At 39.6% G+C, this 60948-nt stretch overlaps 4 protein-coding genes across 6 annotated transcripts in view; 2 read left to right on the plus strand and 2 right to left on the minus strand.

Moving 5' to 3' along the window:
* LOC133021735 (rho-related GTP-binding protein RhoE-like) overlaps positions 1-6439 on the plus strand; it is an 11650-nt gene extending 5211 nt beyond the window's left edge. Inside the window, exons 3-5 of the mRNA XM_061088699.1 lie at positions 2447-2556; positions 3108-3233; positions 5854-6439. Of these exons, the coding sequence (XP_060944682.1) occupies positions 2447-2556; positions 3108-3233; positions 5854-6099 (482 nt within the window). The 3' untranslated portion in view covers positions 6100-6439. The remainder of the gene's footprint in view (positions 1-2446; positions 2557-3107; positions 3234-5853) is intronic.
* A 1346-nt stretch (positions 6440-7785) lies between these two features.
* nmi (N-myc (and STAT) interactor) lies at positions 7786-26068 on the minus strand. Its single transcript, XM_061088247.1, has 9 exons — positions 25948-26068; positions 25679-25744; positions 25353-25511; positions 25125-25241; positions 24815-24977; positions 23208-23314; positions 17861-18047; positions 15643-15746; positions 7786-8523 (listed from the first exon to the last, which is right to left on the minus strand). Exons 2-9 carry the CDS (start codon positions 25742-25744, stop codon positions 8311-8313), a joined length of 1116 nt encoding a protein of 371 aa, XP_060944230.1. The 5' UTR covers positions 25948-26068; the 3' UTR covers positions 7786-8310.
* Positions 26069-26634: 566 nt separating this feature from the next.
* On the plus strand, positions 26635-40254 carry ubxn4 (UBX domain protein 4). Its single transcript, XM_061088357.1, has 13 exons — positions 26635-26837; positions 27343-27445; positions 28279-28307; positions 28641-28759; positions 29415-29583; positions 31857-31968; positions 33608-33662; positions 34681-34845; positions 35428-35555; positions 35757-35859; positions 37226-37357; positions 38031-38245; positions 38754-40254. The coding sequence occupies exons 1-13, from the start codon at positions 26756-26758 to the stop codon at positions 38881-38883; spliced, it is 1542 nt and encodes a 513-aa protein (XP_060944340.1). The 5' UTR covers positions 26635-26755; the 3' UTR covers positions 38884-40254.
* A 1625-nt stretch (positions 40255-41879) lies between these two features.
* Positions 41880-58382, minus strand: itgb2 (integrin, beta 2). Of its 3 annotated transcripts, none has more exons than XM_061088596.1 (16): positions 58214-58382; positions 54884-54935; positions 54025-54122; positions 53619-53820; positions 53247-53417; positions 50401-50642; positions 48823-48981; positions 48596-48691; positions 48412-48501; positions 48155-48292; positions 47257-47447; positions 46748-46980; positions 45520-45739; positions 45134-45348; positions 42945-43111; positions 41880-42307 (listed from the first exon to the last, which is right to left on the minus strand). In XM_061088596.1, exons 2-16 carry the CDS (start codon positions 54930-54932, stop codon positions 42242-42244), a joined length of 2337 nt encoding a protein of 778 aa, XP_060944579.1. In that variant the 5' UTR covers positions 54933-54935; positions 58214-58382; the 3' UTR covers positions 41880-42241. The 3 variants fall into 3 exon arrangements, with proteins under 3 accessions (XP_060944579.1, XP_060944582.1, XP_060944581.1); XM_061088599.1 differs by lacking the exon at positions 58214-58382 and adding an exon at positions 57995-58019; XM_061088598.1 differs by lacking the exon at positions 58214-58382 and adding an exon at positions 56723-56803.
* Between the last annotated feature and the right edge of the window lie 2566 nt (positions 58383-60948).

A 60948-nucleotide genomic window follows, 5' to 3' on the forward strand; every position in this document is an offset into this window, starting at 1 on the left:
ATTGCATGGCAATACGTGCAACGGTTGGAAAACCATGAATGAATTAAAAAATCAAACCAGGTGAGCAATAACCAAGCCAAATTATTATTTTGTTCATTTAACTGGCAAACAACTTCCAAGTGCACCAACAAATACAAAACAAAACTGCATAGTAGGCCTCTCTGCCCGCCATCGAGGGTGCACCATCAGTCATCAACATGTTGACGCGCTCCAAATCCAAGTTGTTCACTTCAAAGAATGAAACGATTTTGGTGAAAAGAACTTCACCGGTAGTATGTCCCTCCATGGGAATTAGTCCAAGCAGATCCTCACGAAAACATTCCCCATCAAAAATTGCACATAGAGGCACAGCTGTGCCTATTTTCTGAGTCAACTTTTCTTTTTTTTAAGGTGGAGAGAGACATTTTTGTCTCGTTAGCGCAGCTTGAAAGGTACGTGTCAAAACAGTCACAGTGATGCACTCTAGAGCGCGAAGGGGCAAATTTAATTGGTCATTTGTTGTCCCTCAAAATGTATGTCCGGCCAAAACATGCAGTACCTGTTTACTTGGCTTAAACGGGTGCATACCGCCACCTACTGCACATGAGAGTGTACAATTAGCCATAGTTTGCACGCAGTTACTTTTGCATTTAGCGTCAGCTGCGTCTCGGGTATGTGCAGTTACTGTTACAAACATGGGGGAAAAACCGGGGGGTACGTAGCTGGAGATTGAATGTCTGAAGGGGTACGGACTGTAAAAAGTTTGGGAACCACTGATAGAGAGCTGTCCTATTTTTGCTTGGAATTATTTTTTTTAATTCGCAAAACATTCTAAACCAACTTTTTTGAAATCTTCCTAGGGTTGATGTTGTTGATACTGTTCAATCTGCACAAAACTAAATACAGAATTTATCAACTCACAAACACTATAAGTAACTCAAAATGTAGTCAAAATGGGAAATGCAGTAAACCATGGTAACAAGATTATTAAAGTGTGACTACGTTTTAATACTTATTTACTGAATACAACCTGTGAACTGAACTGAGCAAGCTTCTTGGATGTACATATGAACAATTTATCATTGATTGTAGGGCAGCTCTAACATTTCACATGATGACATGATGTAGTTGCCATTAACCACTAGTTAATAGAAACATAGGGCCATAAAGGAGCCATGGTGCAGGGAGTGCGACGATGCACATTTGGTATTTTGGTGATGAGGTCTGCCTGGTGCAGTTGAGAGGGGGAAGGTTTGAGATGAGCTGGCGATGATAATTGACTATTTGAGTCAAGATTTACAGCAAAAGAGTACAAACTATGATGACCATATGTTATACCAGAGATTCATGTCTCAAGTTCCTGTGTGTGATGTGGCTTTCTGGCTTTCATTACACCTGTATGCAATCCCTCTGGGTCTGTACATAAGTGAATTATGTCCAAGAATGCATATCCATTATTTTGTCAGACAAAAGTTCAGCTAATTTTCTACCGAGTTGGGTTTTACAGAACGTTTTAACCTAGCATATTAAAGCTGATTACTTTTTCATCTTTTGTGTATAAGAAGCTAGTTTTAAGAAGGCGGAAAGTAGAAACACCAAACTCTGCGGAACTTCTGAAGTTTTTTATCATTAAAAATACAAAGGTGTGTGTGATTGTTTTCAATATTTATGTAATGCTGAAGTTTGTCTATTTGTTTGAATGACCAAACAGGCTTCCAGATTGAGTCGTATGCTACGCACACCTATCTAATTCCAGCTTCAGGTATCCATTTACCACTTTGCAAAATGTGGCATTAAGGTTACAGGACTGTAGATTCATAAATTAAGTAATACACTAGGGTTTTGTTTGTAAAGGGGTGGGAGGGTGGAGTGTTTGGATCCTCTGTTGGAATGTACGCTGCTGTAATTCTAGCCATGTTTTGGTGCGAAAAACATATTGTTGCACTGTGGAGCAAAGTTTGCTGCTTTTCCCTGCAGGACTGGATGCTGGACTGGATGTCTGACTTTTGCAGCAGAGAGCAGGCTTTACTTTGACAGGGCTACTACTTGTACATACTGGATAGGCCTACACGTTTCAGCTACTTCACATTAATCATGTTGGTTTATGTGGCAAATACGGGCAAACATACTTGTATTCCCATCAGACTCAGCTTTATCATGTGATAGGTGCTTATTTTTATGACAGTATCCTCTCATGCTAAATGCTTCCATTTTTCATTTTACTTATGGGCCTACAATTCTGAATTAAATCTAAATAATAATGGTATCACTGTAATTATGATCATAATAATATTAGTAAACATAATAAAATAATAACAATGATAAAGAGATAAATATAAGGAAAACAGCAACATTTAGTAAACTAGCTGTACTGAGCTTTTGAATGACGCTCTGATTCATATATAACACATTTTATCATTGCCTTATATAATGGGAAACTAACGTGTGAATATTTCTGTAATTAAAGGTTCTTCTTACTATGACAACGTGCGTCCCCTATCCTACCCGGATGCTGACGCAGTCCTCATTTGCTTTGACATCAGCAGACCAGAGACATTAGACAACGTGCTTAAGAAGGTGAGTGTAAGGGTGGTCCTCCCTGTTGTAGTTAAAGATTTTCCCTCCTCTGGTCTCCTGCCGTCTCATGTTGGTTCTTGTAGGGATCCATCCTGGGTCTGTTTTACTCCATACATAGTAATGCATTTACATGCATTTTAATCCCCCACCATATAATGCAGGGGGGATACAGGGATCAGTATGTTTGACATCTGTAATAATCATCAAAATAATTTTCTTTCTAGAGAAGAACTTGCAGACTATTAGCATTTTTCTTTTACATGAGACCTAACAATTGTGGTCATTGGACATAGAAGTAGTGCTTTTTCACATTTGGGGTTTCTTTAAATCAAAATTTTTGTTCTGTGTTTTAAATAAATAAATAAACTTTGATTGTACCCTTTTCCCCTTTCCTGCTCACTAATGTTTTCGGGTGCCAGGGGAGCATGTCATCTCTTGATGACTCTTATTTTACCTGATGTTGTATTTACTAATTATTTCCACCAAAGTCAGTTGTCCATCATGGTTACATGATTATCTATCCTCTTCTGGTCTTTGTGCGCTCTGTCCAGTGGAGAGGAGAGATCGAGGAGTTCTGCCCTAACACCAAGATGCTGCTGATAGGCTGTAAGTCAGACCTCAGAGCTGACCTCTTTACCAGGTCTCACAGCAGACACACTCCAGTATCATATGACCAGGTGGGTAAATATCTTCCACACTTCCACACAGTAGACTAGACACGTGACACAGGTGTACTCACATGTGTTTAACCTATTACATTCAAAAGAGTAAACAAGGTGGCTTGTTCACTTTGTATTATTTTTTATATTCACTTGACTTAAAATACTTGTATTTGTGAGGTTAACATACATTTTTTTCTAATTGAGTCCGAGTAATTTCTTTCGTTATCTGTATGAATAATAAGCTGCCATGAAACGCTTGGGGTAAAAACAGCCCTGCTTTTAAAAAATGTTGGTTGAGAGAGTTTGGGTAGGTGGAAATGGAGTGATCATCCGGTAACTACAAACAGCTGTATTGTGAATGTAATATACTTGACTTATGGAAGTGAGGATGAAGGTTGGGATGGTGGGGGCATGTAGTGGCAGAAAGTGGCTTTCAAAAGAAAGAAGAAAAATTCCAGTGGTGATCAAGGGACGACTAATGAAACATGCAGTCTGAGTCAGGTTAGATCAATCAAGACAGTGGAAAATCCGATAGATGATTTGAAAGTCATACTTGTGTTTACTGAGAACTTCCATCTTTTAATGATGGCTAAACAAATTGAAAAAAGTGTTGGAAAAGGGAAGTTTGCAAAGTACTTGATTTACAAGTGCATACTTGTACATGCATTGAGCAAAGTACAAAAATATGCTTTATTGAATATGAATAGTATGGATGGTAAAAATGTATAAGTCCCTGTAACTGGCTCAGCTCCTAGACATCGGAGGGTTATATCCTGAGTGCCACTGTCTGTCTCAATGGAAGATAAAACAGAGCTGAAAAGAGGGAAAGTACTTAATGTTGGTCAAATTACTTCGAAAACAAATGGAGAACGAGCAGAAACACTTTCAGGAGTCATTGGATTTGATCAACCCAATTTAATAATTGAACTTTCTTTAATAATTGAACTTAAATGTAACAGTTAACTTCTATCGATTAGATTTACGTAAAAAAAATCTAATTTAAAACAGGTAACCTGTAAGTTTAATCTTCAAGTCCATGATGTACTTTAAAGGGACTCTTACCTTTGTTGCATTTGAGAATTACAGCACATTCAAATCATCCCGCCTTCCTCCAATGCCCCACCCCCTCGTTCCCATCCGCGGTGTTTTTTTGAAGAAACTTTATTTACAAGCAGACTTACGACCTACTGCCTCCGCGCACGCACGTGAGTTTTTGTTTACCAAAGCAATGGATTCGGTAAGATATATACATTTACATTCACATGCCTTGATGACGCGGGCCCGAATGCGCCACAAGAAGCAGACGGAAAACCTGCATGTCCATGCAGCAAACAGACAGGTCTGTCGGCCAATAAGGTCCTTCGGTCCGAAGAATTTTATTGGTTGAAGTTTTCACTAAATATTATGAGAGTGAAATAATTGTTTGTTTTTACTCCTGGTGGGTCTGTCTTGCATTTTAGAGTGTCATTACCTTATTAATACCAATTTAACCTTATCCAAAAAAAGTGTAAAAATGCAACAAAGGTAAGAGTCCCTTTAAGCATGCTTCAATATGTATTGTTGATCCAAAGTATTTTCTTTATTTGGCACAATTCACAATCATTGTGTTACTCTAAATTTCATTAACTGACTGTGGACTATAGTGGTCTTGATGCTTGATCAGGATCTTGCTGGCTGCTGACCAGACACTATGATGCAGCAGGACTGCTTAACATATAGTATTGAAGTTATCCTTCAAAATGTTTACCCTCATTGATGCTGCTAAAAGCTTTATCCTGATGATGTTCTCCTCTACACATCTATTGCACTTCTGTCCGTCCTGGGAGACGGATCCTCACATGTGTCTCTCTCTGAGGTTTCTACGTATTTTTACCTGTTAAATAGGGTTTTTAGTAGTTTTTCCTGACTCTCGCTGAGGGTTAAGGACAGAGGATGTCTCACCATGTTAAAGCCCTATAGACAAATTGTGATTTGTGAATATTGGCTATAAAAATAAAATTTGATTGATTGATTGATTGATTAAGTTACATGACATGATTATTTTTTGCTTTTAACTAACAACATAATTTAATGAACAATTTAATAAAAAACAATTGAATTCAACGTCTCAATTCTTTGAGTGGGTAGGAATGTGTCCATCACACATCCATATAAAACATGTGTGTTTTGTTGATGTTGTCAAAAACCGTCTGTTTACTGTAAAAGTTGCTGTGGTACTAGACAGAATTATCCTGAGAGCTGTTTTGATTACAAACATAAGGCGGCCAGAATATTGGGAAGACCCCTGAATACAATGTGTCCAGTACAACATCATCACTGACTGAGCTACTTGATAAAATGCAGAAGTGAGGAATAAAAGTCACATTTGAATCAGCAAACATAACCTGTAAGTTCATTAGCTGATCAATTGTGTTGATTAATTGTGTCTATGGACAAATCCACGGGTGCCAGTCTATTCAAGTCATTGAGAGCTTGAACAGCTCCTCTGCCTGACTTCAGCTAGAAAAACCTCCACCATCCATTTGTTAAATATTTGTGTTGACTCTAATCATCAGTATAAAGACTTTACTAAGTTTTAGGAATGTGGAGCATCATTTCGACACACTCTTAATCCTTTTGGTGTTTCTTGTCCCAGGGCTCCAACACAGCCAAGCAGCTGAGCACCCCCTACCTGGAGTGTTCTTCACTGCAGTCTGACAACAGCGTCAAGGACATCTTCCATGTGGCCACACTGGCGTGTGTCAACAAGAACAATAAGAACATGAAGAGGAGGAAGTCCTCCAGAGCCACTAAGAGGATGTCTCACAGCGGAGGAGACATGTCCCCTGTAGCATCAACACACTTTCAGCAGACCAAAGCTAAGAGCTGTGCTGTTATGTAAACACAAATACTGATACAGACACTGCCAAGGACAAAGCATGTGGAGGGTCAGTCCTGCAGTCTCTGTGCTTCTAGATGTCGTTTAAACATGAAGCAGGTGTGATGATTGATTTCGTGCAATGATGAAAATGCCCAATGCAGACTTTATGGAGATAGGACTGGGAAAGTACTGTGTGTTTCAATGTGCCATCACCTGTAACTACAGAGAGCCGCCGTGGAGACAACACTAAGTATCTTACCAAAATGTACCACTAAAACATCCTCAGCGCTTCTCGTCACAGTGGAGGATGAACAGCATTCTTCAAGGATGTATTCCTTCATTAAAAGATGGTCTGACATGCTGTAGGTTTTCAGCATATTCTGATAGACATTATTTTGATACTCCTGAAACCATTCAATAAGCTGACAGTTTCTCTTTGGTAACTTTAACTCTAGCTACAACATGTGCATACATGAGTTCATAAGGAGGTTCACCTGAAATAAATGTGTATGGGAGTGTCACCACTCTATGCTCCTCCAACCATTTACTTTGCATTTACTCCTGATGTGTTGCCATTATCAGAATTTTGCCCACACTATTATCTGGCCTAGGGCACACTCAGTAGATATTAAGACAGTTTTCCCTGAACTAGATCTTCAAATCTTTCAATCTTAGAAAGGTAAGTCATCAGGAGATGACATAGTCCCCTGGCAAACCCAAACCATCAAAAGCCACTATTTCAAAAATACATTTCATGAAGAGATGCCAAATGATTTTGAAGATTCTGCTGTGGAAACTAAAGAACTACCAACTGAAAGACTGACTGGGGAGACAATGAACACTTTGGATATGTGTGACTCTTTGTTGGCTCACGTTTTTACCTTTTTGTTGTGGTGTATAACCTGTTCAGCCAGACGAGTTGACATATCCTACTAGGATTCGTCTGAGTGTTGAGAGGCAGGAAGGTGAGGTAGAATGATTAAAGGATACTTTCTTTGATGTTGTGATATCAAAGTCTTGCATGTGATGATATAATATGTAATGTTTCTGGTGACTTTTTGTGTACCACTAATCTTTGTTAAAAATGTTTTGTAATGCCAAGATAAATTTAGTTTATAAAAATGTTGCTGCTTCATGATTTTGCTCAACGGAATATATCCTGAAATAACAATCGAAAGTCAACACTAAAGAAAATGACTTAGTCGACCATGGATTTACACTGTAGTCAAGCGAAATGATTCCATAACCACTGCAAAACCTCAATGCCTTCAAATCTTACTGTGTTGCACACCACTACCAATTCAGCACTTTCAGCTTTTTTATATTTGACCTCCAGTAAATTGGGCAATGCTCCAAAACTGTTATGGTGACATTTCGTGAAGACTTCATCGTGACATTTATAACATATGATGGATCATTGGTTAATCTTAATAGGCTGTTGATCGTAACCATAATGTGACTTTTAACAAAAGTGAATGCATTTCTACAGTATATGACATCATTTTCTGACTTCATAGTGACATCATGATGATGTCATTCCTACCATGATCCTAAATTATTTTTCAATCTATGCAAGCTGCAGGTCTTGTCTACAGTCCTATATAATTTATAACCGTGATCACTTAGACTATATACAGAGCTGTGTTTATTTAACTTAACACTGAACATACAGGTACTAAATGACTCATAAAAAAACAATTTCTGTGATTGATTTAGAACTTTTAATAAGCCCAGTGAAGAAGAGAAGAGTATAGTAACAATTTTAAACCTGTTATCAGATATACAGACAGATAACAGCCCCGACCTGATTAACTGCAAAAGAGCAATTCCTCTTCAAACATTGTATTTGTGAGTAAGCAAACACACAATTGAATGAATGAAACATGTGATAAGACATTTTACATTGTTAAGCAAGTAGACATTAGTCACTACTCTCTCCTTATTAAATGTGTCAGGACAGAACTGTGGGACAAAGTGGAACATGTTACGGGTCACAGTCCTGTGCTTAGGGTCACTGTTACTCTATTTTAACACAGAGAGATTAAATTACTTCATTTTTTCATTTTACTCTCAGAATAAACTAATTTTTCCCAATTCTTCTATTCAATTTGGGGATTATAGATTTTCAACAAGCTTCTCTTACATAATCATAAACATTTCTGTTTCTAACAGCATTAGGAGACTGGTTTTACGTTTTGTATGTCTCTTGGTTTTGCCCCTGCTGATGAAATATCAGTCTTCTCTCTTCCCAGCATCCCCACAGAAAAAGGCCTGCAGAGCTTTCCCCTCAGATACGTACTTGATGCTCTCTATCTCACCCCCACGGTTTTTGGGATTCTGGAAGTGGAACTCTATTATGTCCTGCACGTCCTCCTCGTCGTTGATGTCCTTGATGTCCTTGATGTCAGTCAGGAGGATGGTTCGTTTCGGAGAGCCACAGACGGTCTGTCAGGAATCACAAACATCACTTTTTGTTCCACAGCTTCCTCAGAGTTTTGTTGAGTATTATTACTGAGGTCATGTCAAGCTGACAAAAGATGATTGATATTTGATCAATGATCTCGTCACTTCAGACTAATAACATAGTTGCCAGTGACTAATTTGAACAGGTCTAAGATCACATGTCATCAACAATTTGTCAAAATGTTGCTTAGGGTTCACACATTATTAACGTTGCGCGTCTACAATGTGTTGTCAATGTCTTGTTTACATGTAGTATGCATGTTACAAATTGAGTGTTTGGACTGTTTGGCTTTCCAAACTGCACGACTGACTTCAGACAAGGTATTTGTTGGCCAATAGGCCATCTCTTTCACTGCCTCAAGATATCAACAATCCAACAATGCAAATGACCACAACTCATTTGAGGATGTGATGGGAATTTTGTATTTAGACATGTTCAAATGTAACAGATTACATTTATATAGAAAGAAGTTTACTGAAAGATGTATTTCTGTGTTTAAGACTCATAGTCAGAGTTTAGGTCAAGTTAACACTATGCATAATACTCTTGAAGGGCCTTATAGACGTGGCCTTCTCAGTCTAGTGTGAACAAAAGGTTTCTCAACAGGGGCCAATTAAGTCTTCTGCAGCAGGGAGCTTCAAAGGCTAATAGGTGTGACCTGCAGAGACAGGAGATCTCTGAGAAACTCACAGGGTCTGGAACAAGATGCGTTTAGCATCTTGTTCAAACTTCAAAGAGACCGCCAGAGACCAATGTCTGGTCTTCCTGTAAACGACATGGAGAGAAGCTGATTGGACAAATGTATTTTACTGTGGAGAGGAGGGATCTGATTGTATAAATGGAGTGTACTTTTGAGAGCTCATCGCCATTGCCCTCATATCTGTCACCGTGATGTTTGAGCTCTGTGCCATTGAGGTCAAGTCTGTTGTCGTGACTTGACCTTTGTAAACCGTCCGCAGACGGTTTGAATTAAACATCCAGAATTGATAATTGCTTGTTGTGTCATGATATGTAATAATTTTTCCATTACATTTGGCTGTTGTTGGCAGTGACATCCACGTGAGCGACTCTGGCTCTCGGTGCTGAGGGTAGGTAATTGCGCCGGGGCAGTACGTTTGGAACTAAACCTTTATTATTTCAGTGGGCCTGATGTTCTGAGAATCCGGAGTGCTCACTGAGGTGGGCTAAAGAACCGACTGGGACAGGCAAGCAGTTTCATTCTGGTAAAGTATAATTCTTGTTTTTAGATCTTTTAAGGAAAAAGGTCCAAAGAAATTCACTCATTCAGGGAAGTGAGTTACAGACGTGTATATACTGAGGAGGTCTTAGAGACCGGTATAGGATTCACAATAAGCTTAATAGGTTAAGATTCTTTTCAAAAAAAGATCAAAATGTTAAACAGGGTTTAGCGAAAGAGTTTAATGCTAAATTACTTTAATATTGGGCGCTGCGGCATGCTCATAGTTATTGTAAACAAGCAGAAGAGTAGAATATAAATATATAATAGTATTATTATTTTGAAATGGAGGAAAAGCTGTGACAGAGAGACCTAGGCCAGGTCTGTATCGTCTCAGCATAATAATCTGTTTGAAAATCTGATAAATTCCCATACATTTTATACCTGCATGTGTCTTGTTTAAGAGAAATGTGAAATTAAGTTTTCTCTAAGGCGATTTGATTCATGCAGAGTTTTAGAATTGTATTAGAGGAATTAAAATTAAAACTTAGTAATTACAAGAGGTGATTACAGTGGCAATATTATAACTGAAGGGGTTTTTCTCATTGTCTTTTAAAAAGTGTTTTCTTTAAGATTGGTTGAAGGTGAAAGGTTACTATCAACGTTACACAAATGTTGATGATTTGATACAAGTAACATGCATGATTTGATGAGACTAATCTGAGAATTACAGCTGAAAAAGAAAAAGTGAGGAGTGAGTGAGAGAGGATTTCCTGGAATTCTCAACACTGGAATAAGGTGAGTATAATTTCAATCATATTTGGGATATATGTGTAAGTTTTAAAGGCTTATATCAAAAGAAAAAGAAAAAGATTCAGATCAATCTTAAAACGAATTTGAAAATAGACGTTTTTTAAGAAATAGGAAAATAATTGGCTTTAGAAATTAATTCTGAAACATTAGGGTCTTTTCCATATCAGTAGAACTTAAATTCCCAAAAGATTCGTATTCTACTGAATAAATCAGAGTTTAAATTGATAAACAACCATTACAGAGATGAATTTACCACAGATTTCTTCTCCTACAGTTCAAGATATGGTTCTGAAGTATGGTCATTATAGTGTTACACAGTTTGGCTTGTGGGTAAAAAACTATGATTTTCCAAACACAGGGAACATAACTTTAAATCAGTTGAAGCAGCTTAAGATCAAATTGCTCGTGGAACAAGAACGAAGCAAAGAGGAACAAGACACAGGGAGAGATGTGGAGCTATTTGTGCCAGACTGGAGAGCATTTGAGTGTTGGTTGACTGAAGTCAACATAAGAGACAGTATACAGAAGGAAGTAACCGAAATAATCTCCAGGTATCAGTCTCTCCAAATAGGTTCTGATCTGGATACATTTCCACTGAGAGGGAGATCATGGAGACAGAGCAGCCATCAAGAGCAGACCATGATGGAGAGAGAGAAGTTCAACAAAACTTCATATCGTAAGAACACAGCTGCAGACACCATGTGAATTAATGTTACACATAAAGCATATGGTTAACATTATTATAGTTAAAGTAGAAATCAATAAAACTAATTGCTAAAAACACACAAATTAAATCTATTTTTAGGTTCAGGAACTAAAAGCACCAGTAAACATGTGTGAATAGTGTGATATTACTTTTAGAATGAATGTTATATAGCTCATAATGATAGAAAAACATATGCAAAGTTGTAGATAGATCCATTTTTATCATTGGGGTTTAATAATGTGGTTAGAGGCTAAATGCAAGACAAACATTTATCTCTGTTGTCACTTTACTGCTGGGTAAAATTTAGGGGGAAGATAGAATAGTATGCTAAATTTTAAAACAGCAGGGCAGTAGTGGAAGACAGAGTTGAATAACATCTGCATTTATTTAAACGAGAAAGGGGGATCTGACACAAGCGTATCAATGGATGATCCGAGACAAATTTCTCACCTCTAAATTAACATCCTCTTGCAAAGAGCAAGGGGAGAGATCAAATTAGAGCACAAATGGTATTTACTTAGATTTATCTAAACACTTGGTAAGACAAATTTAGTTTAAAAGGTTATATAGTAAGTAAATTAAGGATAAAATAAGTTTGGTTGCCTTTACAATAGTAAATACGGTGTTGTCTCAGTAGTTTTTGATAGATACATTGGCTATAAGAAAAGAAAATACATTTAATCAAATTAAAAGATTTTAAAAGGAAGGTTTAAAGTTAATCGCAAACGATTTTCTTTCATGCTAAATCACATTGGGGTTTCTGAACACATTTCTGCATGAAAATGTATTTCTTTGATGTAATTGAATGACATTTTTAGTTTGTTGTAAACATTATTGATTTTTCTGAGTTGATAACAGGTACTATCATGTTTGTGAAACGGACACATATATGATTTTGGTCTGATCAGAAGAGCAGACGCAATAGAAAAGAATATCTGAAATCTTCTTGTGGAATATGAGTAATCTTTTGTTTAAACAGAAAAACTTTTTCCTTTAGGGGAAAAGCAACAGATGCAAAGTTTCAAGCAAGTCTCAGAGCTATGGCAGCTTCTGAGAGAACAGAGTAATGTGATATGTGTGATACTTTGAAATAAGACTCTACTAGTGTCATATGCTGTAACAATGATATTTGCTTGAGAAAATAACATTCACTTTTCAACAGCTAGGAGGTTCAGCTATGATACAGTATTGTTTTGGATGATAGACATTACTATTTACAAATAGAAAGTTTTTAACTAGGAAACTCTTAACTTTATCAGTAGAGCAGATTTAAATGGTTAACAGCTGATTACTGTGAAACTGAAGTGTTTGATGACAGGTTTTCAGCATCACAGTGTGATAACGAATGACAGAGGGGTTTTACGACTCTGTTTGAAACAAAGGAAAACCGTCCCCATCATTACATGCATGAACCAAAGAGATGCAAATATGCTAGTGGCGAGAGTGTCAAGATTTACACTGATAGCTTGTTTGCATGGGGGTTCTGCATGTGATTTGGGCTGAAGAAGAAATTCATGAGATTGACTTCACACCATTGTCTTGCCTTGACTGTGTTACTGGTTGCAAACAGTATGCAGTCTGTAGAGGACATGGAAGGCATTTGAATGATTCTTAACACTGACATTTAATGTGGGTTACAGGAGCGGTTAGCAAGACTACATCGAACTAAATTTTTTTTAGAATGCAGATTTGGGTTTATTAGTTTAGGAATTAAGTAGTCTTGATAGACTGTGTTTTGTTTGGTGGTCGATGGACTTTTTGATGTGGGATATGGATGATTTTGTTCAAACTGTGTATGTTTTCTCATTAGGTTGGATTGACACATGACTGGAGTCAGTGTGTCAAGAGAGAGGAGTAACATATGCTGGATATAGATGAATTGGGTTATTGGGTGTACACAAGAAACACTCTAAATAATATTCAATAAAACTTTTTTAACAGAGTTATGTAATTTGAGTTACAAATAAAATAAGGACATCCAGATTCTACAAGATTGACATCCACCTCAAAACAAACGGTTTAATCATTTATAGAGATGTTTAATAAAGATTAAGTAAATAAAGTAGGTTAGGGAAATAAATAAATACTGTTTTGTTTTATGACATGATTTCTATGCAAGCAGAAGTGTTTCCCAAACATCTAAACAGGATTCTCCAGCGGTGAAACAGATACTGTTCGGAGAACTCATTCCATGATGGAAGATTTCAAAAGGATGTCCGCTGACAAGGGTAACATATTCATAAGTATAGCTTTATGGATACTGGTGAGTATGAGTATCAACACAAGGCAACATCATGCCACATCCCGCCAGGGATGGGACAGTGGAGAGAGAAGGAAGTAAAAAACAAACATAACAAACACATTGAAAAACACATTGAAAAACAAACTGGTAGATATTGTTTTAAACTGTTTCCTGTACTCTTTAAAATCCACAGGCAGACGAGGAGATTCTATCTAAATCCATGGAGAGAGGACTGCGTGACCTGAAACCAGGAGACTGGATTGTGCTTAAGGACGTCGATGGAACGAGTGCAAGCCAAATGCCTCTCAACACAGATGACAGGAAGGTCGCAGAGGTCAACCTGGAGATGAGGGCCAACGCAGGAGGATTTCCAGAGCCAGGGGTGGATCTACAGGACGGGAAGTGCTTTGTGCCAGTGTGTGAGCTTCAGTCTGAAATTTTTAGGTGTTGCAAGGAGAGTCAACACATTTGAAGAGCTACACGCTGAACACAACCGCACCAACAGGAGATCAGCAACACATGATTATACGACTGAGAAGCATTCAAGGGAAAAGAGATGGTTTCCCTGCTCACGAATGCTTGGCAGGAACAACATCAAATTTCTGATCATCAAAGTCAGAGCATACAAGATGTCTCTGAAACAAGATGTTCTTCAACAAGGAGGTGTTCGACACACGATCAGGACGAAGTGTGGCACCAATACAGTGAACATTTTGATAATATGATGATCATCATGTTAATAATTGTAAAATACGTTATTGAAGTTTGTAGAAACTGATCATTTTCAATTGTGTAACTCTGTTGTATTGTTTTTGCACTAAGACTAGTGTTACTTCTTTAATTCACATATCCTGGAAAAATTCCCAATCTAAATGATGAGATGTTATAAAGATGTTGATCCCAGATGGATAAAAAGGGAGGAATTGTGATGGGAATTTTGTATTTAGACATGTTCAAATGTAACAGATTACATTTATATAGAAAGAAGTTTACTGAAAGATGTATTTCTGTGTTTAAGACTCATAGTCAGAGTTTAGGTCAAGTTAACACTATGCATAATACTCTTGAAGGGCCTTATAGACGTGGCCTTCTCAGTCTAGTGTGAACAAAAGGTTTCTCAACAGGGGCCAATTAAGTCTTCTGCAGCAGGGAGCTTCAAAGGCTAATAGGTGTGACCTGCAGAGACAGGAGATCTCTGAGAAACTCACAGGGTCTGGAACAAGATGCGTTTAGCATCTTGTTCAAACTTCAAAGAGACCGCCAGAGACCAATGTCTGGTCTTCCTGTAAACGACATGGAGAGAAGCTGATTGGACAAATGTATTTTACTGTGGAGAGGAGGGATCTGATTGTATAAATGGAGTGTACTTTTGAGAGCTCATCGCCATTGCCCTCATATCTGTCACCGTGATGTTTGAGCTCTGTGCCATTGAGGTCAAGTCTGTTGTCGTGACTTGACCTTTGTAAACCGTCCGCAGACGGTTTGAATTAAACATCCAGAATTGATAATTGCTTGTTGTGTCATGATATGTAATAATTTTTCCATTACAAGGACCAACATGCTCTTTGCTAATTAAACAACATGGTTACTGGACGGGAAAATGTCAACTGTTTTGGTCTGAAACTAGCCAAGGCATCTGTATAGTGAAACAGGGCCAATTATCATATTATTTTTAATTACGTTAAATTTTTAAATGTATTATTCTGTTTACATGGTAAAGGACTAAAGCAGTATGTGCACAGTGTCTGGTTTTACAATGTGATGAGGCTGTGTTTTTAAAACCTCTTCAAATGAAAGAAGGTTTTTTTTTTTATCTTAAGCTGCTTTCCAACACACACTCCAAATAAGAGCCTCTGTACTTTCTCTGCCTGGCCCTCTAGTATAAAGTCCGCAGACAGGCCGGAGGGGCCGATGTGGCAGATTTGAGAAAATATCAGGAGATCCTACGCAGGATTCACCACAAACGAGTAGGACGTTTCTAACATGCGACATACCAAAAAAAAAGAAGAAAAATATCTGTGAACACTTCTGAGCAGAAAACCACCTGCTGCTCTCTGCATATGTGAGGCAAATGTCTGATAAAAGCTTCAAGAAGAGTAGATCCGTTCTTCTCTGCAGGAGGAATACAGGCGACAGTAACAAGTCTCACTGATGTTTCTTACCTGAAACTTACGCAGCTCATGTTTGTAAACAGGTCCAACCTGAGCATTCACTTCAGAATCCAAGTCCACTAGGTACTTCCCTCTCAGGGCCAGGACATCAGCAACTGTGCACGCACGCACACACACGCACACACACAAACACACACACACACACACACACACACAATGTGTTTACGTATTACATTTTTTTAATTCAAAGAAATGAACTCTCCACTTCAATGCAGAGGGTTTGATGCCCTGCTGGCACTAAAGGCTGGCGCATGCTTCTGCAACTGCGTCTGCGGCTTTTCACGCAGCTGTGTCGACGGACTCGTTTTCATTTATGGTTCCCCAAGGGTTGCGCGTGTTGCAAAGCAATTCACCGCTAGGCGGAGTAATGTTTTTTTGTCGAAGACGACCTTACAGAAGTCTTCTTTGTGTGTGGCAGTCGTCGTTGACTGTTTATTTACATCGCCACTGCTGCTCCTCATAGCCTTTTTCTGGCTGACAAATTTGTTCCATATCTTCCGTTATACAAGTGGTCATACTTTCAGATCTCTTCTGCCAAACGCTCTTCTATTTGGTCCATATTCCTTCTTCTAAATCTTCCGTGGTTTCTGCCGGTATTATGCCGCATGAAACCGGAAATGTGACTCCAGAAGGATGTAGTTAGCAGACCAATCACAGCCTTGCAGGCTGCGTGAGGCTTGCGGAGCTTTGCCGTATAGTTAGAAAAATTGGGCGACGCACGCAAGCACGCAAGAAGGGATACGTAAGCATGTAAGGGGCCCGGAAGGGCTCTTGCGCTTGCGTGCCCCTGAAAACGCAGAAGCATGCGCCGGCCTTAACAATGTCTCCAATGTGGAGAACACTCTCACGCCAGGGACAGAGGTTTATAAAGGGCTGGGGCCTCATTTATAAAAGAGTGCGTAGGATTCATACTAAAAGTGTACGTACGTACAAAATCCGGAAATGGCGTACGCAAAAGATAATTCCGATTTATAAAACCGTGCGCACGTACACCTGAACGCAATGTTCGCTTTAAAAATCACAGTCCACTTGGAAACGTTCGTACGTGGATCTGCCTCCAAATCCGCCCTCCACACGCCCACTTTCCACCATAAATGGTCAACGCAAAGCACGGCGTGAATATTAAATTATGCTGCTGACCAATGGGTTTCCACCGTGAGTCCTGACGGAGTCACCGCATCAAGCGATGTGAAGAGGAAGTGAAACTTTCTGACACTGACATCAAGTGTCTGTTAGTGTGGATGGTTAGGTGGAGGTGAAGAGCGACTTTATGGGAAAGCAGTGATGTCACTAATAAAGAAAATACACTGATACTCTGCCGCTGCTGCTGTGGATAACACAATGTGTGAGATCAGAGATCGCTGAACCCTCGCTTCCTCCTCGTTCTTCCATTCACATGCACACATCGAGCAGATCTCCGCTCCACTGTCACGGCAGTATTTATTTATTTAAAGCATCGGACCGATTCCCTCACATCAGTGGATCCTCACCTCCTCTGGGATATTATTTGGAAAGTTTCTTCATTTCTTATAAGTAATCTCCAGTAATCTCCAGTAATCTCCAGTGCGCTCTGTGCGCTCTGTGCGCTCTGTGCTCTGTGCGCTCTCTGGCTCAGTCCGGTTCACTGCAGCGATCTGATGATACACGCACAGTGTTAGAAGATATTATTAAAACCTATTAATGACTCGGCACCGTAACTCGGCTGTTAAATCGAATCTGAACCTTATTTGCTTAAAGTTGTTTTATATTTTTTTAATTAAAAGGCTCGTGTGGAGCAGATACGTCGCGCGAGAAAAACTGTTGGTTTTAATGTAAATGATGAATTGGATCAATAATCTGCTGCAGTTCACCAACTCACGTCTGTGTCGCCGTTTTCCCGTCTCCCCAAAACGCTCGTACGGGAGGGTCTAAGTTTGCGTAGAAATACGCACATTTTCCCGTCAAGTTTGTTTTTATAAATCCCAACGTTGGCGTGAGAAGTGGCGTACGCACGTTTCAGGCCCGTTTTGTGCGTACGCAACGGTTATAAATGAGGCCCCAGGTGTGCACAATCTAAGTGGGCCGACTAACCAATCAGAGCAGAATTGGCTTTTTGAAAGGCAGGCCAAAGGCTACAACATAGCGTTTCGAACAGGAAAATCCACTGCTCCACCCTTAGTTGCACTGCAGTTTTGCATTGTCTTAGAAAGTTTGGATAAGAGAGCTGTACCTCCAGGGTGAAGAAAGGTGATGAGTCCTGTCCCGGTGTTCTTATCGTACTCCACCCCCTCCACCTCTCCTCCTCCTCTGCCGGGCCTAGAGAAACTTATCTCCAGTCGGTCCTTCATTCTCTCCTCTGGCATGGAAGGAGGGATGTTGGACACCTTGAGGTCCTTTCTAGAGACATCAAGGTGGACCTACATTGATGACAGCACACATAGTAATGGGGAGTTAGCACAAGTACTAGCAGTAGAGTGTTAACAAAACCATATTTACAGTAGGTTATTAAATTACAGGATGACACATAAAATTGAATGGTTCTGTAAATCAGTATTGATACTAAGGAGAGGGGTATGGCCCACTCTTTGTTCATTCTGTTGATTGAGTACAGAATGGATACAATACAATATGCAACACTGAAATAAATGATCAAAGTAGACTAAGATATACAGGGACATACATTACCACTGCTTCAAGACTTACAGTGGCTTCAGAAAGTTTCAGATCCCTTCACAGACTAGACCATTTAATGGAAAAAATCTAAACTGCAATCTCTCAGACACGAAACCAGACCTCGTACAAATTGTTTGAGTAGTATTGGCATATACTGATCACCGAGTCAATGGCTCTGTTAACGGCTGATTAACATGCATATTGGGTGATTCAGTGACCACTTATAATTTATCTTCTCCGATCTTTATGCAAATAAACACTACAGGGCTGATTGCTACCAAGAATTTTGTCAGTAAATGTCCATTATTATTGTCAATTGGTTCCTTTTTTTCAATTCAGCGCCTCACAAACTCCTGTATCAACCCGTGTCTGTGTCACTTGTTTTACCTGCGTTGTCAGAAGCTGCAGGTTGATCTGAACTACAATAGCAGGACACACACTTTTAATTTCACATCACAGATAGATGACAAACAAATGCATGTTTATGACCAATTTAACATTGTACACACACACACACGCACTATTCGTCAGTAGATGTTGCAACAGCACCAGCCACGCCGAACCAATCATGTGGTTGGAATAAGGTTACAGCCACGTCAGGTTAGGTAGACCCACACAGCACACATGCTAATGTTTGAGCTCCTGCATAGAGGTCAGTGTTTCCCCTACCCAGGGCTGGACTGGGAGAACAAAACGGCCCGGGCATTTTTTGTCTCAGACCGGCCCACATAATTAGCCAAGCACATCTGCCATTAAATTGACGTAACTTATGTCTTCTAAATGTGTTAAAGTAGCTCATATTAAAAGTACTTAAGTATCAAAAGTATCTGGTGTTGAAATGTACTTAAGTATCAAAAGTACAAGAACTAAAATTAAAAATGCAAAGTGCTTTTTATAGTAGGCCTATACAGACACAAAACAACCCAAAATGTTTCTCCTCAAGATTTATCTCAACTGACTGAAAAATTACAACAACAATATGAATATAATGTATAATTTTACCAATTTTGAACCCTAGATGCTGAGGTTCAAATAGTAATGGACCAGTGCATCTGAACTTCTAATTAACTATAAACAAGTGCCTCTTGTGTCTGCCCAAGAACATTAATAAACCACAGTATAACCACTATACTATAGGCACACAAAATAAGACACTATCTCTTATCCTATTCTAGAGGAAGTAAAAGTCGTAACAAGATTTCTGAAGGTGAACCTGCGGAGGGATAGACCAACCTCTCGCGCTGCCCCCCCCCCCCAACGGCAAACACGCCACCGGACCTGCACATCTCAGGAGGGAGGGGGCAGCGAGTGAGTGAGTGAGTGAGTGAGTGAGAGCGAGAGCGAGAGAGCGAGAGCGAGGGGGGGGGTGCGCCGTGGGTAGAGGCGTGCGACGCCAACCTCCGCTGCTCAAGTAACGAGCCAGTTTGGAGAATGTATTGAAAATTGAAAATGCGCGCTCACATGTCTGCCTCCACTCGCTCATCATTGTCGAGTCCTCCTCGCTCGTCTCCCGGCGCACCTGCTGCTGCTGGGCTGGTGAACCCGGCACCACATAGGTCCGTCAGTTTGGCACATTTAGCAGCCTCCACCTCCAGAGACTTCAGCTTTTTTTCCCGATGCTTCTCAGCGCCACCCGGGCGTTTTTTTACTCTTATTATCCATTAAGTTAAGTTTCTGTCTCAGCAGCAGCCCGTCCCGCGACTCCCCCCGCCAATGCCATGAGGTCCCGCCCCCCCCGCCCCCGGTTTGTGTTGTGATTGACAGCACTGTCGGGGCTCTCTGAGCCTGTCAGCCCATGATTGATTGACAATGACAAACAATAGACCAATAATATGTCTCGATGCTGGCAACACACTGCTAGCCCTCTGTAGCCAATTGGCCGGCCCAATTGGAGGGAATTTAGAGAGGGAGAAGAGAAAAAAAAAAAAACAACAACATAGCGGACCAGACCGGCCCACATTATGAAAAATGCAACAGGAAGTCCGCCATTTTGGATTTAGTGGCCATTTTTGCCATATTCCACATTTTTACTTCGATGTACTTGTCGTAGAGCTTTCATCGGATCAACTTAAAATTTAGACGAGTGTCATCAAAACAATATGGAGATCTAAAGTTATCAAAAGATCAACTTTTCATCAGAGCATGTGACCGTGGCGTTGCGTCAAAGTTTGATTAAACGCCATCAAAACACGGGCGTCTGTATCTCAAACATATTTGGTCCAATCAAGTCCAAACTAGACACATTAGACAAGAGTCGCCATGGGTCTCAAGGCATTGATAATGAAGATATAAGATTACTGTGACTTACAGCCCGCCCCTGAAAGCTGTCAGATGGGTTTAAGAAATGGGCGTGGCAAAATAACTGACTAGCGCCCCCTAAAGGGCAGCCGTGGCACTATGATTGGCCTACAGCTACGAAAATCGACAGGGACATGTGTCTTTTCATGACAAAGAAATAAGTCTCTTGGATAGATATGCTAGAGTAAACAGGAAGCCCGCCATTTTGGATTTGGTGGCCATTTTGGCCATATTCAGCATATTTACTTTGACATACTTGTCGTAGGGCTTTCATCAGATCAACTTAAAATTTAGATGAGTGTCTTCACAACAAGATGGAGATCTAAAGTTATTGGAATTTTAACATTTCGTCTTTCCTTGTGACCGTAGCTTGGCCTCAAAGTTTGATTACACGCCATCGAAACACGAGCTTCTGTATCTCAGGCATATTTAGTTCAATCAAGTCCAAACTATGCATGTAAGACAAGAGTCGCGACCTGAAGACATCTAAAGAGACACCATGACTTAAAATCACAGCGCCACCTGCTTGCTACAGGAAGTGAAGCGTTTATCCTTGCCGCAGTGCAAAAAAACCCATGCAACGCGGAGACGAGCGCTTGCTCATTGAACGCTGTCTCTTCCCCGACTGCGACAGACTTGAAACGCGCGTGTGCTCGGGCCCGTCAGTGCTACAACGTAGCCCTAGTTTATTTTATTTTTTATTTTTTAATATAGCGCCAGATCTCTACATAAATCATTTTAAGGTTACATTTCCTATAAAACAGGTCTTTAGCTTGCATTTCTGTCTCGACATGATCGCGCGGTTAGATTTCTCCTCTGCTCTCTGTATCGCGCACGGCGGAGTTCCATCCAGATGTGCGCACACACAGACACGTGCGCGCACACACAGGTGAGCAACCTCCCACCAGCGGACAGAGAGCATCCATCTGAAAACATGTCGCATGAATCACCTGAGAAGCAGTTAAAAATATCCGCGCTCCCTGGTGGTAACAGCCACTCTGCTGCGAGGAGCAGCTCTCCTGCTCCGGGTCCGAGTTCAGAGAAGAGCCTGAGTGCTGCACGTCCTGCCCCAGACAAGCATCGGTTCAGTCACCACCGGATGACAGGTTCTGACCCAGCTTGGCTGTCAGAGGGGAAATCTCCCCCTGGTTGTACAAGACTGATCTTGATAACTTAAGTATTACACCGGACGCCGAAGCGCCGCGCCGCGCAATTCTCCAGCGCGCAGGCGCCAGGCTGTTAACACGGGACGCGCATTTCTCAGCGCCGGTCAGCCCGCGATTCTGCTTTCTCCGCTTGTTGTATTTAACCGTGAACGCATCTCGCCTCGCAACTTCAGCCTGAACCATTATTAATCCCGCTGCGTCACTTCCTTCTATCACTGTTTAACCGGCAGATCTGACGTGAAAATATTTTTATTATAGACGGAAGTTTCAAAACGGTAACTTAACACAAACGAGGGTTATGGCGAAGTGCTCTATTCTAACTAGTCCTGTTTGATTGCTGTGGTAACAGTGGTTTCAGGTGCAAGTCGTTATGGGAAGAATGCTAGTAGGATCTCGACTTTTGTCTTCTTTCACTTAATGCGCATGCTCCATGACGTCTTTACAGCGATTACAACCACTCCACTCCAGCGTTTCCGTATTTTCGTGACAGGGCTTCGTGTAGACGCGATAAACATAAGTACCGGATCCAAAAAAAATTACGGTACGTATGGAAGTCAGTGAATACATACATTACATACATACATACATGCATGCATAAATAAATAGATAGATAAATTACAGTTCATAGAGAATGAATAGGGGATTATTTCAGATTTCTTTTTGGTTTTAGGAATGTTCTGTCAAATACGTAGACAGCATAGACAGAAACACATTAACATCATGATTCCTTTAAGTTTTTGTGTCCCTGTCCCTGCCCCCCCCCCCGCGACGCTCTGCCGCCACCGTCGCCCCCAAAGCTGTAAACCTAGGGGAAACACTGGAGGTGGACGACTCTGCATTGATGCCGTAACTGAACATAATCAATTAATGTTTTCTGCTACGGTCATTGTTACCACCGCTGAATGATTAGAGCCAGCTATGCTTCAGGATCAGGACAGACGCTAAAGGTCCGGTCTTCCTGTATGTATCTGTCGGAGTCTGCTTCCTCCTCTGACCTGTGCTCACTTTCCACTTAACATTAAATACAATCACTGATCACTAGTTATTAGGACACGTACAAGAATGATGTTTACTCTGTGTTTGCTTGATTTGCCCTAGAGTTTAGGATACAAGTGTAATGTAACTTGACGCACAAAGTCAGAATATCAGTGTTGAACTGACCCGAACAATCGGAGTCATGATGCGACATCGTCGATTAATAACAATTTTAGAATATAAGACTAGATGGTGAATATCCCATGTGATTATCAGTTAGTGTGTGAAGAGGGACAGAGACGAGGACACACACACTCAACCACACATATACACAGACACACACACTCCTGCAGACAGAAGTTCTTCCCACAGATGATGACAAGCGATGTGTTTTAACTTCACTGTTGCAGATGAAGCGAAGCCCTGTAATGCGTAATAGGTAATTTAATAACAGGAAGAATGTACCTCAAACTTCACAGCAGGATCCATGGTTATACGTTTTGGTTTCACATTGAGACTCATGCCCTCGCAGGACACAGTGCACTTGGCACTCTTCAGGATCTGAGAGGCCACTGGAGGAGAGAAAACATGACAGATATACTCATCACAGTATGTGATGTATATGTATGTGAAATATGATGTGGTTCAAGTCCGGCTTTGGTGCCACTATTGTATATTTTCAGCATTGCCAAATGACACTAAGTTTGTCCCAAATGAGATCAGTGGCCAAGTTTGTCTGTTCATGTGAAGGCATTTTTATGTTCTGATGCATGTTCACAGCAGCACACCCTGCTGGTGGAATTATCAAACTGAACAATTAAGGAGGGTGGGAAATTAACATCTTAAGTAACATGAAGTTCAGTTACAGGTGATTTGATTTACCTCTGTGCAAAGAAATGTTAGATCATTCTTTAAAAGGTCAAAATCACTTTCTAAAATATAAGTTTATGACCAATTTAACATTATACACACACACACACACGCACTATTTGTCAGTAGATGTTGCAACAGCACCAGCACCAGCACATCAGACCAAACCTCTGAACTCCCTTCCGACACAACTCCTCCTGTTCCTATTGTGTGGCTCATGAATTCACTTTGTATTCCTGCGGTCCCCAGTTTCACAAGGAGGGACTCACATGACCTTACTTATACTATATCTTTACATTAGAAAAAACAGTTTGCGGCTATATTGTTTAAAATCTTGTATAAATTACCCTAAATTTCTATTTAAGCCATTATCTTTAACTCAACATTATTTATATATAGTATATTTAGCTAGTGACTGATATATTATATCATATATTTTATTATGATACATGCATTATATACCCTTTACATATAATGTCTTATTGGAAACATGATAGTAAGAAGCCTATTATGCTGAGTTGAAGTGTGTATGTTTTTATATAATTTACCCATGATAAGCTTAAATAAGACAGCAATCTGGGGATGTGACTCATCTATAACACAAGGGGTTAAGCCTGGTGTATACTTGTGCTTATTTGACACAGGGCCAATACCATAGCTAACCCAAGTAGCCTACACTGTTGTTAGAATTTATACTTGAGTATACAATGGTGTGTCTGTGTCACTCTGAAATAAAATCTGCAAAGACCAGTAGGTGGTGGGATTTACGTGCCACTGTGTGTGCACTTCAAACCATAGTATCGAAAACTGAGAGGATCATGTTGGAGCCAATAAATGTTCCACAATATTTTACTTTTAGGGAAATTACTGCAACACAGGGAAGAATGATTTGTATGACCACTGAAGTGAGTTTTGTGTGCCAGTCTTGCCATCAAGAGACATGGATGACAAACAACCTAGCAAATCAATCACAGTTATAGCAGTCTGTCACCACAACATTTAATCTGCTTACAACTCTCCATCCTAATGGAACGCATTATCTTCTTCTTTTTAATGTGTATGTGGGTAGTACGTGTATGTGACCACCAGTCAGTCAAGAACACCCTGATATGCTTTTGGTTTAATTTATATTCACATACACAGGTGAAAAGGAGAACTACTCTGTGATATTCTCTCACACTATCCAATCAGGTCATGTGTACCTTTCTCCTCCTCGAAGGTGATAAGTGCCTGTCCTCCCTGCAGAAGCACAGTTGATCTCTGGCTGATGATGAACACTCCTTTGATTGGATGACTGCCATCATCACTTTCCTCTTTGTCCTGAGCGCTGAACCTTACCTCTGTGTCTGGAATCTGGGCATAGATCTGAATAGCAGTACAGGACAATAATAATGTTCTTATTATTATTTTTCTATGATATTTCAAAATATTGTTATATTGTCAAGGCATATTGTGGTGTACAATTGTGCAGCAGTCGATTTCAAGCCGGTGGGCTATCCTGAGGACTTTCACCTTGAATTTCTGCTTCAGTTTGGTGGACTCTGCCCTCTTATTCAGCAGTTCAGCCTGACATCCCCTCAATTTATCCAGCAAATCCTGTTTGCGTTTAGAAAGTTTCAGGATTTCCTCCTGAATGAAAGAATCAAATACAAATATGTCGAAATGACTTCTCTGATCTTCCACCTCACTTCTCCCAAGCAGCTTGTTCTGTAAATGTTACACACTTGATAGTAACTCTACCTTTACTGCACTCATTCTCTGATTGAAGTCCTCCACACACTCAGCTACCTCTTTGACCAAAGCTTTCATCTCCGTCTTAGCAATCTTCTTGGCTTCATCTTCTTCCAGCTTTTCCATTATGAGCCTGGATTTGACATCATCAGCTCTCTCCGCTTTAGTCTTAAGAGACAAAACAGGAACAGGGAGAAAAGCTTGACCATTGGAAGGTTTTTAAGAATACATGAATAAAGATGGATGGTGATGGAGGATTACTACATTTACAGTGACAAACATAACATAATTATCAATAATAAGGGGTTGAAATGGCGTTTTTGACTTGGTCTTACCTTCCATGTCTCCAGCTCTTTCTTGGCCTCCTCGAACTGATTGTCCTCCTCCATAGCAATGTCCATCTGACAGTGACAAAGAATCTTGTTAGCAACCGTCAATATTACTGAGTATCCTCAAATACTGGAGCACTTCTTAACTTTTCGTTTATCGGCCTGTTCATGTGAGTCATAACCTGGCCGACAAAAACGAGACTGCGTTTAAAGTAGGCCATGTCAAATTAAAACGGGTTTTGTCAATCTTAAACTAAGAGGACAGCCCTACTTACCTGTTATATGATGTTTTTCCGCGTTGAGTTCCTGTTAAAGTGTTCTGAGGCAAAGAGAAAATAGAGAATAAAGCAGCAGTTCCACGTAGTGGCTGAGCTCTGAATCAAAAGTGAAACTCAAAGTGGCTCTTAAGCCACGCAACAGAATATAGCGCCCTCTGGTGTGCAGGACCTTCTTACATACACACACTGACATTGTTGAAGCCAGCAAATAAAATAAAATATAATAAATGAATGTGATTGTTTGCACCAAATGATGAGACAGTGGTCGAATCAAAACGTCATTAAACTTCACTGAAGAATTGTTAATGTAGTTATAGCACATACTTCATGTCAGTTACTCGATTAAAAAAAGTTTGAGATCAAAGGCAAACAATAGACAAGCAAATCAAAGCACAATGTGTGAAATAGGTTCGCATTGAGTAATTTATTCAATCTTTCCTAACTTTAATAGAGTTTGCTTCCACCCGGGGGACACCCAGCTCTCTGGGCTGTGAGGGACATTAGTCACGATTAAACCCCCATAGATCATAAATACACAATATTAAGACTAATCGAATAACTGAAGGTTACACGTCAACAGTTTTAGTTTCTTTTTCAGGTGTTCCATCTGTTGTGACGACGCTGTTTGGACAGTTGTTATAATACCGCAAGTGGCCACAGTGGATATTAGTGCTGTAGAGCTGAGCGGCAGCGCCGTGTAATACTTGTTCAATGTCTCAGGCTGAGCTTCCTGAACCCATGTCACATTTAGCTTAGCTGCCCGACATCGTCACCAGAGCAGCGGCAGAAAACACAGCTCGGAAACATGCTTTGGTTCGAAGGCTCGATTTCTGCTGCCATTACCTCAGCCAAGCAGCGGGGCTTCGTTTTTGTCGTCGTCATTACCGGTAACGTATGTGTGTGTGTGTCACTTAGCCTCATGCTAACGCTAGCTTGTATCGGTAACAAGTTATAGGGGGCCAGTCAGCTAACCATTAGCAAGTTAGCATGGTCGACGAGCTGTCAAAGAAACGAGGAGTGTCGTCACATCGTGACAACGCAAACAAGAGGTCGAACGTAGTAAAACAAACACGATGATAGCCTGAGCTGTTGGCTACGGATGGCCTGTAACATAGTCTGTTGTCTTTATTAATACCCTGCCAGATTAACTACCCTCCAAAGAGCACAGGCTACGTCACAGCAGCTACAAATATGTTAGTCATATCTGATATTACCCCCTGGCAGGGTGGATACAGTCGGTTCACACTTGAAGTGACACCTTAGCCAGGTAAATGTTATTAGTTTGTGCTGGGCCATTATTGCATCATAGGCAGCAGTAGGAGTTCTTCAGCTGTTCCACCATAACGTGACAGGGTGTTTTAATGAATGTCAACACTGTCACTGTCTTCTCAGGCGAAGATGAACAGTCCGCACTGCTGATGTCCAGCTGGGAGGACGACACAGTCTCAGAGGCAGCACTCAACTGCTGTGTGGCCATTAATGTCGATGCCAAGAGGTATAATGAACTCACTACATGCACAGTGTCTCTTCTGAAGTTTTGTGTGTGGGGAAGTCACTGTCCTCAAGATGTTTCCAGCACTCACCACTGCTTTCTGGCAGAAGTAAAGCATGATGTTGATATTCAGTGTTCTGAATCATTGGTGCCTGAGGAGTCTGTTTTTTTTCTAGAAAATATTTACTCATTAGATGCTAGCCCCGCAATTTAACTGTATTTGAATTTCATAATAATATTTTATCCAATTTCACTGGTCTTTTAAAAAAAATTGTATCAGGCACCCTTTTTTCCAATTTAAGTTAAATCATTTCTTTCTTTAATGGCAGATCCAGAAGTTTGTTACAAAGCCAATCTTTTTCAGCAACATGTGCAGATTTATTTTATCCCTATTTGAGAAAAACAAGTATCTAACTGCACTTATCTTGTAACAGTGACCACCTGAGACAAATCCAAACCATCTACCACTCACTATTAATACATGTTGATTTTTACTACCCATCACACTTCTTTATGTTTGACTTGTAGGAAACTGGTGATATATTATGTACTGTATATACCCAAAGCTTGAAGTTAGCTGACCTGTCTTTACAATTAACTGAAGTATATCTGCCCAATATTAAGAAGACAATCTTGAATTCCCTTATATTTCTTCTTCTTGATATTATTATTTAAATATTCTGTGATTCTCAGCAAAACAAATAACTTCTACATTTTGCTCAAATCCACAACCTATTAACTGCGATCAATCTGATGCGTGTTTGATGTCAATCATTTAAAGAATAGACATGCTAATATGTATACTATATACACAATGTTTTATTTTTTTTCAACAGTGAAGCATGTATGCAGTTCTCCCAGTTCTGTATCCTTTTGTTGGCCATTCCTCTTCGGCGGAACTATAGTGGAACTTCAACAGAATTTTTTTTGTATTTATTGTTTCATCTCTGAGAAAAGTTATTTATTGCATTCCTGTATTTGCTAGGCCAATATATACTGTTGACACAAACCCACATGACTTGTTTTTAGACCAGAACAGTGCTTCTGGCCTGTGATAGACCATGGAACTGTTTGCCAGCTTCCCAGGCTGTAGGATGCACTTAAAAAAAAAAAATGCGACAATGCAGAAACGCCTTTGCGAAAAGTCAGTATTAAAATAGTTGTTGGGGGGCTTTTTCCTTAAGCTTTCTGTATGAAGATCCAGTAGTGTGCATTCCCTCTTGCTTCTTTATTGGGGAGAATGGAATTCCTCTGGAGGTCATCGCTGGGAGTTTGTCCGCGGAAGAACTGATTAAAAGAATCAACAGAGTTAAGCAGGTATGGGCACAAAGGTGGGATTGTATACAGTTTACAGGGATCTCACCACTGTTTTCCAGTCTTTTTTATCTAGCACAAACTTGTGTTTGTTGCACTGGAATTGTTTTTGTGAAAAAAGAAAATCTCCTGCAGGTACATTTCTAACATTGTTTTGGATACAGACATTTTCCTGTTATACATCATAAATGCAGGAGCTCATTTAGATGGTAATTTAACAACCTCTGTGGTCACTTATTTTGAATGCCACAACTGCTGTCATGATTTATCTTCCAGCCAGTAGCTGGAGACCTTGTGTTTCTGGGTTGTCCTCATTTGGCACAAACATTCACTGGAACTCAAGGATTAACTGATTTGATTCGGTAGCCAAAGGTTAAGGTCTCTGTGGCCTCACGAACTAGGTTCATGTAACAAACCAGTGATGACAAACTTGATCTTTTCTTAACATTCCTTTATTGTTTAATTCATTTTTGGTTCAGTGGCCATTGGGCAATCTTACATTTACATCACGATATAATGTCCCAATGTGCTTTATTGCATTTTGCTACATTACACTGTATTAATTTGTAAGGACTTGGACAAGATCCTTCAAAATTTGAGCTACTGAATATACATGATGTTCTTTCGGGTGATGATCTTCCTCCCTGTCATCTAACAGATGCATACTGATCAGATTGGAGGTGCCACAGTGTTTCCAGAGGCAAGTACTCCTGTGGAGACCAGCTCACAGAACATCACAGAATCTGCTGTAGCCTCAGCTCCCGCAAAGCCCGTCAGGTCAGCAGCAGAAGCCACAGATCTTGCAGCAGTATCAGGAAGTGCAAAAGGTGAGTGAGCCTGGATCACTCGGATCCTGTTTAGATTTGGTGTTAACATCTGCACTGAGCAGGAGTCGGCTGTCAAGGCAAGGAAGTCAAGCAGTGCTTGACCCGTTAATCTAAAAATAGACCTAAATAAAACAATATTTAAGTGGAAGTGATATCTCTCCTTAAATCTGATCCCAGAACTGTGCTAATAACAGACATTATGTGGCCTGTTTGTAGTAATCTTTAATTTACACCCTCTTGTGGCAACAGCAAGTTATTGTCTCTGGAAGCAAGCCTGACAACCCAGCCACTGCATCGGCACTGACAACTATTTCCAATTATCCTTTTACCAATAATAAAGGCCACTCAGTTCAGTGGAAGGTTTTAAATCTAACTTTTGAAATGAATTAAAAGTTCTGAATCCACTCATTAGGTAACTGAAGAGCACATCTCATTGTCTGTTTGGTTCCTTTCATTAATTTTTTTCTAACTTTCAAACTTATGTCAGATAAATTAGTTTATATCAAATTCATGAAAACTCCAATAAAGTGTAAGCATTACAGAAAGAAGAAAGTTATTATTCACAACCACATTCACAATGTGACATAACAGAATGCACACCAGAAAAGACGTTTCAGCTCACTGTAATTATAATGTGTATGAAATGAATTCACCCTGCCAAAATAGATGTCAATCATCATTATTCACAGTGAAACATGCTGTTCTGGCAGTGAGAGACAATCTTTTTTTAACTGAAGAAGAGAAAAAGGCACCTTAGTCAGTGTTCTCTAAAAAGTTGGAGGAGACTGTTAAGTGACCAATGTACCACAGAGATGTTGGTGCATGGTCCCTGAGGATTATATGAAATTGTGTCTTGGTTTTGGAGACACGCACAGGCAAGAGAGTTACTTATTAACCTTATGGTTGAGTTCTTTAACACTTTTCAGTGTTTAAAGAGAGAGCAGGCAGTCTTGATGCGTTCAGTGATGTTAAGCAGAGATTCAAAGATCTAAGTCTTTTCTCTGCACACAAAAGGCTTATTTCTCTCAAAGTTTGATCACAAATTAGTTTAAACTGTATTAGTGAGCACTTCACCTTTGCTAAGATAATCCATTCACCTGGCAGGTGAGGTATGTCAGGATGGTGATTAAGGAGCATAATTCCTGCACAGGGGGGAACTGCGCACAATAAAAGGCCACTCTAAAATGTTCAGTTCTGCCATGCAACACAATGCCACAAGTTTTTAGAGGGTTGGCAATGGGCATGCTAACTGCAGGAATTTCCACCAGAGAACTGCACAGGAACTTAATGTTCCTTTCACCACCATAAGTCGGCTCTATCATCGTTTCCGAGAATTTAGTATGATCATCCGGCCTCACAACCGCAGACCATGTTTAATCACGCCAGTCCAGGACCACCACATCCTGCGTCTTCAACTAAGAGATCGGCTGAGATCAGCCACCCAGACAACTGATCAAACCACTGGTTTGGTTTGGACAGCTGCAGAATTTCTGCATAAAAGGTCAGAAATTGTCTCAGGAAAGACTGGCTAGTGCTCACGGGCCTCACCGGGTCTGAACCTGACTGCAGTACGTCGTCATTTATGACTTGATTAGGCAAACGCCCGGCGTCTATTCACTTCCCAGATCAGGGCTGCATGATATTAGGAACAGTCCCTGGCTACGGACACAGAGACTAAGGACAGCTCCTGAGCCCAAGGGAGAAGGCGCACAACCCGACCACAGGGCGAAATACAATTCCTGGAAGCTGAAAACATGCAAGTTCTTACATGGCCTGCATAAATGTTACCTATTGAGCATTTTTTGGATGCTTTCGATAGACGTGTACGACAGCAGGTTCCGATTTCTGCCAATATCCAGCAACTTTGCATAGCCATTGGTGAGGAGTGGACCAAATTTCCACCGGCCACAATCAATAACCTGATCAACTCTATGCAAAAAAGATATGTCGCACTGCGTGAGGCAAATGGTTGTCATACTGGTTTCCTATCAAACTCAGTGAAACTGTTGTTCCATGCCTAATAAATGTTTTTGTTCAAGATTAACTACACATTTAAAAAATATATTCTGTCTGAAATCTTACGTCTTTAACTTCCATTCATGAACAAAATATAGGTTTTGCATTTATGTTTTTGTTGAGTTTAGTAGATGAGACAGATGATTGCAAACAGAATTCAAGGGTGAATACGGATAGTATTTGTTTGCTTTGTGCTGACAAGGTGTGGAGTTGCCAGTTAACCCAGTGCTTTCATTTTGTGTTCCTGTTGTGTGTAGCACCTCTATCGAGCTCAGGAGATGCCCCAGTGACTCTTGCAGAGAATGCATCTTCAGATGACGCTACTGACTGTGCTCAGAGTGAGGAAAACCTGGACTCTAAAGTGCAAAGGTAGAAGATCAAATATGTGTTCTAGACAGAAAATGTTTTCTGTATTGAGGTGTTGGCACTGTAGTCTTCATCCAAAATTTTTTTTACTATTAATTAGTATAAAAGCATTACCGCACATTAGAAATACTTCACAATAATAAAAGGTTTAACTACAGCTAAACACCAGAGTTGACTCGCCTACACTTACAGATTTAAATTACAGGGTACATAATTCTACCTGTAACAAAGTATAAATGTCTCAAGAGCTGATACATTGACATTGACACTTCATAGTAGGGCTGCACGATATTAGGAAAACATGCGATATGCGTTAATTTTGTTGAATATTGCAAAAACTATATGACTTGCGATAGATATACAAATTATTAAGAATACAGTGTTGAAGTTTTTCTGCTTTGGTTTCACTGCTAACATAGACACCATACGTAAGTGGTCTATGCAGACACTGAAACAAAATGAAATGCATTATTTCCATTCCAACAACATGGTTGTATTGAAGAGGAAATGCCACCTGGCTACAAACACAGGGACCTCAGACAGCTCCACAGCCCTAGGGGGAAGGCGCACAGCCGGGCCACGGTGGCACAAAGTCCAGGGCAGACACCCAGGGAGCCATGCACATCCCACTAAGTTCGCTTACAGTGTGCATTTTTGGATCATGATTTTTATAGATTTTTTTGTTTGAGAAAAGCTCTGTCAGTAATTTTCTGCTCTTCTCTGTGTCTCTATCACTCGCACTGCACCTACTGCGTCAAGCCAAACTGAGCGTCTCAGCCGTCTCCTCAGGCTCTCCATATATTGTCTAAGTTTACAAATGTGGATGTTTTTACCCAGTCTGAGTTTACATGTGTGTCTGAGGAAAAGAGAGAGTGGAACAGCTGATGATTGAGCACGCTGCTCTGACGAAAGATTTATCTCATTAAGAAAAGTATCAATCATTATGTGATGATAAGGGTTGATATTGTGGGATCATTTCAAACAAATCAACCTTTAATTTGTAGCAAGCCAGAGATGTCCGCTGAGTCTGAAAGAGACAGACAAAGAGACCTAAGAGAGAGATAAGCAGAGTCTGTGTGTGTGTTCTTTTCCCTCAGGTTCTGGTACTATCATAAAATATGGAATTATTTTACATGATCAACCACTCATAGTGATTAATTTGACCCGGGTCAAACGTGATCACTAGAAGTTTCCATAGTAGAATTTAGTCGGGAGGAGGCGGCACTTGACAGAGCCTTCTTGCAATACTCTTTCTCTCAAAAATCTCTTCTTCCCACAATGATTCATTGACGGAAGATCCCGAATATGATCTGAATACTTTAAATTTATAATCTAGGGCAACAGGGCTCCATCCAATTTGCCAAATATATTGACATGCAGAGTGTGAATACATGGCACATGGAACGCCATTTATAGCAGTTCAAGTTGCTTTTTGGGATATGTATATCGTGCATGTTGATATCGCGATGACGATACATTATCGATATATCGTGCAACCCTAGTTCATAATCCAGACCATTAACTGCTCTGCGGGTAAAAAATTATGATGAATAAAGAAAGTGAAAGAAAGGCCATGCAGTGCTGTAGTCATATTGTCAAGATAAGTGTGTTTATTGTATCATACATTGTTCTATTCTGTTAGGTTAAACAAAAAACTGGAGGAGAGACAAGAGCAAAAGAAGAAAGGAGAAGAAGAGGTAAAGATACTGTTAAGGAATTTACCGTTGTTCTGCGATGGGCGCTAGCAAGTACAGCCATCCTTAGCAGACAATCATGACACGAGAGCATATAAGAAGTGGAAGTATTTTGGGTTTTATACTATAGATGGCAAAGTAACAATCAAAGGTGAGGCTGTTTGTCTTTGTACTGGCTTGTAACAAATATATGGGCTCACCTGTTAGCAGCAGCAGAAGAGGCACCACAGACGAGCGGAGCAACGTCAAGTGTTCAACTTTTTAGACTGTAGACTTTAACAAGAAAGTCAGAAAAGTGGGCTTATAGTCTTCTGTCAGGCAGTACATGTCCATTCATTTCGAAGGCGTAGCTTTGACAAGATGGGAGGGGGTTGGATATATCCGTTGCATTTTTTCAAAGTTTAACCGGCTCTTGCTAGCTTTTCCAGGATTGCCAATAACAGCTTTAATGTGTTTTACTGCAACAACCTAGCAACATTTAGCTGCTGGATAAAGAGTGAGGTGACACTTTTTTAATTGTACAAAACATAATTACATCCTTTTGAGCTCACTTGAAGACGTGTTCCCTTTCCTCTGTCACAGAAAAACAGTGTTTCCCCCCTGATTAGAACAATGGTGCACACTATGAGGAGAATTACTCACAGCATCTGTAATTCTGTAATTGCACTTTTCTTACTCTGATACTGAAAATGCACAGAAATGATTTGTGTTTGATACATTTTACACAAGCAGCTCTTATACTGACTTTGTGGTGTCTTTTTGGGTATGAACAGGAGGCCAAGTGAACAATGAGGTGATTGGTAACTTTCACTTTACTGTATGTCACACTGTCTTATGTAATGAAAAGTGCTGACCTGCTTGAGCAGGTTTGGCAGTAAACCTCAGTTTATACGAGCACAGGCACAGCATTAAATTCACAGCACTGACCATTAGAGCTTTATTTTATTCGTACATTATGTTAGTTTGAACAACTGCACATCATTATTGTGGCCCAATACAGCCTGTGTGTTTCATGATTCAGGATGAGATCAGAAAGGAAATGGAGCGGCGGAAGATTGGGAAGGACGTGCAGGACTTAAAAAAGAAACAAGAAGACGACAAGACTAAGCGTCTCCTGAATGAGAGGAATCGGGAGAAGGCAGAGGAGAAGGCTGCCAGGGACCGGGTCAAACTTCAAATTGCTATGGTAACCTCTATCTTCTCAATGTTGAGGAAGTGTGGAAAACTGCTATCTGGCTGCCAAATGATCTATGAGAAATTACATTCAGAAAGGTTGATCATTTTGGGTGGGGCTGATGATGCCTTTTATCAATTAAGTGGTCACGATAACAATATTAGAGAGTCCTCAACATAGCTAGTTCATCAACCCCGGAGAGGTTGGAAGGGGACTATGTATAGATAGTAGTTTATTGTTTTTAATTGTTCATGTTTTATAAATGTTTTTTTTGGCTTCTCTTTTGGTCTCATTGTTATTTGCTATTCTTACAAACTTCACATTTCCTCCTTGTTTACTTTTAACTGTTAACCTGGAATCCGAGACTGACTGGTTTTATATCAGTCAGAGCTTTGGAGACCCTTTTAATCGAGCATGTTCCTTATGAGCTATTATATTATAGTTTCATATTCTGCCCTTTCTAAGCTAGTGTTGTCACAAATATATATTGAGGTGTCAGCTCTATAACTGGAATGATACAAAAGTCTGAAATCAATGCAAGATTTCCAGATTTAACTTGATCTGTTGCACCTGTCTGTCCTCTCTGTCCTGCAGGACCGAGCTGACAGAGCAGCCCGCTATTCTAAAACCCAGGAAGAGGACAAAGCTGTTAAAGATGCTCTGCTGCAGGCCCGACAGGCAGAACAGGAGGCCAGGAAGGAGACATTGGTCAGGCAGAGGAGGTAAAAAGTCCAGAGACCAAGGAGTTGTGGGTGTGTGCGTGCTTCCAGAATTCTAGAAATGACCACAATCAGCTGATCAATAAGCGTAGAGAGTGAGAGATTTGAGATTGTTTTAATGGGGGTAAAAACCTTTTTATCCGTTACTTTTGTTGGATGCAGGGTTTGTGAATTGTATTCCTTGAATTTTTTTTGTGTATGTAGTACCATAGCAAGAATACAGTTCCGCCTCCCAGACGGGTCATCTCTCACCAACCAGTTCCCCTCTCAGAGCACACTGCAGGAGGCACGTCACTTTGCTGTTCAGGTCTGTCTTACTAATGTTTCTAATAAGTCGTCCCTCCTCTTTTTGTTTTTGTTTTTACTGTCTTCATTCACCAGAACCATGAAATAGATTTTAAACACAGAACTAGGGTTATGTCATTATTATATCATATCATTTCTGAGATTCCCACAAACTCTATTGCCAGTTTGAAGTAGCATTTTCCCATACTATGAAGATGCCAGGTTAGCAACTGCACTCATCACATTCAGCAGTGTTGTTTGGCTGGATGTATGGTGAGACATATGGTTTGAACCATTTCGATGATGATTTTCACTCGGTGCTTTGTTTTCTGATTTAAAGCCTACACCTCTATTAAAGGTCTAGTGTGTAAGATTTAGGTGAAAGGGATCTATTGACAGAAATTTTATATAAAATAATCATAGTGATGTTTTCACGAGTGTGTTTCATCTAAATTATACAAATTGTTGTTTTATTTACCCTAGAATGGGTAAAAGAAGAAATATTTTGCTACAGATCTGGACTGTAATCTGACATTAAGCAAAAGAAGTGACTCAAAGAATTGTTAGGGAATGTCTTATTTAATATGAACATATTATGAGCACATCCTACAAACGTATGTGTACAAAGGTATGTGGCTGTATGTTGGTGGTGTGGGAGCAGGGGGTTCTCCCATTTAGACATGAAAAATAAGCTGTCCAATTACCTACCAGTTTTTAACAATAGACAGGTGTTTTGAGTCCAACTTCCAAATGATTCCACATCATTCAGCATAATTTCTGAGTAATGAAATAGTAGTGTCTGGGCAAAACTGGGTGTACGTGCAGTGCGTGACGGCTACAATGTTGTTTTGCTGCACCTCCTGAACATCTGTTGTTCACCCAGGGTGTGTCTCCTACGTACCTGCATATAAAAGTAGACTTATGTTCTCAAATTACGTAATAACAGGACTCTATAATATGAAGGCATGCATCTTCTGGTCGTGCAAATGCTGCACAATAAAACCTTGTTCCTTAAATGAATGGATTCAGTCAACAGAAATTAGTGCTTCTTTGAATTATTGACAAATTCAAAAGATATTGTAATTTGTATTGCAATGTAACTGTTCATTTTCAATGTCTATTTTGCTGATAACCACCTGCAGGGTTGCAGAGAAAATGGGCAACATTCACTCTTGAAGAGCAGCAAGACATGAGCCTTCGACACGGTTTAACGCAGGCGGTGGGGTCACTCTAACCGGCCACTGAAATGAAAAGCTAGATGTGCCTTGAAAAAGTCATGCGCCACTCATGCATCCAGTGTGGCCTGGCTGTAAAGTGTGGCATGTGTAACCTTGTAAATCTCTTCATGTCTAATCACTATTAATGTTTTTGTGCTGATCATGTCTCAGGAAGTGGGAAACCGTTACGGCAACTTCTCCCTAGCAACCATGTTCCCTCGGCGGGAGTTCACAAGTGAAGACCTGAACAAATCTCTGCTAGAGCTGGAATTGGCTCCAAGTGCTTCCATTGTGCTTCTGCCGGTGAGAGAACCCAGATTGCATGTTTGCTATAACAGAGTAGGGGTGGTTGATATTAACCAAAGTCAATTCTCTTTTGTTTTTGCTGAATGGTGAAACACATTATTAATCTTTTTAATTAATTCGCCCCTCACTCATGAGGCGTGTTACTCTGCACCGGTGATTCTGCTCTTTTATAATCACTCGCATGTCAAACTTAAAAAAAATCAGCTGAATTGTTATTTATGTTCATGGATAAATGGGGCGTTGCATCATCTGCAACAATGAAGTTGAAGGGATAGTTCGCTGAAAACAGAAAATTCACTCATTATCTACTCACAAGTACTTTTATGGGTAAACAGCGTTGCAGCCAAATCCAATACAATTGAACTAAATGGGGACAATTTCTTCGTACGTAAAAATTATTCGACTCAAAATGGTGTCATTTACACTATGTTTAAATGGGAGTGAGAGAAGGGGAAGGAAAGTGTGTAAGAGAAAGGCTCACATTTGCCTCTTACTGTTCAGTACAGTCAGAATGCGGTGAGATTAGCATAGCATAGGGAAGCAGAGAAAAATAAACTCACTGATGTCCATAAATGTTACAGCATTCCATAATCGTGCTTCTTGAGTCAAGTTTATTTATATGTGCTCTATAAATAAACTTACTTATGTTATTTCGTATTCTCTCATTCAGCATTCAGGCAGGCCTGCTAACACTGTAGTCCAGTCCTCTGGGGATGGCATTTGGGCTGTTCTGGGAACACTCCTCTATCCTCTACTGGCTGTATGGAGATTCCTCAGCACCTTTCTTTTTACAACCCCCCCCCCTCCTGGACCGGCATCCCAAGGCCCCACCCAGCCTTCCAGCTCGTATACCAACTCATCATCAGCCTCCGACAAGGCAAAGAGGTAAGGGACAGCTACTGCTCTACCTAAACAACAAATACACTCTTCATCAACCAAGAAAGGCTGAAAAAATTGATATATAGCAATTGATATGAAAAAAATTATCCTACGTTTTTTTTACCCCATAAGGAGTTGTGCTGCCAGTTTCACAATGCTCTAAAATGATTTAACACTTTCTTCAATTATATAAAAAGTCTCTGTATTGCACTGTTGTTCCATTGTGTGTGCAGTACTCTTTGCCCTGCTGGACCAGTAGCTCATGTATCCATAGCTAAATTTAAGACAGATACTGTTGTGTGGCATATTTTTGGGATACTATTGAATCAGCTAGGTGACTTTGACTCTTCTGTTACTCTTTCTATCATGTTGTCATGTTTGTTTAATTCGATTTCAGTTCCATCAGCAGATTTTGGGAGGTCTGTGTTTTTTAATTGTTGTATACTGTATGCACATAATTTCCATGTGTTAAGTGACACTGTATAACATGCCATTTTCCTTTATGTCCACTCAGAGAAACTCACACTCAAGAGAAGCGGCCCAAAGACTTCAAAAAAGAGGGTAAAATCTGTAGCCTGAGGACTCAGGAGGACAGTGAGGATGAGAACAACACCTGGAACGGGAACTCTACCCAGCAGATGTAAAATGTGAATTAATTCAGTCTGACCAGTTTAGGGTTGCTGCTCCGGCTGATGCTTTAGTTTTCTACCCCATTCAGGCTTGGTATAAACATCCATCCTGAGTAATCAAGTCACAAGTGGTGAGCACCAAGTTCAGGTCTGAACATGCCCAAATGCGTCCTGAATTCATTCTGAGAGCCGTTCACTCAAACCACATTTAGAGGTGGTCTGGGACGCATTCCTCTCGCTCTGTGAACGAATGCCCTCTGGGCCACATATGAAGGACAACCTACTCAGCTGACATCCTCTGACCTGCTCCAGTTTCAATGAATCAAATGTATTTTGTTGTTTCTCATTGCCGATACGTCGATTTGTTTGTGGCAACTATCACGATATCAACACATAATAATTGATGCAACTCTTTTGCCTCACTCTCTAGCTCCTCCCAACCGACAAACACACACAGTGACATCAGACACATATTTAAACACAGACCGGTTAAAAAAATACATAATTTGGCCTTTGAGAATACATTATTATTAGCATATAGGGTGGGGACGTGAGATCTGTTCACAAGTGTTCACTGGAGACGCATTGAGGAACCATTTAATTCCTAGTGTAAACACAGGTACTTAACGCTGTCCTCTTGATATTATCAGGACTGATGTTGATACCAGGTCTGAACAGGGCCTTTCTTATACTGTGTTCCAAACCTATGCCCTCCTTTTTCTCCTAACTTTGGCTCAGAATACAGCAGCTTCACAGAGTGCATTAAGCTACACCAGTATCCTCTTTGGATTTTCGATCTCAGTAGTTAATTGTCAGATAAATGATAAGCTAATTATTAATAACGATTATCAGGCACCACAGTAAATGAATAACCATCAGACCTGAGGATGCATTGTTATGGAGTCAATGCAATTTAGAAATGTCTAACTTTGAAAAGTGATTGGGACTTATTCCATCAAGCAGCAAAATGAAGACATTTTTGTCTAGGTCTAGGACGTATAAAACATTTCATCAAACAGCTTGCAAACTGCTGGCAGAGGACTGTGCACACAAACACACATGTTTATACTACGATATTGGCGAAGAAACTCATTTGCATAATGCAATCCCTAGCTCCTTACCCTAAACATCCAAACTAAATGCTTAACCTAATCTAAACCTAATTCTAATCCTTACCTTAAACAAAGTCTTAACCCCCGAACAGTCCATTAAGGGGGGGCAGAATGTACCCCCCCCCCCTAGGTTGTTGGCTCAAACTGGTCCTCACAAAGATATCTGTACAACAGCACGCACACCTAGGCATCGTGTGTTTCTACCTGCTGACAATGGGCAACTACTGAAGTTTCCTCAATACAATATGAAAATTAAAGCAATCTGTTTTTCAAATTTCTGTATTTGTTCTTTGTTGACCTGATCCCAATTCTTCGCACGTGGGTGAACCTATTTAGGCCTTCAGTTAGACATTTGACTTGAATAATTGTTCTTTTATATTCAAATAAGCCAACATGATTATTTTCTGATCAGTTGACATTGTCATATTACCTCAGCCTGTTAAAATCTATTATAAAGTAGACACATCTGACCCAAATAATAACTTGGCGGCATTACAGTGCCACAACAGATTACAAAAGTATATCAAATTATTTGTTATTTCATGAATGACAAATTTAGACCAAAAGTCCTTCAGTATTATGTGTTCTGGTGGGAACTGGTAACTCTTTTGGTCACAGACCATGCAGCAAGTATCTTTTTTTCCACAGTTTTCCAAACTCCATTTGGATTGGTCTTTATCTAATCTGCAAAGCTTTACTCGAAAAGGGATCGTTTTCACTCATTATCTACTCACCACTATGTCGATGGATGGAGGGGCAGTGAAGTGTTTTAGTCCACAAAACACTTCTGGAGTTTCAGGGGTAAACAGCGTTGCAACCAAATCCAATACAGTTGAAGGAAATGACCAATTCTTCAAATGTAAAAAGAACCAAACATTAAAGGCCTCCATGTTGCTCCTGTGGTTTCATCCAAGTGTCCATAAGCACCAGCATTCAAATTCGACTGGAAAAAAGGTAATTTACACTGTTTTTAGCCTAAATGTCCTCTGATATCCTCTGGAGCATGGATCACACAATCAAGTCAGGTCATTGTAGATGCTTGTTAGTCAACTTCAGATATGAGCTCCTAAAAGCATTTGATTCATAAATCTGCAGAAAAGGTTAACAGAGTTATTTAGTAATTATTAAAGTGTGTTTTTTATAGACCGCTGAAAACTGCATCAACTTCCCCCTCAGACTAAGTGTTACGAGAATGAAACCGACAGTTCAGTCCGATATATACTCACTTTAATAGTTCTTTCTTCCACATGACCACTGGCGGGGCTCCAAACTACTTATACTATTGCCTTTGTTTTCCTATGAAAAATATGTTCTGATGGTACAGCATAAAATATATGTACCATCTAATATGGTGAGACTCAGGCTCCAAACCCTATTGACAGTATCAGATAAGATAGTATCAGCATTCTGAGGGTGAATGAGCTTGATGTGTCTTCACTAAAGAATACTGATGACAGTACGGGCGGCTGTGGCTGAGGGGTAGAGTGGTTGTCCTCCAACCTGAAGGTCGGTGGTTCGATCCCCAGTCTGAACCATCTGCATGCCGAAGTGTCCTTGGGCAAGATGCTGAACCCTCAATAGCCCCCCATAGAATAACAAAGTGCTGTAAGTAGATGCACTGTATGAATGTGTGTGTGAATGGGTGAATGTGAAACTGTACTGTAAAGCGCTTTGAGTGGTCTTCATCAGACTAGAAAAGCGCTATATAAATACTAATCCATTTACCATTTTACAGTCAGGTCTCTGCCATAGACATTTGGATATCAGACTGTGTATGAGAGGGACATTTAAACAGCAGCATTTCCACATTCATCTCTCAACTCTTTTAAATGCAGTTTGCAACTGTGGACTAGGAAACAATGGCTGTGTGTACTGATAGCAAATATTTGATAAACAAAATGTTTTTGTTTTTTTTATTGAACTATTAAAAAGAATCTGACTACATGCACAAATACAATCCTCATTGTTGGCGCAGTTAGCTTTTCAGGTATAATACACTCCACTTTCTATTATATAAAGCAATACAACAGTTTTGATATATGAAAGAAAAAGATAATTGAAAATGAAAATTATAATTTCATGTGAAATAGGCAAGGAAATTCAGTTTGCAGGTAATGTTTATGGGTAGCTCTCAGTGCAAAAATAACATTAAAATATTCCTGAGCATGAGCATTACAAAAGAAATTCAACTAACATAAGTCTCACACAATTTATATTTTATAAAGCAATGCTGAGCGTTTGCCTTGCTGCAGTGGAAGACCTCATTCTCCAGTGAATGTTGGGTTGGCCACAGTGGTGGTGGCATTCTGGAACAGTGGGTTGTCAGCCTGGTGACAGATAAAGCCAGATGATTCGTTAACTTCCATTTCCATGTTCAGCATTTATCATGTCATATTACCACAGACCATGTTGGATCTCCAGAATTGCAAAAACACTTATTGTGGATTAATACTGTCCTATATCGTCAGGGGACACCAGTGCCAGGGAGTGTAACATCTAAAATGGTGGTGTAGTTCAAGCTACATTTCATTTAAATAACATCAGGTTAGAGGGCTGTATGTTTATTGGGGTTGGGGGTGCATGGTCTCATCGATTGATGTCTTAACATGTATATCTACTCCATGACTTAGAATCTGTAGATGACCTTTCAGAGGGATTTGTAACATGTAACATTAGAAATAAATGGATGTGAAGCTCGGTTGTCAGCATTACAGTTGAACATCACACGTCCACAGCATACTCTGACCCCTGCAGCCTCATTGTGTCAACATAATACAATAACAGTATATCCTGCTGTACAGCACACCACATGCTGCTGCACTGCAGGGTTTTGTAGCCTTTCTTTCAAACAAAAAATAGGATGTGCCTCTCTGCAAAGTAAGTTCACACTAAGTTACAACACCATGAATTCCCTAAATGGTGATTATTTCTAGTTGTGTTATCAGTAATAAAGAAGTGTCTCACCTTTGCCCACTGTGACTTCTTCTTTTCATTTTCAAATTTCCTGAACTCCTTCAGGTCCCTCATGTAGAATAATAACTTGATGAGCATCAGCACCAAGATTCCAATAAGAGCCACAGACACTATGGAGCCTCCAATTATAGCTATGACGTTGGGTGGATCTGGACAGCCTGGAGGAAGAGTTGTAAATCATGAAGCTTTTACACATATCCAAAATGTAAGAAGGTGTACATGTACTGTATAGCTGCCTCCTTTTTCAGACTCTAGATGTCAGTGTTGGTAAGTCTCAGTATACTTGGGTAACGACTGAAATGTCATCAACTATATTTGAAAATCTGCCATTATTGGAATTTGGTTCAAACTTTCATGGTCTCTTCAGGACAAAATGCAATTACTTCAGATACAAATTCTAGTGCCATCATCAAGGCTACGTTTATATAAGTCTAATACTGCAGTGTATAGAATGTACTCAAATACATGAACCTGGATAAAACACATAATTCAGCCTAAAAATAAATTGTCCTGAAGCCTTAGAAATCTGCAATAGATCTCAGGAAAATAGGAAGGAGGGCGCTTTGCATCTGGCAGAGTATGTAATTTGCTGATAATTAATAATATACAAATCAAAGGATGACAGTATGCTGTACAAAACCCCACTGCTGCATTTTTACTCAGTACATGGTTCATTGCTAGAAACCCGGTTTGAACCAAGTTTAATTCAGTGTAAAGAATTATAGATTTGTAATGGATTAAAGTCAGAAGTGCAAATACTGGTGTCATCAGCAAAAAGTGGAAAAAGATGATCTCTGGACCCCAATTTACACATGGTTTAAAGGAGACATATTATGCCCATTTTACCACAGTTGATATGGTTCCTTGGGGTCCTAATGAAATGTCTGTAACATATTTTGGTCAAAATACCACAAGGATAATTTAAATCAGCACCCTTTTTACCCTGTCTAAAACAGCCCTCCGCAGATTTTTAGCTATCCATTACCTCTGTAGAAATACGGCTACTGGAGACGAAGATACAATCTTGCAACCATATCGTTTTGAACCAGAGTCAGGTGGGCTGAAGCCTGGCTGCGAGAGCCCCAGCGCCCCAGCGCAGCCCCGCAGTGGGAGCTGGAGCTGGCGCAGTTAGCTCGCAAACTAACGCTAGGTCGCGACCCGTCAGACATCTAAGTGGCCGATAAACCTCCCCGGGGAGACGCGCTCTCCACGGTGGATTGCGTTGTCTCCCCGGAGCTAGCATTAGCTCTCAAGCTCCGGGGTGACGGAGCTCACCCCGGAGCTCGCCATCATCACCATCATCTCACCAGTGGGGGGTCACCGGTGATATGATAGCTAACGCTAGCTCCGGTGATGATGGCGATGGTGGTCCATGGCCATGTAGCGAGACTCCCTACATGGGCATGGTTTCGAAAATGACGTTTTTTTCGCTCGTAATCCCATTCGACGCACTCTAGCGTATCGTTTCTGACATAGAGGAACCACAACAAATCGCAGGAGTTGTTTTTTTCCAGAGTTTTTGGGACGGTAGACATGCCAGATACCCAAATTAACGTGTAGAAGCACTACAAAAGTGGAATTTTCACAATATGTCCCCTTTAAACTATTGTCACATGTCTTTGCCAGTTTCTGAAACAATTAGAATGTTCCCATCCAGCACACATGTGGTTAAATGACAAATACATTTGCATCCATCTTTGGGCATATTGGTCTTATAGTTAAGTGTGTTCAGGAACCTTGATGCTACAGGATGTGATTGCACTTTCAATATTATTTAAATGGTGCAAGATAGTGATATTTAGCAACAGGAATATGGCAATGTACACTTGTTACACACAGATGTTTCTTCCTCTACCTGCTAAATCTTCCATTATAATCGCAATGGGTCAGGGTGTTGGGACACCTGCCTTTTAAAAGTGGAGTGCTATAAAATAACCCATTTTAAACCATGCACCATTGTCACCCTTTTTCTGCCTTGCAAAAGTGGATTTAGACATGCCAAGACCAACCACATAGGGTTTACATAACATGGTACATGGTGAGGAGCTGAAATAGAACCCATTGTCTGGTATATTTAACCCTAACCCGAAACGGCATATCCACATGTAGTGAAATAACAAAATAGTTGTTAAATAGAATAGCTTTGAAGTTGTAATCTGTATTTTCAATTAACAGCTTACCTCTCTTTTTCAGAATTTCAGCTCTGTAGTAATCCTCTCCAACCAGCTGGTCCAGCCTATATTTGATCCAGCAGCCTTCAGAGTCCTTCTGCTCGCACGGCTTGCTTGTTATTGTGAACTGCTCTACCATCCCATGAAAAATGCTCTTGCTGCAAGCCACACTACAGTTTTTCTTAAAGGGACCAGAGTCAAAGCCGAGGCATTCAATGCAGTTCCTGAAAAATGAATAGCAACAGTTGATACTTTAAAGTAAGCCTAAATATCTCAACATAGGCTAGAAGTAGAGATTCACTCTTGACAAAATACTGGTAAGTCTTTCTTTTAAAATTCAGCAAACTACACCTTTATTAAGTATTTTAATATAAAGTTGAGTTTGGAATCCTTACAGTTTGGTCTGGCATGCGTCAGGGCAGCCAAGGCAGTGCTGGCAGTGTGGCCGCTGGTATCCCTCCTTACACTGACAGCGGTTGCACTTGCAAGATCCTCTACCGAAGCACACGGTGTTGTTAAGTGTTCGACAGCCCTCCTCAGACACCATGCACTGACAGGCTGAACCCTCGTAGCCTGTATTACAGTCACATCTTCCGCATTTGCACCTACCATTTCCTGGAAATTGTGGTGAATGAAAAGAAAAGTTAGAGCATGGAAGTTAATAGTTGGAGGATCTGAAGGAGGAATTACCTATTGATGCATAAAATGATAGACTGCATGATAGTTGGAGAAAACTGTGAACCATGCACAGCTTAGTGGACCAGCAGACAAAAATATAGAGGTGAATGTGAGCATTAGTGTTCAGTTCAAGGTTCCTTATCAAAACATTTGTATATACTTTTTGTGTTATAAAAATAATAAGGTCCTGTGGTTCACGGCATTATGGTGAAATATCACAATGCAATGGCTTCCTAGAAGTGGAAATGCAAACATACTACGCGATTTTCAGCCTAAATTGCCAGTCCCCATCCAGTTTTGCACGTCTCATACCCCTCATCAGCCCTCAGTCAGCACTCATCAATCGCTATTTGTGAACTCTTCCAAAATACGATTAGAGAAGCTCGCCAATGTGTTGCAGACTTCGAGCAGATGTCCAAAGTGTTGCTAATCTCATTGGAATCTGCTCCAGCCAACTCCAGTCACTCAGAGTGCAAGATGGGGAGAAGAAAGGTGAAGTTGCATAAAGTGGTGAGGTCCCCACCTGACACGGGTAAGAAAGAGCAAGAAAAAGGACCCCAAGTAGAAAGACAGGAGCACTAGGGACAATATAAATGCATGTAGTATGTAATTTTCTGACTTATTAGACTTCATGATATAAATCATATGATGGGGAATAACTTTCTGAATAATATGAATAATATTATTCATATTATTATAATAAATTAGATTGACTCTTTTGTGTACATTTCTTTGAAAATGTATTTTTTGGATCACATTTGTTGACCTTTACCTTAGACAAATCAATTACATAACCTAATCATGTAATACTCTCCTGTTCCAACACACACACACACACACACACACACACACACACAGGCAGGAACAATAACCCTCTTCCAGCTAAGGTACTGGAAAGGGGAAAGCGTAACAATGCAGAGAGTAACAAAATGACTGAAACCCTACCTCCGCACAGTTTATTCTGGAACTTTTCACAGTGTTCATCATCACACTCGCAGAAGTCCCCATGATAACGCAGTCCATTCTCTGTGGTGTGGCACTGGCACCTGCCACACACACAGTCTCCACGACCCTCACAGTCTGTTCCATTCTGCCTCTTACAAGATGCCCGTAAGGACAACTCGTCTTTATTGCCAATGGAACAGTTGCAGAACTGACCAACAAAGCCATCATGGCAGCTGTAATCACAATAGAGAAGGCAGTTAAAACTAAAATCTAAGTGAAACATGACAAAGTGAAACATTGAAACCATTAAACATTGGGCTCATCATTTACACACACAGCTCTGTGAAATCCTGTTGCTACAATAATAACAGAAAACTAAGCAGTTCACTTCCCAGGCAGTAGCTGGTAGCTTTTTACAATGATTTCATATAGAATAGTGCTTCCCATTACTGTTATAGGGTTCTCCCATTTGTTGAGGTGCTCTTACACTCATTGATTGTAAACCTTACCTGCAGATACCACAGTGAACTCCTCCCTTTTTATTGCAGTGTGCGTGGTTTATGTCAGAAGGGTCCTCACACCGACACTCACAGTTTGTAGATAAGCTCACAGTCAATGTGTCCTTAATGCCCAGTGGTCTGATAGTGAAAGACTTGTTCTCCATACATGACTGTGCTGTGACAGTGACTTCAAAGGAGATCTGAAGAAAAAGTAGTAGTATAGTTGACGAGTAAAGCAGAGGTGTAATAACATAACCAAAACAAAAATATATTTAAAAAAAACACGAATATTCTTCATCTTCTCTTGTATTAATATTCAATAACACTCCTATTTCTATTATTGTTATTTGATTGTGGTTCTTCCTCTTTGTTTTCTCTCTTCTAAGACAGAGTGTTACATTTGGGAACTGTTGGGTTACTCACGCCCTTTCTATGAAAAGTGACTTCACATCGTAATATAATTGTGTTCTGACATAAAGCTATACAAATAAATTTGAATTAAATTATATTTCAACATTTCATGAAGCTGAGGTTTAAGAGTCAGTTGAATAAGCTGATAGCCAATGTGGGTTTGAGCATTTGATGGACACAGCTTGTCCAACTAGAAGGAAACAAAAAAGACTCTGAACATAGGAAACAGTTTACATATCCCATCTGATCTGGGGATGCCTTCGCATCACCTCAGAAGAGCTGGAGGAGGGGGTTGGGGAGAAGGGTGACTTTGTTAAGACTGCTGCCACCAAGACCCGGACCAGCATGGCAAATGGACAGATCGCTTTTCAATAAGAATCACAACGTAAACATGGGTGATTCCACTACAAAGATATAACCCAAAACAGATGGAACAAAAACTTTGTGCACTTGACAGTGAAAAACATGCTGGTATGTATAAATAAAAAGAACTGACCTCTTGTCCGACACGCACATTGTCACACACCCCTTTGCTGTCCCCTGCTGGTCCTGCATTTTTGCATATAGGTGTGTAGACAACTCTTACATTGTCTGGGAGATTGTCATGGGTCACAGTTACTTTGGAGGACAACCGCTGTCATAGATCACACATTTAAGAAAATTATATTTACCAAAAAGCACAAAATCAGGAGAAGAGATATGGTTGTATACAAAAGGAGAATATTAGCAAAATGTCTGTATGAAACAACTTACATTGTAGGCACTTTCAATCAACTGAACAACATTGTTAGAATCTGATGACAGAACTCCCACCTCTGATTTTGGAATCATTTGAGAGAGTTGCTGGGAATAAATGAATTAAAAAAACATACGGTGAAATAAACAATCATCATTTTTTCTGTAGGTAAGCAAAAAATGTAAGGTCAATTTTACCTACCTTGTACACAACCTCCATATTTTTTGTCACTGCAAATATTGGCTGAATATTGTTTTTTTCCAACTGCATAGCTAATTGTCCAACAGAAGGGTAGTCCTGCACAAAGCAATGGAATCATGAAAACATAATATCCATGTTACAGCTCTTAAAAAAGTGCAAGTGAAAAAAATGAAACAGCTGTTTTTCAAGAAAAACTTTTTGACTCCCTGTTGTGATTCCATACTTACCATCTCACTGCTCTTGGTATAAAGGCTGTTTTCCATATGGCATTGTTCATCATTGGGTTCCAGAATTCCGGCCAGTTTTCCATCACCCGCCATGTGGAATCCATCATCAGTGGTCAGTACAATCAGTCGAGTGCTGCTATTCCTCCATCCAATTTTTTCCTAAACAGCATAATGTGTGAGGGAGCTAGTTAAAGCCGGTTAAAACAGACTTGTATCATATTAGTTTTGGGGAAAAAACTATCTAAAAGAAACTTTAAACCTCATGTCAAAACATGTTTGAGAATAAAGATGATTCCTGCTTTGAGTGTGTTGTTGTCATTTCAATGGAAGGAGGTGATGAGCCCCGGGATCAGTGTTCAGTTTTAATGTTAGGGAAAGAATGTGGTTGTGGTTTGAATAACACAGGACCTTCTTTACATTTCAAGTTTGATGTCTATGAAAACATCAAATGGAACCAAGGAACCCCAAAGACTTTGGCTGCCAGAGCAGCTTTGTTTTGTCTTTATGTTAATGTGAAGGGCAGCACTAATGTCAACAAAAAGTATAATATAGACATTTGTTTGACAGTTTGTGAACATATCTTCTAGGAAACAGGATTGCACTTCATAGAGAATTATAAAGTGACTGGGTGGGAGTTGCTTTCAGTGGGCTGTACTTCATGTGGGAAGAAAACCTGTGTGTAAAGCAATGGGCACTCACATAATGAAAAACAAGTTCCTATTAGGACACAATATGCTCTCAACTAATCCTTCGTCCACGTTAACTGATTATTTTCACTTCTTGTCCATTTTTAATGTCCATGTTTCCCCATGTCAGTCAGTTGAATGGCATCACCATTCAACTGGCTGACTACCTTTCATAAAGTTTGTTTGTTAACCTGCCAAGGTCACAAAAAGTCTAATAAATTGACCCTTATTATTTCAATACATTGAAGCAATAAGGGTTCTTGATTTCTGATTCAGTTCAGTTCAGATACATCATTTGTGCTTCATGGGCCCATTAAGGAAAATCTAATTCTGGTTCCAGTAGCCTATATAAATGCCTGTATTTATTCCTGCAGCACTACAATGAATATACTTGTTAAATTTCTCTGGTGTCACAGAGAAGGAAACTACTCTATTATTGGATTATTTAATGGTTTATCTTTTGACTTCATGCTAACATTGCATGTCTACTATCACTGGTGCACATTTTGTTCAATGTATACCAGAGTAATATGAGCTTCTTCTCCAGAGATAATTTAAACTTAACTGAATGGATAAACCTTGCAACTGGAAGATATAATTGGGATATTAGTTCTGACCTCAACATTATCCATCAAACCAAAAGGTGTGAGCCCATAGAAGAATTATTGTCTTGATTTGTTTTGTTGGTTAAATTTTCCATACTTATTGTTGTCAGTGGTGGTTTGTACCTTGTACAGCTGTCACTATCAATTTAAGCTAATACCCCCTGCTAAAAGGCCTGACCTTTGTAAAATGTACGATATGAAGTATTTCTACCTGAGTGGACACAAAAAGAGGGTTTTCTAGATATACTCTTTTTTAATAAAACATACTCACTTATCTAAGTCCTTACCCCGCATACAGCAGCCTGAATCATGGCATCAAGACTCCCTTCAGGAGAGTCCAAGTTCCCAGAAATGAACTGCTCTGTCACTTTTGTTCCGAAATCATCCTCCCGTGATGTCATACTGAGCACATGTCTGTAGCCAAAGGCTGGCTGACACTGTTGGTAGTTCTCATCACATGGCCTCTTCAGTTTTTCCTTGTTGGTGTTGGTGTAAGGGAGGACTGTCTTATCAACGAAGGCACCAAACCCTGGAGTTATAGAAATGTGTATTACTTGCTAATAAATTAATTATTCTTGTTTTTGTGATACAGCAAATATTAAGGAAACATGTCAGAACACTTTAGAATACAGCCTGTAATCATAGCATAATCTGTTACATGAATATGTGCAAAATTTGCATCATCTAGGGCATCGGTTCCCAAACTGAGGTACACGTACCTCCAGGGGTTCACAAAGGGGTTTAGTGGGGACGCGGGGAATGTGCACAAAGTGAAAAAATCCCACAGAGGACCCAGCTGCGTGCACCAAGGATTACAGGAGACAGGTTGATTTAGCGTGGGCGTGCACCAGCTAGCGGTTTAAGACGAGATGCGCGGCACCATGGGAGGTGAAGTTTCCAGATCCGGCAAAGAGAGTTGGCGAGTTAGCTGAAGATCGAATGTCTGAAGGGGTACGGGACTGTAAAAAGTTTGGGAACCACTGATCTAGGGTGATGCCTCGTCAATGCATACACTTTATTGATGTCTGGTTATCAATAAAATATATACTTTTAATTTAATTGTGACAAACATTTGATTCACTGCAACACATCATCATTTCATGGTCAATCTTTGAGGAAATCAATTAATGTTTTTTCGCTTTCATCGTGGACATTTTTGGATGGTTAAATTGAACAATTTGAAATTGCATTTTTAATAATTTCATGGGTGAACAACTCATTTGGCTTAAAAAGCTATATGAATAAAGTTGATATTTGATTGTCATCAATGTTTTTTTATGTCTAGTCTTTATAAAAAGGGAAACTAATCAGTCTGTTAAGACTGATGAACTACCAAATATCAACAGGCATCCTGAGCCAGCTCAAAACACTAATTAAATAATCAGATTTAATTGACAGGGTATGAAAAAATACATTGGAAATATTTCATGGAAATGTAGAAACAGTCGATTGTCAACTCCAGGCGGATGAGTTTGAAAGGGAGATTCGTTGAAAAAAAGTGGCTTTAGAGAAGCAATCAGTGAGTAATATTAAACAATGGTTATGGGACAATGATCATAGGGTTGATGATTTTCATGTTCCATAAATCTCAAAAGTTACGGCTTTTCACCGAACTTGTAGCTGCTGATGATAATGATAATGATCTACACTGCTACTCAATATCCTTGTAGGAAGACCTGCACTCACACAACGTTAGATCCCCTGAGATACTCAACCCCAAATTTACCCTGAACGCATTTCCATGAATTTCACACACTCAACGCACAAACACCCATACTGCATCCTTCCACCAAGTGTCATGGTAATCCATCCAGTAGTTATTGTGTTATTTGTGTGGAACCTGTTGACAAACTATAATCATGTCAAACCTAAATAATTAACTGTATGAAAACCTAATGTTTAATCAATTGAACATAATTATGTTATTCAACTTCTGAAAGATATACGTTGAAAGGTCATATATAAAACATGTAGCCTGTAAATATAATCTTTAAGTCACATGTTACATGACCCTAACTATTTTTGTCTCTAACTTACCTAATACAATTTCGTTGAACAGGTTGACAACAAAAAAATGTATTAAAGTCAACGCTTTATTTTGAGCGTGATTGACAAATGCAGTGAAACTTCAGGAAGGTCATTACAGTTTATCATCTGGAAATGGTAAATGTATTGTATTTTATCGTTTCTAGTCTTTTCAACAACTCGGAGCACTTTACACTGCACGCACTACATTTTGGCAATGAAAGTTAAAAAACTACAGCCATTATGAAAAGATTCACACTTTTCCTACAATTAAGCCAAATAAGTAAATGCTTTGCAGCCTTTTTCAAAAAAGGTACTGTACTGTATCTAAGAAATGTACATAACACCCAACAAGCAGCTAACATTATAAAGCTTCCATGCAATCCTAGGAAAGATGAGAAACGTATGGCTTGGACCTGGTCAATATACATTAAAAACAAGTCAAACATTTGGTCAGATCCTCTATTCAAGACTCAAGAGTCGAGTCATAAGAACGCGTTGATCAGTATCATCAGAATGGATCTGTTGATAGATACCAATGTTTCTCCTCTCATGGAACCTCTAGAGGTTATTTTCAGTGTTATATATAGTAGTATAAGACTCAGTAGTAGTGGTTTACTACTAGAAGTAGTATAGAAGAAGAGAAGGACATCAATTTTTAGGGGTTTGTGTGGTGGCCTGAAGGTAACTGGATTAAAGATACGATAGAATAATATATTCTAGCGCATCAGTCTGGTGCCACCCAGCTGTTCTTATTGTACTGATGAAATTTGTGATAGGATAATTGTACATGATTGTTATTTATATAGTGCTTCTCCAGTCTTGATGATCCCTCAAAGCACTTTAAAGTTCAGTTTTGCCATTTACCCATTCACACACACATACACTGCATCCATGTGCAGCACTTTCTCTCCTACACATCATCGATACACGGCACAGCGGTCAGGTGCAACTGGGGTTCAGTATCTTCAGCGCTCTGAACCATAGTATTGGTATATATTAGTAAAGATAAATACATTGTAGGTTGTGGCTGTATTCTAAAGCAGTACAAAATAAGAAACATTAGGATTCTGTCAATTCATATTGTTAGATTAAGACTGACTCATACCTATTTGAGCATGTGCAGTGATATTCTTCAGAGCTGCAAAAAGTTTTTGTCCAAGTCCTTTGACATTTTCCAAATCATCTTTCATGGAGAAAGACAGGTCCATCAGGTAGTAGAGATCAACTGGATAACCCTGAACTCTTTTAAAAGAAACATTGAATGTTTCAGGAAGCCCTGTAAACACAAGATAAGGATTGAATCAAATCAGTTGGGATGAGCTTATCGTGAAAATTATGGAAACATTGTAAGATTTATAGAATTTGAGACTTTGAGATCCAGAAATACAGACAGAGGTGCAAAACAATATTTTTCTCTGATCTGTAACCCAACCACTATATTCCTCTAATTATGTCTGCATTAACAGATTCCACTTACCAGGGCGCAGTTTCAGACTAATCTTCTGTGGGCTGAGCTGAACAGCACCCTTCTCCTTGAATGAACTGGTGAGAGGATCGTTCTTGCTGGGGAAGACACCGTTCTGGGGGGAGATGATTTCCTCCTTCTTACAGCCTTTTGCTATCAACTGAGCTTGGGTGTCACAGCGTGCTGTTTCCCTCTCACCAGCTTTGGTGAAATTCTGGACAAAGGGAAGTCAAAAACACATGTCAAGAGACAGAAACTGCTCTTTATTCAAAGTTCACTCATGCTTATCATTATTTCTCCCTTGCATCAGGTTTAAGTATTAAATTAGCTTATCCTGAAAATTCTCAAGTAAATGCCATTATTCAAATAATGTTAAACCCTGAGCAGTGACAGATGTTACATTACATTTCCTTCTCACCAGCTGTTGGCACCACGCACAGTATGGCCCAGATCTGATACAGTCATTGCAGGTGTTGATCACTGACTTTGAGCAAACTTTCTCTTGTTGACACAAACCTGCAAAGAAAACAACAAACTCTATACAACACAGACCCATAAACTATTCAAACAGCACAAATCGCTGAGATAATATGTTATGGACACAAATTACTTAAATTCATTCAAACTCATTCCTGCTTTCAGTGAGATCCTGGCAAACAACCTGCATGCAGCAATCTCAAGTCAAAATAATGTATTGAATCCCTCAGCAGTGAAGTATCCAGTATTCAGAGGTAGATTATTAATAATGTGTATACCTCATAAATCTGTTGTCATTGATATTGGTGAGTCTCTCACTGCTTGGTATTAGGCTGAACCTCATTTTGTTGTATATTGTCCAGTAACCTGTCTTGTCACATTGTCCTCACTTGGTACTCCTAACACTACAACAAGATTTTAAAAAACATATTTTTATCATCATCATTCATTCTTCTTAATGTTGTTTTAGTATTCCTGCTGGGATGAAAACTGTGTGAAGTCAAAGTGACCAGGTTTTACAATTTAAGGAAACAAGGTCCCATCTGAAACTGAATGCGAACATGGCCTGAACATCCTTTATTATTGAAATTCCCTTTTTCCCTTTTTTTGCTCTTGAACTAATTCCACCACCTGGCTAGTCAATGACAAACTGGTTGATGTACATTTTGTACAATCTGTCGGGTATTGAGCATAGTCATTTGATATATTACAATTAATTAATTGATTCAATATCAACTTATCATTCTATGAACTTCAAGATTTGCAAAAAGGTAGCGAAATGTTAAATTTGTTTATCTTACCACTTCCACCCATCAACAGGAGTAGAAGAAACAACAAACAGTGATCCATCTCCTGTTGACAAAAAGAAACACATTTTCTCTCAGAGCGATATTCACTAGGATCATAACAGGACCACGTTATCCTGACTATCATAGTCATTTGAAGTAGAAGTACTTTATCAATGACTTACACCTGCAAATATCAGATATAATGATTCATGATATAAATTCAGATTTGGCTGTGTTACTTAGTAGATCGGGCCTTAGTTAATTCTTCATGGGTCAAGCAAAGGAGTAAAATAATAATGTAAAATATAGCCAAACTTTTTCTTACAGCTAATGCTAGGTGTTTATTGGTTACACATAGAGATCACGACCAAAGGCACAAGAGCCCAAATAAAATCAACAAATGTATTTTAGTCAGTGGAACACTTACAAGGTGTGACTACAGGGGATGACATGCTGACTTTGCATTAGAGGCAAAATTGCAGAGAAGTAAAGTGCAACTGTTGCGGCTTACCAGCAGAGGGTGCCAGTCACCTCGGTTTGAAGACTCACTTTAGAGTTATTGCCTACTCTTCAATATTAGTATATAGCTATTGAATAAAAAATATTATTAAGGGATGGTGGACCTATTTTTTTTTTTAAATGTATCTAAAAAGCTTTCATTCTGAAATTCAGTATACATTTGCTTATAAAGAATACACGCTGGACAGGAGGAATAAGTTGATGGCCTCACTTTGTAAAGCCGATGTTTTATACACAAATCCACCCGTTTTCGTCCATCTGTAATACTGTGTCTCTGTAAAAACGTCTCCTAACTTTCCCCTTTGCTCCTGACAGCCAATATATATGAAGAGAGTCATTTGACCGACCCAGTCTCTTGACCCAAGTTTGCTCATAAAAATCACTGAGGTACTTCTGACCTGGGTGTTGGTAGATTAAACATTGAGGCATTTATGCTATAGCACAAAAATAACAGTTCACTGGAAATGAGCAAGAACTAGATATCAGAACAAAATGTGATGGGTATTTTCTGTGTAGATGAATGTGCAGACAAGAATATACTACATAACTAAATGCTAACAAAATGTCTGCAGCATCTTTACCTGGTGGGGCGGCGAAATTATTTTAGTGTTGGTGCCAGAATGATCTGGAGAATCAAAGGCACAAAGTGTGCTAACCTACATTTTAACATCCCTGGTAAAAATAGAAACAATCAGCTTGAGTGGTTATAATAGTCAGTGAAATCATTAGTTAACTTCCACCTTGTACAGAACCAGAACTAAACATAATTCCTTATGTTGGCAGGTACTTCTCTCCCTATTACTGATAATGTAATAGCTGCAAACTACTCAATACTTCTAATAAAACTGATAATACATGCCCAGTACCTAATGTAAAAGGGTAGTCATTGCAGCCTCACTACCATAAATGTTACCTTACATCATTATAGATAATAATGTTCAGTTCTGGCTGAGACTATCCAAGAGTCTTTCATTTCCCTACAGTGTAGTCGTTTTATACTGGACGGCATTATGTTCAGAGTTGTCCCTATTGTTCTATACTGCGGGTGCTAGTAAATGGGAAGGATAAAAATGAGTACTATTCAAAAAGTATGATACAGACCAGCAAACTACAACTTTGGATAAAAGGTTTCACCAATCTTAATTTCAGGACTGAGAGTGGAAGACACAGATAGATATAGGTCACATTTAGGTCAGCCTGTGTAAAGATACACTAAAATGCCACTCTGCTGAGATACAGTAGGCCGTATGCTATAGGAGGTGAGTAAAAGAGACCATTTATCAACAATCATCTTAATACACAAGCTTGATAATAAAAAATAAAAAACCTTACCCTTGGGGAGTTTGTAAACTTGTGATGAGCAGCTCACGATTGCAATTAAAAACACTTAAAGTTAAAATATCAAAGATCCAAAAACAGTAACAGTGAACTAGATATGAAAATGAAATAATTTGTCATTTTCAATTTATGTGAAGCCTCCACCCCCTGTCAGAGCTCAGGCCACCATTCTGAATGTAAATATAATCATTTCCTGTACACTTTTGACACCATAAAAGGCAATAGAGAAGAGTGAGAAGTTGGGTCGTTGGTGCATTTCCTCTTTCAGACTCAGTCCAATCTCATGAGGAATCACAATAAGTTATTGAAGTGTGGTTACATGCAAAATAGATTCTGTGTTTCAGTACATTCAAAATAACAAAGCTGACACTTCATTACAATACACATTATCAGATGACAATGGCAGTTTTGTGCAGGAATGCCATTTTTCGGTTTCATTGTAAAGGGGACTCAATATCCTAATTACAAGAGCGTCACAATGGAAGGGAAACCAATGTGAGAGTTTGATTTATTTAGCAGAAATACGTTTGTAAATTAGCTACTTATCAACTCAGCTGAGTTATCCAGACTGTGTGGAGTTTATTAAATACCCAGCATCAGTGCTAAGAAAACATTAAAACATTTCATTTAAAAAATCTCAAAGATAAGTCAAAATATTAACTAACTCTACAGCAAGCCTCCTGAGAGCACATCTTATCTTCACTTAAGAAAGCAGATAAGCATAACATCAGAACTGGGGCCTGTACGCTGGGTTTCAGTCCTATGAAACTGGTTCACTCTATTTAGATGGGTAAGCTACCATAGTAACTAACACAGCACCTCTAATCTGCTCTGGAGCAGGTTAACTTTAGAGCAGTGGTCGCCAACCCGTCGATCGCAATCTACCGGTCGATCTCCCAGTCTTCACTACCCCAACTCTCTGGACTCACTGGCTGTCGTCGCGCCGTAGATCAGCTATTGTCTGTTTTTCACACGCGCTGTGTGTCCGCTACTGGCGTAGGAGTTACAGGCTTATCTCCTGCATTTTCTTTAAGAACAAGTTGGTTCATGTACTAAACTAAATGTCAAGACTCTACGGTATGAGGATGCGCATCTTTCGGTCTGTCGATAACAGTAAACATTCGGAACAAATAAGTGGATTCCGAAAGTGAAACTCTGGAGTGCTTTCACTTTGAAACGGGTTCGGAAAGTGTTGTAAATACATTTGCGTCATGAACAGATATACTTTGTGGTTCACAGCAGAATAAACACAGAAAATGATCTTACCTGCGTTTAAATGTTTCTCACAAACAAATGATTACTGAACACTTTCTGTATGCCTTTTCCAAATAAAAGCACTCGTTATGGAAACATTGTAAGATTTATAGAATTTGAGACTTTGAGATCCGGAAATACAGACAGAGGTGCAAAACAATATTTTTCTCTGATCTGTAACCCAACCACTATATTCCTCTAATTATGTCTGCATTAACAGATTCCACTTACCAGGGCGCAGTTTCAGACTAATCTTCTGTGGGCTGAGCTGAACAGCACCCTGCTCCTTGAATGAACTGGTGAGAGGATCGTTCTTGCTGCGGAAGACACCGTTCTGGGGGGAGATGATTTCCTCCTTCTTACAGCCTTTTGCTATCAACTGAGCTTGGGTGTCACAGCGTGCTGTTTCCCTCTCACCAGCTATGGTGACATTCTGGACAAAGGGAAGTCAAAAACACATGCCAAGAGACAGAAACTCGCGTTTCTGTTAATGGAAATCATTCCCTTGTTTATAAATGTTTTTTTATTGTGAAAAATTTGCAAAAGCGGATGATGTACGGCTTCATACTGTGTAGTACTGTTATTTATTTGAATACAATGGACTTCTTTCATACAAGGCAATAATCATATTTGTGGCCATATTCTACGGAAGCGTATTGCATTCACTTGAAAAAAAGAAATATGATAATGAGATAATTATCTCGGGAATTTTTTTTTTCAAGTGAATGCAATACGCTTCCGTAATATTCACATCAACGCCTATATGTAAAAACGTTGTGCTGCAGTAGCAGCTCCTCTGCAGAACATGATGTGTAACTAAGAAGATACATATTGTGCATTGTAAATATGAATTTTTTTATTATCAAAAGGTTGCACAACTGCCTCTCTTTGTGTATATTTATTTCTTTTAAATTCAGCCCTTAACGCAAATTGCGAAAAATTTATATGACCGTCCTAACTGATTTTTTTGGAAGATATCAGGGTGGTAGATCTCGGCTTGCTTTTGGAATTAAAAAATGATCTTGGGCTCGAAAATGTTGGTGACCACTGCTTTAGAGGATCAGATCAAAACCTCCCAAAAGCCTAACTATGACCATCACTTCCATTGGGTGAAATTAGTTGACAGCAAAAAAACAAACAATCAACAGCAGAAGATATATTTTTACAGAAGAGTGGAATGATTTTGCTTTTCCAGATTTTTTCGTGTGAAAATGAAGCTTCAGACAAACATAGGTAGGGTTAATCACTAAATAAATTCATCACAGCTATTCAAGCTTCATTTTAATCCAGCAAATATCATTTGAACAACAAGAGGAGAAATAACAAACTAAAGTCCCTGATGACCTTTGTTGGACAAATGATTCACACACTGTCCAATATTTCAATGATGATCAAACGTTTCATTCAGACTGAACTCATCAATCATTAGCTAATGACCTTCTCTCCTCTCCCCTCGAAAGTACAAAAATACTCATTAAATAATAAACTTTCCTGTGCTTATAATAATATAATTTAACAGTTCTGGATTCAAAAACTAAATGGAAAATACAGTTCCTGTTACCCTTTCTCGAAAATGTGTCAGTAGTTAGCTCAGTCAACTCCCTTCCAAGAAAAAAGAAGCTTGTCTTCCTCTTTTGTCTAAATATAAACTGTCACAAGCCATGTTTCATAGTGGCCTGACTAACCTAACTTATTCTGACACAATGAAATACCACAGCTCTCAAAACATTTGAATATAAAGTTTATTTTGTCCTTTGTGTGGACATTGTTCGAATGAGTTTAAGTATATCCACAAATGGTTAAAAAGTCACAAACATAATGTGTAATTGCAAAAACTCTTTCTTGTTAAAGAAAACTTACTAGAAAGGGGAAGAGACAGCTGTAGACTGTGGTTAAAAGCTGTGTTCAACACTGTGTAGATAGAATTACTCCACCCTCATGACAGGAAGTGTGCAGGGACATATGTGTCAAAGATAGCAAGATGTGAAGATATCTGAAGACAAGTGCAATGTGCAATAGATGCTGCGTGTTGCAGAGCACGTCAACAAAATAACAATATTCACAGCATTCATGAGAAAAGACAAACCTAACATAAATAGAGGGGTGTACCAATGTTTAAAGCATTTATACAAAAGACAAGTCTAACAGAGTTGAAAGGAGCAGTAAAAACAATCGTAATGATAGAGGTATTGCCAATAATGGTAGTAGGCATCTAGTTATAATCATAATCTACAATCAGCTGCCACTACGATCATTATACACAATCACAAGCCATGATGTGGCTGCAGCCACGATCCTGCATCTGCAACAATAAAGTACAAGGACTCTGGTTAAGAAGGTCAAGTAGGTAACTTGTATTGATAAGACATTAATGTGATGAAGAGCAAGAAGAGGAAAGACATCGAATACGTTTTTTCTTTGTGGCGTTTTTGTCCACCTGATGAATATAGGTCCAATATTCCCTATCTCTTTTACTCACAGCTTTATCCTAAGGGAAAGATTTGTGTCTTTATTTAATAAATGCTCCACTATATTCACCAGCGGGGGCATGTACAGGATTTGTGGTCATCAAGGTAACTTGTGAGTTTTCAGTCCTAAGAAGCTTATTCACAATCTCAAGAATGAGAGAATTTCCTAAAATGTGGTACCAATGGACTCAAGGATGAACTGATTAGATGTTGGTGGTCAAAGGTCATGGTAACCTCACAAATCATGTTTGCCTTGTGATGGTGATATCTCTGGAATGCCATCAAGGAATCTTTGGACATTTGGCACAAACATCTACTTGGAGTCAAGGATTAACTCACTTGATTTTGGTAGCCAAAGGTCAAAGTCATAATAGCCTCATAAAGAATGCCTATGTTTTTCATGAATGTGATGTTATCAGCTTGTAGGAATTCCATCAAATTTTGTACAAACATTAATTTTGACTCAGAAATGTCAAAAGGTCAAGGTCACATGGCCTT

This window comes from Limanda limanda, chromosome 16 (assembly GCF_963576545.1).
Source record: "Limanda limanda chromosome 16, fLimLim1.1, whole genome shotgun sequence".
In the NCBI taxonomy this organism is placed as follows: Eukaryota; Metazoa; Chordata; class Actinopteri; order Pleuronectiformes; family Pleuronectidae; genus Limanda; species Limanda limanda.

What these genes read in the sequence shown, in the direction of transcription:
- itgb2 (XM_061088596.1), bottom strand. Translation starts at nt 54,932, where the DNA reads ATGGATCACTGTTTGTTGTTTCTTCTACTCCTGTTGATGGGTGGAAGT. An exon ending in TGATTGAAAGTGCCTACAAT is followed by an intron (nt 48,293 to 48,411) that starts GTAAGTTGTTTC and finishes GATCTATGACAG; the next exon opens with CGGTTGTCCTCCAAAGTAAC. An exon ending in CCAGAATAAACTGTGCGGAG is followed by an intron (nt 45,740 to 46,747) that starts GTAGGGTTTCAG and finishes CACAATTTCCAG; the next exon opens with GAAATGGTAGGTGCAAATGC.
- nmi (XM_061088247.1), bottom strand. Translation starts at nt 25,744, where the DNA reads ATGGACATTGCTATGGAGGAGGACAATCAGTTCGAGGAGGCCAAGAAA. An exon ending in AACTGAAGCAGAAATTCAAG is followed by an intron (nt 24,978 to 25,124) that starts GTGAAAGTCCTC and finishes ACTGCTATTCAG; the next exon opens with ATCTATGCCCAGATTCCAGA. An exon ending in CACCTTCGAGGAGGAGAAAG is followed by an intron (nt 23,315 to 24,814) that starts GTACACATGACC and finishes TCTCTCCTCCAG; the next exon opens with TGGCCTCTCAGATCCTGAAG.
- ubxn4 (XM_061088357.1), top strand. Translation starts at nt 26,756, where the DNA reads ATGCTTTGGTTCGAAGGCTCGATTTCTGCTGCCATTACCTCAGCCAAG. An exon ending in AGTATCAGGAAGTGCAAAAG is followed by an intron (nt 29,584 to 31,856) that starts GTGAGTGAGCCT and finishes TGTTGTGTGTAG; the next exon opens with CACCTCTATCGAGCTCAGGA. An exon ending in ACATTGGTCAGGCAGAGGAG is followed by an intron (nt 35,556 to 35,756) that starts GTAAAAAGTCCA and finishes TTGTGTATGTAG; the next exon opens with TACCATAGCAAGAATACAGT.